General features: G+C 38.3%; 1 protein-coding gene across 1 annotated transcript; it reads left to right on the plus strand.

Annotated features, from left to right (window-relative positions):
• Positions 1-10,393: 10,393 nt before the first annotated feature.
• Positions 10,394-40,939, plus strand: Tmx4 (thioredoxin related transmembrane protein 4). Its single transcript, XM_028754892.1, has 8 exons — positions 10,394-10,566; positions 19,237-19,352; positions 28,216-28,261; positions 28,972-29,100; positions 32,842-32,887; positions 34,669-34,770; positions 35,574-35,637; positions 36,645-40,939. The coding sequence occupies exons 1-8, from the start codon at positions 10,403-10,405 to the stop codon at positions 36,983-36,985; spliced, it is 1,008 nt and encodes a 335-aa protein (XP_028610725.1). The 5' UTR covers positions 10,394-10,402; the 3' UTR covers positions 36,986-40,939.
• The last annotated feature ends 15,683 nt before the right edge of the window (positions 40,940-56,622 follow it).

Consider the following 56,622-nt stretch of genomic DNA (forward strand, 5'->3'; position numbering starts at 1 on the left):
GAGAAGAGAAGAGAAGAGAAGAGAAGAGAAGAGAAGAGAAGAGAAGAGAAGAGAAGAGATGTAGAGTGTGCCCTTCCTCCAGCCTTGAACAGGCTGGAGACCTTGTTTACCACAAGAGACCAGATAATAGGACCTAGGTGGAACTAACCACCTTGGCTGCATATCAATAGACACCTAGGTGGAGTCACCCACCTTGGCTACACGTAGATCCTGCTACAGGAACTTGAAAGAAGAACTGCCCCTGGGCTTGCCTTGAGACATCTCCTGCCCTGACCTGTGACCAAGAACGGATTATCCCACCCAACTCCCCTGGCTGAAACTAGGAAGGGTTCGGGCGGGGTCTTTCCCTTTAAATTGGAAGCTGAACATTAAACTATTGAGCCTTGATCAGAGAACTTTGTCTTGGCTTCATCTTTTCTTGCTCTCCATCCCCCTTTCGTTCCCAGCCCTCTTTTCAGGTGAACCTGTTCGACTCGTGGCCGCAGGCGGCTACAGTAGAAGCCAGCCATGAGTATGTGGAGAGAGACAGGGGAAGGGAGAGAGGACAGAGCAAAAGCTAGAGAGCAAGAGAGGAAAGAGAAAGAGAGCAAGAGAGCAAGGATACAAAAAGAAATTACAATGCTTCAAAAGAGAAAAAAAAAAAAAAAAGAGAGCAAGGATAGGGCAAGCAGCCCCTTTTATAGTGGGTCGGACCTACCTGGCTTTTTCCAGGTAACTGTGGAGTGGAGCTTAGACAGAATGCTAACAGCTAGAAAGATGGTTTTGTTGTTAAGTACACCTACTACACTTGTGGAAGACTAAAGTCCAGTTCCCAACATTTGGTAACACAGTTGGGCAGCTCCCAACTGTCTGTAACTCCACTTCTAGGACATCTGATATCTCTGTTCCCTGAGATCATTACACACACACACACACACACACACACACTTAAAATTAATACATATATTTTCTAAAATGAAAAATATCATTTTAAAATAAAAAATATATATCTCAGCAGTAGAATAGTCTTTTGGGTGTATGCCGAAGAATCATATAGATGGATCAAGTGAGAGAGTGAGAGATCTAATTTTAGCTTTTGGAGGAATCTCCTTACTGATTTCCACAGTGGCTACACTAGTTTGCACTCCCACCAGCAGTGAATAATTGTTTTCCTTTCTTCACATCCACCATTCATACCAGCATTTGTCATCAATTGATCATGTGTGTGTGTGTGTGTGTGTGTGTGTGTGTGTGTGTGTGTGTAAACTTAGTCATTCTAGCTAGGGAAGATAAAATCTCAAAGTTGTAATTTGATAACTAAGGATGTTGAATATTTTAAAAAATATTTCTTAGACATTTGTATTTCATCTTTTGAGAGCTTTCTACACAGTTCCAATTTTATTTTTTGTTCATTAGTTTTTTTCTTTATATTGAGTTTTTTGAGTTTTCTCTGTGAAAATTACAAGGCATGACAAGATATGTCTCTTGGCTCAACAGTGACCCAAATATTATGGGAGTAACCAACCACTTTCTGGTTGGATTTGAGGTCAATTCCTCAAGATGGAACCTATACCTGGTATGATTATTGGTACCAAGAACCTGTGACTGAGCTGGGTCTCAGCACCACTGAGAGAAAGAAGTAGATAGGAGCCCCCATCCCTAACCAAGAAGTGATCCCTGTTGATAACCACATGCAAAGGAAAAATCAGTTTTCTTCATTGGAGTCTCACTGGAGATAGATATATATCACCTAAGAGTAATCCTTGTGCCCAATGGTAGGTGGCCAACACAAAACAAACTCATTGGTGTTTTTGTAGTGTTTTTTTGTTTATTTGTTTGTTTTGTCTCATTGCTTTGTTTGAACTTTTTTGTCAAACTGATGTTTTGTTGAATTTTAAGTTTTCCAACTTTGAGTTGTTATGGGGTTTGTTTCTGTGTATGTGTGTCTTTGTGTGTATGTATTTCTTGTAAGTTTTTATTATTTATTTATATTCTGGATTGTTTGTTTATTCTTACTTGTTTTTGAAAGAGAAAGAAAGCATGGAGTTGGGTGGGTGAGGAGATAGGGGGGTGTCTAGGAGGAGAAGAGTGCAAGGAAACCATGATTAAAATATATTGTATAAATTTTCAATTACCAAGAAGAAGAATCTGCAGCTGGCCAGGTGATAAGCTATAGGAGAGAACCTACTATCATTGCCTTGCTAAATGGACATATTATTAAATGGACTATCAATGACCTATAGTTACCCTCATAGATTAGTGCATCACACATATCCCACCAGAGAAACTTCCTTTTGCAGTAAATGGTGATTAGCACAGAGACTCACAATTGGTCAAGAGGTAGAAAATATGATGTTAAGCCCTAAATGGAACATCTAGGCATTATCACAGAAAAATATGCAAAAAGATTGTAAGAGCTGCGGCAATGGGCAACTACAATAAAACAGTATTTTCTAGACATAATAGGACAGTTGCACATGTGAAGGGACAGTACAGTTACTGTACTGCATATGTAAGACCTGCACTAGTTCAAGGCAAACAAAATTCCAGCATGGTGGCCTGACCTGGATGAGTAGGCCATTCTTTAGTGACACAGTACTGAATAGGAGGGGCCAGGAGATCAGAGACAACGGAACTAGAACAGATAGGATCGGGGTCTTGTACAAGCTGTGTCTTACTCCAAACATATTGTTATCAACCAAGCAGTTGATTAAGAAGTACAATATCTTGTATACTATTTGCAGAGTGGGGGTGAGGGTAGAACAGAGTCAGCATAAAGCTATCATACAATGGGATGAACTCAGCAGGAGGCTAATCAAGTGGTGTTGCACCAGGGGGACACAGAATACAAAGATATAGCACACAATGGCCTTGGGACTGATAACCCCAGTCTCTTCAGGGGAAAGCCAAGTTCCCAGACACTGAAACCTTAGCTTCTTTAAGCCAGAGTCCCAGCCTCAGACCCGGCCTTGCCAAGTCTGCCCTTGGGCAAGGATACAGACCTGAATTCCTTTTGTTCTCTCAATAGGTGCCCCCACCCCAAAGCCTTTAATTGGCATGGTTCTGAAGGACAGGGGTGGGGTGGGATGTAAAATGTCTTACTCAAAGCTGAGGAGCTATTATTATTGGCAAATGATACCTGCTAGGAAAGGGACACCCAGTGTTCTTTAAGAATATAGTTCCTAGTAGAACAACTACATTCCAATGGATAGCCTCCCCAAGCATAAATTGGAATCAGTAGTTTTACAACCACAGCAACAACAACAACTGCAACAACAACAATAAAAACACATAAAGCCGACTGGTTAGGAAAGGGATTTTGGAGGAATAGGAGAGAGATGAATATGATCAAAATGCTTTGACAAAGAATTAATAAAATATTTTTAAAATTAAAAAATAATATCTAATAAAAGAATTATATTCATATAAAATTCCATATATAGGAAATTGAAGACAAACAAAATACTTGGGCAGTACTAAGGATTTCTACAAACTGTGAAGGCAGGCCCAAAACTAATTACCACATAATTAGAGACAAAGATCTCTTCCAGAAGAGATACAGGGCCTGGTGATTGGGAGAAGCAGGTGGGGCACCTCAGTGGTGCTGGCGATGTTCTAGGCCTTCATCTACATGTTCTCTGTGTGTAGAAATGTTTGTGTGCAGTACAAAGTTCCTTTTGACTTTTCAGCTTTGTGTTCACTGATAGTTTTCTGTCATCATGGAATATTCAATAGCATCTTTGCCTTCTGCCCACCACATACTCACAATACTTCTTATTCCTAGTGTCCTCCCAAAATGTTCCAGTCACCACCAAATGTACTTCCACCCAGGAAGGGTAAAGTTACCTCCTTTTTAGTAGAGGACTCTTGTTCCCATAGTTTCTGATGAAAATTTATCAACATAAGAATGGTTCTTATTCCTGTACAATGGGAACAATGTGTACAATGTATACAATATGCAGAATTTTCTTACATAGGTAAAGAATGGTGTGTTCTTCCACTCAGGAGTTTCTGTATACCTCCTGCATTTGCAGGGCTAATCTGTTGACTATCCTGCATTGTTAGTTCTTTCTTGGATAGTTTATTTTTGTCTGTAGATGAATTAGGGCAGTTTTTGCCCAGTGGCTACCTTGCCACAACTGGAGCAACTTCATATGGAGGTTATGATGCTCAATATCTTCTTTGAACCATGAAGGGGGCACTGTCAGGAGGTAACATGCCCCTCAGTCAAAAAATACAAAAAAAAATAATGAAAGGATTCTGTGGATTTCTGATGTTTTTAAAGACTATCTATTTATATAAGATATATCTGAACTGTTAAACCTTGACTACTCTTAGATATTTCTATTTGAATAATATTGAAAATACTTTATTATAATTAAATCAGTATCTAATATAACTACAAGTTTACTATCTGGCCCCTAACTTGTGTTACTTAATCATCCTAAATAGTTTGTGATAGCAGCTATAGAAGGACTAGTTCAGAGGCTTGTGTTCTTAAATGAGTTGCACAGGCACAATGCCAATTTAAGAGTGACAATAATAATTTCAAATTTTGTATCAATATAAAAGGATTTATACCAAAGAAAATCTTTTTAAAAAAGATTTATTTATTTATTTATTTATTTATTTATTTATTTAATGTACATGAATATACTGTAGCTGTCTTCAGACACACCAGAAGAGGGATCAGATCCCATTATAGATGGTTGTAAGCAACCATGTGGCTGCTGGGAAAGGAACTTGGGACCTTGGGAAGAGCAATCAGTGCTCTTAACCACTGAGCCATCTCTCCAGCCCCCAAAGAAAACCTTAAATCTATATCATTACATAAATTTTGTACCATGTAAGTTCTTACGTATAACTTCAATTTTGCATCAATTATAAAGATTTGTGTCAACAGAAGATTATGGGTATACAATGCTTTGTTCAATAATAAATTTAGTAATTCATCCCATCTACTTCATTCCTGTTCAAAATTGTGGCCAATTCCAAATTATCCCTTAAAATGACAACCTATCTATAATTTATAAAGTAATCATAACCAGACACCCAAACTCAAGAGATGGGGATGAGGACTATCCATTCTTCCTGATGAGCTGGGGCAGTGGAGATTTTTTAAAGAGGTGGGAAGGGGTAGGAAAATTAGAAAATTGGACAAAAGAAAGATAGCTTTAGCATCTGTTATTCAGTCTCTGTATGCTTAGAAGGCTCAGGACTTGACTGAAGTTCTGAATGGATTTATCTGAAAGGCTGGATGAACTGAATCCATGAGGAATCAGCAGTTAATTCCTGAAGCTGTTCTGGAAGCAAATTTATGGCAACAGCCTCAGAAGGCAGGTAGCTGGAACAGCAAATAATCTCAGCGTCCACACAGATGAATCTTATCAGAGCTGTATATTCTGTAATATATGAGTCTTACAACCAAAATTTTAGTACCATTAAGATATTCATGCGGATTGTGAAAAGGTGCACGGATCAATTAAGGATGATTTTTTTTTCTCCTTGTTTGAGCAGATGAAAGACAAGTCCTTTTATGAGTTAATTTGATCAGTGACCAATTGTAATAAATCTTCAGATACTTGGCTACCAGTATGGAATGTCCCTATTATTATCAGTATCTGATATTGGATTTCAAAATCATATGTAAAAACAAAGGGAGAGAAGCTTGCCATAGAGACAAAAGAGTAAATTAGAAATATAAATTATTCATCAGTGCAATTGTTTTCTACATTTACTAAAATGTAAGGAAATTGCAGTCTTTAGTATGGCTTGAAATATTGGGATTAAATATCAAGGAATGTGTTCTAAAATAAGGTGTATAAAATAAAACCAAAACTTGGTAGCCACACCAGAATTACTTCAGTTATGGTTTATTATTATTTTATTATTATTATTATTATTGTATGTTGTATATTGTATATGCTGTCATTGGAGCATAGCTGTACACTCAATGGATGGATGAAGTCCTTGTTGTATTTAATTTCTTTATAAAAATAAATCCCAAAGAAATGTGTTATGTGAATAAATATGTGAATAAATATAGGCCATGAGTTCCTAACCTTCACATGTTGAAAGATGAACAAGGATTGTTCATAAGTAACATGATTAACTTCCTTTCCTTGACCATTGGCCTTGTCAGTTTGAGGTAAGTGGTGTGCTTCTTACCCACTCATTTTATGCTATTTCTCCACCCAAAATGTTCTCTGCACCCGTTTCATCTGCTCCATAAGTATATTAACAGAGTCTGAAGTTCATATATTTTCCACATTGAGTTCTCATTGTGAACTGTTCCAGGTCACTGAATGCTGGGACTAAAGCCTGCCCAATAATTCAGTTAACAAGGTGAATTGGCATGTCCTCCTGTGGATTATGAAAAAGCTGTTTGTGGTGTGGTTCATTTCTTCTTCCCTTTTTGGTAATAGAGAAAGTCTGAACTAAAAGAGAAAAAAAAACTTAGAGTTGAAATAGTGTGTGTTGTATAGCTTCCCGATGGCTCTCTTAGTTCTGAGGTCTTTTTGACATGACTTGAAATTATGAGTTTATCGTCTGAGATTTGTATTTATTTATTTATTTATTTATTTATTATTTTGTAGTTTTTATTATCATTGTATGAATCTACTTTATTGTGTTATATTACCTTTAACATAGGTAGAAGTTTGAATACATATGCATATGTTTAAATTTTGTATTTAATGTAATTGTCTTAGTTAGGGTTTTACTACTGTGAACGGAAACTATGACCAAGGCAAGGGCAACATTTAATTGGGGCTGGCTTACAGGTTCAGAGTTCAGTCCATTATCATCAAGGCAGGAACATGGCAGCAAGCAGGCAGGCATAGTGACAGCAGAGCTGAGAGAGTTCTACATCTTCATCTGAAGCAGGCAGCTAGGGTGAGGGTCTTCAGCCCACAGTGACACACCTACTCCAACAAAGCCACACCTCCTAATAGTGCCACTTCCTTGGGCCAAGCATATACAAACCATCACACACATATTTAATCAATGCGCTTATATGTAATTTTGTGTATCTTGGATATTCGTCCAAATTCGTTTGTCCACTTAATATTTTCTACACCAAAATCTCATTATTGTTTTATAACTTTCTGGTAGATTTTAGTGTTCATTAGAATCAAGAACTACACTGTGCTTCTTTCCAAATCCCCTCTAGTTAATTTTAAGCATTACATTTTTTTGATATTGTAATCATTTATTTGTATTTTATATATGTTTTTGTTGTTGTTGTTGTTTGAGACTTGTCTGGTCTTGAACCTGAGAGTTCCCACCTTAGTCTCCTTAGTAATAGAATTGTACCAGGGTGCTATGGTGCCCAGCTAAGTATTACTTTTTAAGATAGTCTTTTTCAATTCCATTAGAAAGGACCTTGGTTAAATTTTGAATAATGTAGCATTTGACATACATGTTACTTTAGGAGCTTTTCCATCTATGCTATAGATACAGAAGTCCTATAGGTATTTTCCCCTATGTCCTAGAAGGTTATATATTAAAAACAGTTTTGTCTTGGTTACTTTTCTATTGCTGTGATACCAAGGTAACTTATAAAAGAGTTTACATGGACTTATGGTTCTGAAGGTTTACAGTCCATGATGGCATAACAAAAACATGGGTGTAGGAACAGCTGAGAGCTTAAACCTTGATCTGCAAGTAAGAAACAGAGAACAGGTACTGGGAATGGTGAGGCTTTTGAAGCCTCAAAGCCTACAGATGTGGGACTGTTAAAGGTAGCTTGGTCCCCGATTGAGCTAAGGCTAGAAGCCCTAGGGAACCCGAAGGAATGGTAGGAGCTTTGTCTGCTCCTGGGCGCCAGGCCCCTGTCACAAGCTGCAGCCCACCATAGATTTGTGGCCATCAGTTACATAAGGGGAATGTCCTAAGCCCTCCACATGTAGATGAGGAAAAGGACGTGACTACAGGTCATGTAGGCTCAAGACAAATCTCTATGCTAATGAGGTACATACAGGCCTGGAAGCCATAACCAATAGCTTTTCTTCCCAGACATCCTCTCTGCAAAAGGTATTTAATCTCAGGCCCATCCTGAGAAGTGGGGTATTCACTTTCTGCCATGACAATAGCAGCACTGGGACCTGAGCGGTTTATGTGTGGGGTGTCTCAGCTTCTTCTGGGCCCTTACACACCCTATTATTATAGGGTTTTGTGAGTTTCCTCATCCTGGGCTTTTGTGATCTTATTGGGTAAGATCTAACCCATATCTTTGTTTGCATTTTATGAGTTAGGAGCAAGTCACTAGCCCAACCCATACCCAAGAGGAGAGAAAGACACATGATTCTAAATATCAGGAATTGAGTGACCTTTAGAGTCACGCCAGAAACTGTCTATGTCAAGGACTGCTGTAAGATTGGAATCCACTGTTTAGGAGACACATAGTAACTACATAACTTTGGACAGTTCTTAGTTGCCTTTGGAGAGGAGAGGAGACAATAGGGTGATAAGAAAGTGTTACATTGGACAGAGGTGTGGTAGAAACAAACAGAAGAGCTATTGGTTTTGAAGTTAGCAGCTCCATTCTGCCAGAGCTGTTAGAGGTACAGTGTGAGCTCTGTGATGGTGGCAGAGAGTGATGGTAAGAAGAATGGAGAGGTAAGTAAACCAAGTATAGTGTGCTTCAGCAATGGGACATAGCTTTTTGTTACTGGAACACAGGGCCTTATGAGAATGTTGGGCAAAACCAAAGCCGCGTTATGAAGGAGACAGTGTGGATCTAAATGATTTTGGCTTTGTGGAAAGTATAGAGTCTTATCAATGCTATAGTATGCTGTTGTCTACAAATAACAACCAGCTCTCCTGAGTCATGCCATATAAATGATGTTTCTACCATCTGCCCCTTTCAGAGCAGGTTTTATCGTCAGCTGTATTTAAACAGAGATAGTCTTTTTTCCTCCTAAATTTTGTGGCTAGGAAGCACGCGAGGGTGGGGGGTTGAGGGGGGAGATTTGATGCCATCGTGGGTGCAGACAGCTGTGCCTCTATCCTGATCTGTGCTTCCTAGAGGCAAAGCCTCTCCCACAATCCATGCTGAGTCCTCTAAGCATCCTCCTCTGGATTGTTTTGGAAACAATCTCTGCTAGAAATGAGAAATGTGTTAGCAATGGTTTTCTTTTGTGCCTCCTGTGCTTCTCTCTTTGATTTCTCATTTCCAACTAATTTATACAAAAGCAAATAACAGGAAAAAGATGCAATTACCTTCAACATTGACTAAACTTGCGCGGCTCTTGCTCTTTGCACCTTCAGTTCCCTGAATGCTCTAAAGCTAGTTAATTCTAAGCATAAACATTGCATTCATCCCCCCCTTTGTGTGTGTGTGTGTGTGCTAAAACTGCTACACTGAAAATGATAGACTTCCTGTTTATGAATCTTTTATAAGCACAGTAAAATGCTTTCTACTGACATTGTAGGCTCAATGCGCATACTATCACAACTGATTCAGACAAAAGACAACACCTCTGCATGCAACATTGATCTTTCCTATTATTGACTAGAGGCTGATCTTAAGTACTCTGAGTTGCATAGCTGTGTTTTAAGCTAGAAACATAAACCACGTTTTGTATGCTATATTAACTGCACCAATGAATTTTACAATTTAGACACCTAAATAAGCTCATGGGCTCTGTAATTGTAAGAGTCTTACATCAAGGTGTGGTAGTTCCAGGGTACAGATTCGCCTAATGTGTATCCGTAAAGACACAGAAATCATGTAAGACTCTGATTCTAGGTCTGACAAAATTGTAGCTGGAAGAAAAATGGGGTCCATTTCACTGCAAGTAGCCATAGACACAAACAGACTCATTTTGTTAATATACGTATTTTAAAAGTCTATATACTTTAAAAAAAAGTTTATTTTTAAACGACTGCGTTATCTAGCTTTATAATTGATCTCGTTTTTTCCTCTTTGGGCAACGCTGCTCCAGTAGTATGTTCATGCAGAGAGCTTTTAAATTGTTCTTCCCTCCAGGTGCCATCGTCCACTCTACAATTCTTGTATATTTGTGCTAACATGAAATGGGGGATGGGTTTGTTTAGCCAATGGCCACGTTTCCCTTTAGAGAAACAGCAGGCAGTCACTTAAGCAGCACTGGGTCATTTGTGTATTTTCAGCCAGACAGTCAGCAGGAAGAGCAGGCCGTTGCCTTGGGAAACTGCAGACGGTTGCTTTGGCAACCGCTTTCCCGCAGTGCGTTGGGGGCGTGGCCAGGGTGGCTGGGCGTGGCCTTGCCAGGCGGGCAGATAAGAGGAGGCTGTGGGAGGCTCGGCAGGAGTGGCTGGGAGCGCGGCGCTGAGGCGGGTTGGCCTCCCCTCAGACCTCTGTGAAGGCGGTTGCTTGGGGTGAGAAGCCCAGCCAGTGCTCCCCGCCCTCAGAGAGCCGAGGTACCTCACAGGCGCCACCATGACAGGCGGCTTCTGCGTCCCGGTACTCCTGGCCGCCTGGCTCGCGGCGGCAGCGGCTGAGGGCCTCGAGCAGGCCGCGCTGCCGGCAGAGGAGAGCCGTGTGCAGCCCATGACCGCCTCCAACTGGACGCTGGTGATGGAGGGCGAGTGGATGCTGAAATTGTGAGTGTCCCCTCCCGCCCCTCACGTCGCTTCCTCCTCGCGGAGCCCGCGGTCCTACCCTGGCTAGACCCTGGCCGCGACGCTCCTGCCTGCCAGCACCTGCGGTGGCGGGCTGCGGCCTTCGAAATGAGCATGCGCACATTGCCCTTTGCTGTCAGGCTGCGGATGAAGAAGCACAGCCTGCATCCTTAGCTGCTTTTTACCATTATTACTTTAGGCCAAAAGTGTTTTAGAAATGGGAGGAGACAGTTCACCAGGGGGAGAAGTCGGGAAGGGGTAAAGAAAACCATAAATCCTTAGAGGTCTAGCCATGTTAGAAAAGGGGCAGCTATTCAGGGATGCATACATTTAGGTAAAGTGTGTTGAAAGTAAGCCATTGCAGAAGAGAAGGAAGACCAGTTTGTGTGAAATACCACTTTCCTTTTGAAGACCTTGAGATGTCATTGTGGAGCAAAAGCATAAACATGAGTGGCTAAATTAAAAAAGATTATTTTTAAATTCCGATGGCATAATATTTAGAGGTAGGATATTTTGAGTCAGTATCATAATTGGATTGCACCAATGGCATTAAGAAAGGACAATAACAAATAGTCCCCTTTGAACAACAGAAGTGGTGGTTGGTGCATAGTGCCATGCTTGAAGGTTATGGGAAGCTGTCAGGACAAAGGGAAGGGATTTATGTTGATTGTAATATAAAATTAATACCAGGGAAGGGGACAGTCATCTGAAAAGGCTTCATAGACTCGTGGGCATCCAGGGAAAATGAGAAATGTCTGGGAACAAATTTATGAGACCACATTACCATAGCTCCAAGTCTCAGGTAATACAGATTTATCACTGCCATTTTGGTAGTTCCTTTAATGTTGAGAATATAGATATTATCAAAGTTGTGTTTTTGAATTTTTCCAAGGCCAGATTTTGATTTCTTCAGTTCAGATTGCAAGTAGATGCCTGAGATCAGGGTAAAAAAATATGTAAATCAAAGAACATAATGGGTATTTACCTGTCAAACTATGGAGATACCTAGACTTCAAAATTCAGTACTCCTGTTAAATCATCAAATCAGTGAAACTCTAATGCTATGGATATGAATAACCTATTTGGATGGAAATGAGGTCATATCCTATTTGAGAGAAACACCCTTTTCTTTTTTTGATAGGGTATCACTATGCATTTCTGGCTGGATTGGAGCTGGCTGTGTAGATCTCAGTGGCCTCCAAGTCACAGCAACCAGTCTGCCACTGCCTCTTGTGTGCTAGAGTTAAAAACAGTAAGATTAATGTTAGTGCTGCCAGCTTGCAATATTTTAGAACTTTGAGAAACACCTTTTGTCAGCTATTTCTATAATTATTACTATCATTTCAAAGGTGTTTATCCAGATGATTTTCTAGTTAGACTGAGTGTTTTATGTGAAGTGTGAAAACAGTCCCAGTAAAAAGGCCTCAGATCTGATGCTGTTAACTCCTTAGTGGTTCCTTTTTGAATTTTCTTTTTTTGCTGTTTAAGGAAAAGAAGTAAGAAAAATAAAACTGAGATGATTGATTGTAAGTCCCAGTAAGCTTGCAATTTAGTGCTGGCTAACAACTCCTGGATGGTTCCTATTTTATTGTTTTAAAATGCCCCAGCCTAGATAGTTGTAATCTATTCTTGGGACTTGCTATGTGTCAAGCTGCATTTTATACACACACAAACACACACACACGCACGCACGCACGCACGCACGCACGCACGCACGCACGCACGCACGCACGCATGCATACATACATACATGCATACATACATACACACACATATAGGTAAAATTGTTTCTTCTCTCTCTTTTTTTTTAAATTGAGACACTGGCTTATAAATTCTTCAGAATTGGTAGGCAGGAAGTGAGGATGGAAAGGAAGGAACTTATGCTATTACATTCAGTTTCTCTATGGATACCAGAAACTGATTCAGAAGAGTTACTGTGCCTCCTGTCCTTTTTTTTTTTTTAAATTTATTTTTCTGTGTTACTGGATGACATTCCTCATTCTTTGTATTCTCATAACCACTATAGGCCTATTACAAATACATTTTGGAGTGTTTTTTTCAAAATAGCTACTCTCCCATGTATATAAGAGAGAAGCCACACTAGCATGAGTACTTGAGTTCATCTCCCCAATGACCATGTAGAAGCAAGGTACAGTTAACCATGTCTGTAATTCTGACACTGGGGAGCTGGTGGTATAATCTCTGATACTTGTTCCTCAGCTAGTCTACTAAACAGGTAAGCTGCAGGCTTAGTGAAAGACCCTGTTTCAAAAAAAAAAAAAAAAGGTGGAGAGCAATTGAGGAAGACTCCCAGTGTTGATCTTTGGCCTACACACACATGCGTGTATTGTGTACAACCACATACAAACATGCACACACACATACTAATATTCATGTGCTTATATGACCTCTCAAGTCAGCGCTTTTTCAGATAGTCTGGTCTTGTATTTTGAGATTAATAGGACTGTAGGTAAAATGTATTTGTTTTCGGTAAAGAAATGAGTTAGCTTTATGATCATATTGGTAAAACTTTGACAACATTTTAAATTTTTATTCCTCATTTGCTCATACACTTACACTCTTTGGGAATCTGCTTTTGTATCTCAAGTTATACAAAGCTTTTATGATACAGTTCATGCCTATATTGTTATTCATTTGCTCTTAATCTTAGCAGTGTTTGGTGCTTTGAGATATGAAAATCAACTACAAAATTTAGTGAAATTTTCTTTGTATTTTAAGGAATCAATGTTTGTGGTCCTTGGACTTGAATTTTCAGTTTTGAAAACTATTCTGTATGAGGAATATCTGTTAAAATTAATTTGTGATAATTCATTATATTTATATTGAAACATTTTTACAAAGCTGCAAAATGCCTTTTATTACTACTTGAATTTCTTTCATGTTAGGGGTTTGTCACGTACTCTCCTTTCCTCTCATTTATTTTTATGTATAATTGTATAGTGTTATTGCTCATTTCTTCTCTCTCACTTTAATTGGTTGTTATCCTTAAACACCTTCTGATGCTACCTTTTCTTTATTTATGTTGGTTTATATATACTAACTTTCATTTAATTACTTCCTAACTTTTTTGTGTTTTTTTAACACTTGTCTCTTGTTATGTTTCTTTTTAAAAAAATGTTATTTTAATTCATATTTTTATTTAAAAAAATTTTAATTTTTTCATATAATATATTTCAGTTATATTCTTTTTCTCCTACCATCTCTTGCTTTTCTACTTTCCTACCCACAAAACTTTATGTATTCTCTTTCTCTCTTAAAAAAAAACTAAACAATAAAGTCAAGAAAAAATGAAAATAAATAAGTAAATAAAGTATTAAAAAAATCAACTTTTCAAATAAATCTAAACAAACCAAAAGTGCTCAAAAACAAAACAAACAAATACTCCCCAACCATAGAGTCTGTTTTGTATAGGGTGTACCCTAGAATATGGTTGATATGCTTAGTGACACTTGATTGGAGAAAACTGATTTTTTCCTTTCCCAGCAGCTATCAGCTGCTGATAGCTTCTTTGTTAGAGGTGAGATTTTGTGTACATGTTTCCTTCTCCATGCTGGGGTTTTGTTGAGTTTGAACCTTGTAGGTCTTGCGCATAGCATACTCTCATAGTCTTTGTGAGTCCATATGTCTGTCAGTCTGCTTGTTTCCAGCAGACACTGTTTGTTCTGGCTGTTGCAGTTTTAGGGCTGAGTGTTTCAGAGTCACTGTGCATGTTGTCTAGTTGTAGGTCTCTGTTAATTAGCACCCACTGCAAGAAGCTTCTGTGATGAGTTATGAGTAGTACTCCAATTTACAGTTATAGCAATGTGTCATTAGGAGTCATTTTATTGCTGTGTTCCTTTAGCACAGTAATAATAGGTTTTCCCATAGAGCCTATGAGACTTATAAAGTCTCAGATTCTTGGCCACTTTCGAAATGTCAGGGAATGGGCTTTAAATCCATTTAAAAAGTGGTAAGTTATATCTGTAATATTTGTTCCACTATTGCACCAGTATATCTTATAGGCACATTGCTGTTGTAGGTCTTGGGGTTTGTGGCTGGGAGTTGATGATAGCTGTTCTCTAGTAGTGTACAAAGTACCTCTAATACCATGAACACTGGTCAGTAGGGGTGAAGCTTCTAATTGGATACTCCGGCTTGATTTCTTCATTTTTGATGTTGTAAGTATGTGATGTCTTCAGCAGCAGGTTACAGAGGGTAACCAATTGGTTTGGCAATAGTCCTTGATGTTTGGAGGGTCTCTGGAATCCCTTTGGCCTGTGACTCAACAAGATATAGCCCATTTCTGGCATTGGAGGTTTCACTTTAGGTATAAGCTGTTTAGTTAGGACATTGCCTCCCTCACTATATGGTTACTTTATCCTTTACTCTCTCTCACCCTCCTGCCTGATAATCTGTTCTAGTTCTGTTGATACTTTTGTTCTTTTGAAACCCAAAATATGCAATATTATTCATTCTCTATAATGTTCTGGTGCTTCCCCCTCCTAATCCAAAGAAATGTCTAAGCTGTCTTGATATCCATGTAGCATAATTTTGATCTGCTTACCTATATTATTTTCTGGATAAAATATATTTTTAATTGAATTGAATTTACTTCTATAAAGGAAGTTAATTTTTATAAAGCATGGCTTCTGACTTTGGTCTTCAGCTGCTCGTGTATCAAAACTGAGATGAGCTACGTGGTTATGTGGCTCTATGCCGTATTTCTGCAAGAAACTCAAAGTTTTAGTATTGTTTTTCCAGTGTTTTTCTGATGCCTGTACGAAAAAATGTTGACTTGCTCATGTCAAACAATTAAATTTCCCATAGTTAATCAGCTTGTTGTGTTTTATTGTGTGCATGTTTAAGAGAATGTGACTAAATGGTTGCTTGTTATGTGTCAAGTTTGGGGGAGTGGATTTGGGAAAGTGAAGGTGAATGAGATACAAGCTCTGAAGGTGGTAGCATGAGTAACATTCAACTACTTAGCAACTGCTTACTGGATACTAGACTTTTAAAGACATTTATTAGTGGTCTTTAATGACAGACATCCTTGCCATTTGGGGGTAGACAGCTCTTTGGTATATGAGAATGCTTGATTGGCTGGCTCTGGTTTAGGTTCAGTACCTCTACTGATCAGCACCACATAAGGGAAGGCTCTGTTCTTCAGGAAGCAGGGACCCATCCATGTTTTCATCATCTCTGGTTTCTGTAGATGACAAATGTTATTGTAGTAAGCTTATTTTTGATACTTCGTAACATTTGAATAAGGGCCCTATCGTCCTTACAGGAACCCCCATTTTTACAATATCTTGTGTATCTAGCATGGCTCTAACCACATCTGGTAAGTATGAATCTGGCTATATGCCTTTGTATTAGGTATTGTGTTTTATTTTTCCCACATACTATAAACTTCATATAGAGGGATAAGATTTCTTCCCTGTTTAACTCTAGAGTCTTCCTATTAAATAGCAAGTGCTCAATGTTTTTTTTACTAAATGAATGAATAAGTAATACAATTTATTTCTTTACTGAGTCTTCAAAAATACCATTCAAAGAACTTCTGTGTATCATCTCCAATTTATTATTGCTGTTATAAATGTTTTTTTTGTTGTTTGTTTGTTTTATGGCTCAATCCTGCTAGTCTCTGTCCTAGGTACAAGCAATGAAACAGTCATTGCCTCTGGGGATTCATTTTGTCTGGGAACATACTGTTTCCTCACTCAAGCAGGTGTTAGAGTTTTCATACAGCTACAGGTTTTATTCTTTACATAGATGATTAAATGTTAGGCCTTTGCCCTTGGTTGTCTCCCAGAACTTTAAGGTAAGACTAGGCTGTTGAAGACACCACATACTTTAGACACAGGGTTGGAAAGAGTAGAGCTGGAATTAACCTGTGAGCCTCCTTCCTCTGAGCAGTAGTCCTGCTAGTGTCTAAAGGTGCTGTGCAAGCTGTCATAGAGAAAAGCAATCAATAGTCTTATCCAGCTGTAAAGCACAAGACTACAACAATGACCAGCCTGCCAAGATAGCCCTAAGGGTACAGTGGTAACACTACTATCTTGAGAGTAACTAACACTTAGTCTAATTAGACTTAAGGTCTACTCGGTAGGAGGGGATTTATGCCTAGTTTTGTCAACCTAGCCAATGACGCTTGATTGGTGAGATTATAGATTTTCGAGGAAAGTCTGTTACTGCCATTTCCTAAGACAGTATCATTTCTAGCTGCATTCTAAATATTTACTCCGATGTCTACAAATAAGTGTAGCTCTCACCCCTTATGAAAAGGAAACTTCTTTTAGCCGCAGATGGAGACCATTACAGAAACTCACAACAGGTCTAAATGTAGCGAACAACTGACCATGGTTTGCCTAACTAACCTCAGTTGATAACATCTGTAATACAACTCCTGTACCTAAAGTTGAGGGATCATAACTGAAGAGGGGGAAAAAGGATTGGAAGAGCCAGAGGAGCAAGGCATCTGCTGTGAGATGGTGTCTTCTATATATTGTGGGGAATATATATTCTGCCAGCTGTTGAGTAATTATTTAAAATGGGCCTCTGGCTCAAGCCACAGTGGGTCTGCCTAGCCCAGCCGCCATGTTTCTCAGCCTGAGGCCATGTGAGCACTGCAGGTAGAACCAGCCTGCCAGAAACACCAGCCCTGCCATCTACTAGATGCCAGCGTGAGAGATGGCGCTGCCAATCTTCCACGCTGTCTCTGCAAGGCAGGGAATTGCCCAGACCATTCCACCATCCATGCGGGCCCAGTAAGAGAATGAGGCTCTAATTCTTATAGATTAATCAAAGGCTTATATGTTTGATAATGATTAATAACAAGATGCCCATACAAAGAGAGTTGTATCCCAATTAGCTAACCTAATTATAAGTTTATAAGTTGTTCCCCACGAGTGCTCTCCATACCTGTGTGGTTCTCCATCTTCCTACATCTCTGCCCTCTCTAGCTCCTCCTCTTCCTTTTTTCTCTTCCTCTCCCAACTCCTCCTCTTCCTCTCCTTACTCCTCCCACCTTAGCTCCTCCTACATCCTTCTACTTTTAAATTTTGTCTTGCTTTTTTTATTAGTTTCCTCAGACTGCTATAAAAAATTAACACCATATTGGAGGCTTGAAATAACTGCAATTAATTCTTTCATAGTTCTGGAGATGACAGACCTGCAGGTGTCAAGGTGTAGCAGGGTTGTTAACTCTGTAGACTCTGTGGAACTGTCCCATCTGTGGTGTTCTTAGTTTCTTGTGGCTTCTGGTGTGTGTCTGCGTGTTTCTTAGGTCCGCTTAACTACAGTCTTTGCATCCATTATTGCATAGCATTCTACCTATTCTCTGTCAGAGCTCTCTCCTCTTCCTCTTGTAAGAACTATTACTAGATGTGGGCCGCGCCTTAAGTCAGGATGATCTCTGCAAGATTTCTAATTTAATGATTTATGTGATGACCTCCAAATAAGTCTCATTTGCAGGCACCAGGACTAATTTGAACACATTATTTTGGGAAAATTATTTAGTTCATACATTTTACAAGTTGAAAATCACTGTATTCCTATTTTAACATTTTGAGATTCAATACTAAGAATAACATCTCAGCTTATAATCTGGGTAGAGTGTGTGTGTGTGTGTATGTTTTATTGTACTTTTATTGTTATTTGTTCATTTTTTGAGACATGGTCCTACTACTTACCATATTCCTTTGACAATAGAGGGCATTTCTTTGAATCTGGAGGAGGCTGACCTCTAGTAAGCTCCAAAGATCTTCCCATCTCTGATCCTCAACAGTACTGGAGCCATAGTCGCACACAACCACTCTTGTTTTTGTTTTTCACATGGTCTAGGGATTTGAACCTCTGATCTGCATGCCTATACAACAGTGTTCTTACCCAGTAAGCTGTATCTCCCTAGTCTGTTTTCTTTAAGGCTTCTTTTACTCAGTGATAAATTCTTAATGTATACCATTTTCCTGCTTAGATTGGAACATTTGTTAACCCTTTCTTGGCTGATTGTTCTCCTTAAGTCTTAGCACAGATGTTCCTTTCTCTGTAGGCCCTTATGAGATATCATTACCTGTTTCTAGCTGAACAGTACATATAAAAAGCAGAGATATGGCTTTAAGGCCAAGATTCTTAATGTTTTAAAAAGTATTGGGTAGCTCTCTTTTACTTGAACAAGTTAAGCACTTTCTCAGGTATTTATATACTTGGATACACACTGGGGACCCAGTAAGTGACAGGTTTCTGGTCTTTGCCTATCATTTCTATAGATTTGAGAGATCTGAAGTTGGCTTGGCTAGTATTGAGACATCCTTGAAGGTTATTTTACTTTGGGTGCTTGGAACATACTTGCCTCAAAGATCAAAGCTAGGAGATAAAACTTAATTCATTTATTTTTAAAAAAAATTACATGGAGGAAATGTTTTATATGTTAAGATTATTTTAAAAATATTCTCAAATTTTTAAATAGAATTAATATTTGTATATAAAATCATAAAAGGGAAATATACTCTTGTTTTTCTATGTCAAATAACTTGGGAAAGCTTGCTTTTATTCTCCCCTTTAGCTAAGAATTTATCTTTGAATGTTCTGTTAACTTTGTTTATAGATTTTACTCCATATATTTTATGTTGATGGTTTCTTCTGGTCTTATAGTTATGCTCCGTGGTGTCCATCCTGCCAGCAGACTGATTCTGAATGGGAGACTTTTGCAAAGAATGGAGAAACACTTCAGATCAGTGTGGGGAAGGTGGATGTCATTCAAGAACCAGGTACTGTATATGTGATCTATAGATAGGAATGTTTAGCCACTGCTTACTTAGAAATTTTCATGTATGTAGAAAATTTGCCAAGTAGGATGTTGAACATACCAGCTGGAAGCAACTGACCACATTTTGGAATATTCGTGTCTATGTGGGTGTTTATGCATTTACACATACGTATAATACACATACACACATATGTTTATTATTATTACTATTTGTTGATACATGTTGCAGAAGATATTTAAATTGGTGGCATTCAATCAGGCTTTTCTTAATCAGCCGCCATGTTTCCCAACTGCTGCTCAGTTTATGTCATCTGCTCAGGTGACCAGAGACACCGGCCCTGCCACCCAGCGTGGGGGATGGCTCTACCAATCTCCATCCCCCACGCTGTCTCCACAAGGCTGGGTGTAGCCCAGACCATCCCACCATCCATGCAGGCTCGGTACAAATGAGACTCTAATGCTTAGATTATCCTAAGGCTTTATATATTTGGTAATGCTCAATAACAAGATGCCCACACAATCAAAGGTGTAACCCAATACCCAACCCAGATACTACCTTTGACTGCTAGAGACAGGCGATGGTCCGCTTCCATGTCCCCCCACCCCTATGTTCTCTCCTCTAGCTCCTCCTCTTCCTTCTCTTTCTCTCCTTACTCCTCCTCTTCCTCTCCTTTCTCCTCCCACCTTAGCTCCTTCCAACTTGCAGGAAAAATATCCTGCTACAGATACATTATCAGTAAGTTTAATTATCATGGTAGTTCACCCATCATGTTTTTAGTGTGTTGAATCTGATTTCCCATGGCTTTTTGTATAGTTTTTTTTTTTTTTTGAATCTTGATCCAGTCAAATTTCATAACTTGAATTTTGTTGTTTTTTGTTTCTCTCAATCTGGAATTATCCTCTCTTTGTAATGGCATTAATATACTTAAGAGATTAGCCCATGAAGTACAGATATTTTCTTATGATAGTAAATTATTCTCCTGTTTTCTATAAACTGGAAGCTTGCTATCGAGATGTGATTCTGTTCAGGTTATGGATAAAGTACTCCATAAGTAGTGCTGTGACTTCATGTTGCATTTTATCAGAAGGCCCTAAGTGTCACCATATATGAAGTTAAGCTTGAGCACTTAGCAACACTAAGTAAATTAAATATTAAGAAACAACCCCTCTTTTCTCTTTGTGATTTTCTTGCTTTAATAGATACATCATTTTGGGTTTTAGAATGGTAGCCTCCTGAGCAATTGCATGTGATTATGTTAGCTAAAATTTATAAATAGAAAATTACTTTTTCCCTCAGTATGAGATATGAAGTCATTTTATATTCTGAAAAGATAAACACAATTAGTTACTATTTTTAGTTTAAAAATAACTATTATACATAAAAACAAGTTGGATTTTGTGATAGAAAACTTTAAAATATGGATGTTTTCAATTTTTAGTAGTATGTTTTGTACTAGAATTTTGGTTTTAGCTACTGCATCCACTTATAAGAGGAACAAACCACCACAGTTTGTTTTCATTTTTTAGTAGATGGTGATCAGTGTAAACTTGTATAAGACCCATTAGATATAATTTATGATGGAGTTCTTCAAAATGCAGCTATCCTATTCACATTTCAGTCTCTTAGTATCTCCTTGTGAATTCAGTGTGATTTAAGCTAAATAGCCTAATGATAGATCCATAACTCTGTTTAAATTAATAGGTTTCCATCTAAAATACAGAATTTTTCCTATTTTTTCCATTGCATGTAGAAAGGATAAAGAAAAATGGGTTATGAAATACTTAAAAATGCTTATTTCTGCCGCATTGTTTTATGTAAATATAAACGGACAGTACCTGGAATACATATCAAAGAAGGAAAAATCACTCTTCTTTGTGGCGTCTACAATAATTTTTAGATTATTTTATGTGTATTAATAGTTTGACTATATGCATACCTGTGTATTATGTACATGCCTGGTACCCTTGGAGGTCAGAAGAGGCATCAGCTCCATTGAAATTGGAATTAGAGATGTTTGTCAGCTATGTTGTGGGTGCTAGGAATTGAACCTAGATCCTCTGCAAGAGCAACACATGCTCTAAACCACTGAGCCATCTCTCCAGACCCATCTATGATTCTTTTAATTTATAAAAACTTAACTGCAACTACTAAATCAAAAATTGCAAGAGAGGCTAGAGAAATGACTTAGTTAAGAGTACTTATTGCTCTTGCAGAGAATTAATTAGTTTCAGCTTCAAATGGTGGCTCATAACTGTCCATGTCTCCAGTTCCATAGTAGCTCCAGTTCTAGGGAATAAGATGCCGCCTTTCTGACTTCCATAGGCATCAGACACTCATATGGTGTTTGTACACACATGTAGGTAAAACACTCATGCACATAAAATAGCTACATGTATATTTTTAAGTGGAGAACACAATTCTATGTTCTTGGTTGTCTAAATGACTAAGAATAACTAATGACTAAAAGAATATAGTCATTAATACTAGGTTTTTGGTTGAGGACAAACTAAACTTATGATGGTTCTGTAAGATCTTACTGCCTAAGGGTAGTAGATGTAGATACCTTAGCTAGTGTAACTGTATTCTGCTATATCCACAAAACAATATATCACCTGAAAATGTTTTGCAAAACGTATCTCTATCTTTAAGTGGTACATAATTGTATGATACTGGCTATGGTCTTTTAAGTTTATAATTTTACTTTGAATTACTAGTTTAATGCTTTTACTAATGTTTTAATAGTACTTAGAAATAATCTTGGATATTTGAATTTAGGTATAAGTGATATAGAAACGGCTAAGGAAGACAGATATGACCTGTTCAGCTTACATTCTAATGAAGGGAATAAATAATAATAAAAACAAAGGGGAAAATAACAGATAAAAATTCAGTAGTATAAGTATCTAGCTACCTCCTTCCTTCCTTTGTTCATTTGTTTCTTTCCTTCTAAGATATAAAGGGCAAGGAAGGTCTGCTTGCTAACAGACTGCTTTAAGACTTGCTTCATAGCTTGTTCAGCCTACTTTCTTAAAGCACCCTGCACTATCAACCCAGAGACCATCACAGTGAGGTTGGTTCATCTTCCACATCAATTATCCAAAAAAAAAAAAAGCACCACAGGTTTGTCCAAAGGCAAGTTTTATAGGGGTATTTTCTCAATTGAGGTCCCCTGTTTATTAAGTTGACATAAAAGTAGCCAGCTCAATGAGTTAAGACAGCCACACTGGGCAGGTCTGCACTTATGCATGTTTGGTAACTTCGTTATGACTGTACTTTCCCAAGATCACGTTCAAGCAGACAGAGGTGCATATAACCTGTTGTGGGGAGTGGCTGGATACTTCAGTGAGGGTCCCAAGATTCACCCAGCCTTTCCTTCCATAGAGGAATATCAACAGACAACAAGAAGTTTGGCATGGAAGAGTTATGTACTACACTCCAGCTTTTCCTTTAGTTCTTATTTTTTTTTTTCTGTTCTTCTCTTCCATAACATTCTCTGAGCCTTGGAAGGGGTGACATAGATGTCTGACTATTCCTTTCCAACTTCAGTGAGGCATTGGACCCCATGCTCTCTGTTAGTCTCTCTATCTCTGGAGCATGAGTTTTGGCAAGTCTTGGGGTGTATTTTTCCTACTAGAAAACATAAGCAGGGAAAAGTTTGAAAGATAGGAAACGAAAACACTGAGTCAAGTAATAACCTGATTATATACATGACACAAATGTTGGACAGTTACCATAGCTGTTAAATATTTATTTAACAAAGAAGTGCCTATGACTTGGCCACACAGGTTTTTGTCTAAATTCCAAGTATCAGATGTGAATTTCTCCCTGTGGATCAGGCCTTAAATCCAATCAGAACATTTGTTCTGTCTGTAACTAGTTTTGTCACTATTTTAGGGTCTGGCACGCAGTGTTTGATACTTCTGTCATGAAGCATGAAGGACCTACAGCTGAGAAAGACTATGTTATATGTTAGTAGCAACTTCAGCACTGTAAAAACTATTTTTCAGGGAAGTAGACTGTCTCAGTCCTAGCGTTACTTCTCCAAGTCCTAAAATGCAAACTATTTGATGCCATCAGCATTAGTGTCTTACCATTCAGTTCTGGAATGAAACCAATAACAATGGCAGTAGCCTTCATTGGTTTAGGAGCTTCTGGGGCCTCTATGCTCACAACTTCTTAGGAGATAACTCACCCTACCACTAGGATTCCCAACTAATGACTTTCATTTCCATACTCTCATATTCGGCAGAGTGTTTATCATGCAGGCATGGCATTCCATTGCACTTACAAGAATACCAACCTGGGATATCCCCTTATGGATGTCCCCTGCTCAGGGTACCTCAACCTTAGTGATCTATTTCTCTAACCTTCACACTGCCTATGCCACGACCATATTAGCTAAGGGCACATCAACCACATGCCACATGAAGACAAAAAATTGTGTTAAAATAGCCTCAGCAGGCGCTCCAACCTCTGAACAGTATAGGTTCAGCTGCCTGTCTGACTACCCCTATCAGGACCAATGGTGTTGATCTTTCCAAACTCAGCTCTGATTTCTGATGACGACATGAATGGGTCAGGAGAATTTTTACCCTAGGTGAGACTAGGAAACTTCTACCCTTTATCGACTTCTAAGATCCAAATGACCAAAGTTAGATTCTACAAAAGTTTACCCTGGGGGAAATCATATAAGGCTTCTTTACAGAACAATGAGTGAAGGAGTGAAGGGTTACAGGCAAATGTGGATGTCTCTAAAGCAGCCACACTAGAAGGTCTGCTCCAGCAAGGATGATGACTTTCTCATGGCTGTGTAGACGGGAACTATTTTCTTAGTCTTTCCCTGCCTATCTACTCTAGCTCTTCCCTAAGGCCCATGCAGTTAGGGCAGAATTCCGTACAACTGGGAGGAGTGAATGGATATTCCACCCCTCATTCTGTGAGGAAACATAAGTCAGCAAGCCCAGCCAGGATAAGAAGTATTATGTAAATACAGGTTTATTTTACAAAAATGATGAAAATAGATTGTCAGTGCTTCAGTGTATCAAATTTCAAGTGACCCAAGAGATAAAAAATTAGAACAGCTGATTTGTATAGATGCTTGATTTTGTTGGTATTGTTTAGCAAGAGAGGTAGGTAGAAATAATAAGTATTAGAAGAATGTATGTTATTTTCCCCTGATATGTTCTTTCCCTCCACTAAGTACAGGTACCCTTTTAGATATAATTGATTTGCAAGTCACATTTATAGGGTAGAGAGTTGTTATACAATCATCGGGAGTCAGGTTTGCTGCATTTTGTTGTTTGTATAATGTCTCCGTGAGGCCATGATTGTGATATGTGAAACTCTTTCCGTCTGTGAGAACACTACCTACTTTCCTCATTGAGTTATCTTCAGGAACTACCAGCATTTTTCAAAGAACTTTCTTAGTAACTATTTGCTGAATGAAGGAGACCTTTATTCTGTTTACCTTTACATATGGATAATATGACATCATATTTGTTTTATGTTTATTAAAGAGTTGCAAAAACAATAAAAACAAGTATGATTCATGTATAATAATTGGAAATTTTATAAATAAACAAAATTATATAAAACAATTAGGATATTAAGCCTTTTAAAGCCTTTATCTTCATTAATGGAATGGAATAGTACAAGTATCTTTATATTGTTTGATTTCATTTTATGAGATAGGGCATCACTTTAGTTTTAGACTGGCATGAAACTTGATATATAGACTAGGCATTCCTGATTTATAGTGCTGGAATTACCAGCCTCACTGGGCCTGGCTTATATTTTAAATTTGTTTGTTTGTTTGTTTTTTCTGAAACAGGGTTTCTCTATGTAATAAACTGTGGCTGTCCTGGACGCTCTTTGGTAGATCAAGTGGGTCTCAAACCCACAGAGATCACCTGCCTCTGCCTCCCAAGTGCTGGAATTAAAGGCTTGTTCTACCATGCCTGGCCTAGTTATTTTTATTTTTAAATATTCTTTTTAGTTTTAAACATTTATTCTTAGGGACTTTCATATATTTATATAATGAAATATCACATCTATGCTTGGATTCCCTCCAGATCCTCAACATATCCTGCTTTCAACTATATGTACCTATCTTTTTTTTAAAATTATTCCTCTCTGTCTTACTTAGTAACTTACTAAGTTTACTTACTGCTACCCGTATGTGCATGAATGTGGGGCCATCTACTGTAGTATGTATGGACTGTGGAAAGAATTTATAATCCTAACAAGCCCATATAAAAGACACACAATCTAGGTATTTTATTTACAAGCCATAACCCTACATTGGGTAGACTTAGTGCTATACTAACTATTCCCCAGCTATAAAGTCCTTTGTTACCTGCTGTTTCTCCTGGCCATGTAGTCCTGGTCTGCGGAGACTTCCTTCTTCCTCCTCTTCCCTGTACCTGCAACCCTCTCACTCAAACCTCTAGTCCCACCTTTGTTCCTCCACTGCCCATTCATAGACTCTAGCCTTTTAGTTAAATTGGGAAGAACATTTATATAACATCATTTTATGTATGTGAGGACCTACCTGTCAGGGGATGGAGGTTAGGGGGAACCACATCTTGAAGAAACAGTAATTAGCATTAGAATTCAAGCAGCATCAAACTAATCCAGTACATTTCCCCCTTCTTGTCTAAGTAAAAAAGCTCTTTCTTTTATAATAGTAAACAACATGCAATAGGAACAATTATAAAACAATTGTGAGGGCTGGAGAGATGGCTCAGTGGTTAAGAGCACTGACTGTTCTTCCAGAGGTCCTGAGTTCAATTCCCAGCAACCACATGGTGGCTCACAACCATCTGTAATGGGATCTGATGCCCTATTCTGGTGTGTCTGAAGACAGCAACAGTGTACTCACATACATACAATAAAAATAAATCTTTAAAAAAAAAATAAAACAATTGTGAAAACTATTAGGTAAGAGTTACATTCACAATGTGCAGTCCATTTATTTTTGGCAACTTAGATAAAGTGTATTATCATTTATCCTATCTTGATGAATTCAGACTGTATCTAAATCATTTTCTATCCTAACTTGTATTACCATCCTAGAAACATCTTAGACCTAAAATATCTTATGTCCTGAGCCTCTATCTTCATCCTTCTGGCCCAGAATATCAGATAGACCTTTTGTAAAGCAGGGATTGTAAACAACTTGTTCATCCCATCTTGGCAGAGCTTGGCTGTTGGCTTCCCTGCATCCATTTGTCCTTTTTGGCCAACAGTCTGTCTGCCTGTGAAGTTTGTGCATTTTCTTTGCCTAGTGGCTAACTTACCACAATTGGAGCAATGCCGTATGGAGGCTTTTGATGCTCATCATCTTTTAAAGTCTAATGAGGTGCTACCAGGAGTTGACATGCCTCAATGTCAGCAAGCCCTTACGTTAATAAAAACATCTTTAAATGCTGTATTCTATGAGTCTCTGAGATTATTGAAGACCGTCTATGTATTCATAGCACATCTGAACAAGCAAACAGTGCCTGTTTCCAGCTACCTATTATCTGTACAACCCAGGATGTATATTTCTGTGATAAGCTAGACTAGGGTCTAATCTGACCATGAGTTTTATTGACTGACTATTCACTTGCATCACTTAATTATCCTAAACCATCTGTAATAGCAGCTATTAAAAGGACTGGGGCTAAACCTTGTATTCTTAAATGAGTTGTATGAACAAAATACCTATACAAGAGTTGAAACATACTTATATTATGTTGTAACAAATGAATTTTAAATTTTATATCAATATATAAATATGCCAATGAAAACCTTAAAATTATATCAATATAAAAATTCAGTACCAACATAACAAAATATAACTTCATTTTTGCATCGAAATACAAAGATCTCTACCAGTGTAAGATTATGACCATAAAATGGTATTGTTAGTTTTTTGCTTTTTTTGTTTGTTTTTTGTTTTTGTTTTTTTTTTGTTTTTGTTTGTTTGTTTGTTTTTTGGTTTAAGAGTAGATTCAATAATCTATCCCTAGGTGTCTAATTTCTTATAATATTTCTATATGCAAATTCAATAATCTACCCCTATTTATCTAATTTCTTTTGGTATTTCTGTATTCCACCGTTTTCTTTTCAACCCTCTTCCTTACCTAAGGATGGAAGAAAGAAATGTACAGAAAAGGAGGGGAAAGAGAAAAGAATTCCCTGAATCTAATCTATTTTGTTTACTTTCTGTTCAAGACCATAATTATTTATAATCATCCCCTAAAATGACCTCATATCTATAACTCATAAAATAACAAAAACCCTCCACCCCAATTTAAGGAACTGTGACAATAGTCTTTTTATAATTGCTTCCTGCTGAATTGGGGTGAAGAATTCTTTTTTAAGGGGCCCAAGAAAATTAGAAAAATAGTTATAAAAAAGCTAACTATAGCATCTGTTGCCTAGTCTCTATATGTTGAGAAAGTATAGGCTTAAATGAAATCCCAGCTAGAACTGTCTGAAAGACCTGGACTGAGTGAGCTAGCTGTCTTGAAAATACTTAGGAAGCAAGTCTTTTGAGGAAAAGCTTTGATACAGTTGAGGTATGATCAAGCAGGAAACTGGAACAGCAGGTCTCAGCATCTCAACATCCTCAAGGATGAATCCTATCAGGGATGCCCTCCTGGTCTTCCATTCTACAATGTAGAAAACTTTACAAGCAATACATAGATCTATGAAGACATTTGTATGGGATGTGCAGGGTGCACAGATCAATTAAGGGTGATTTCCTGCCTTTTATTTGAGCAGATAAAAGACAACTGCCTTTCTTCAGAAGTTAGTTTGATCATATAATCAAACTGTAATATAAACTTTTAACCATTTTTGTTTATGTTTTTCCTAGGTTTGAGTGGCCGCTTCTTTGTCACCACTCTCCCAGCATTTTTTCAGTAAGTTTTATTAATTTTATTATCTTACAAAGATTAAAATTCAGCTGTGCAGGGGGATATGTTAAGTAGGTATTAGTGAACCATGCTAATGAGAGGTGAAGGGAAAATGGCAAAAATGTTCCATGGATATAGCACTTGGGGTCATTCCAGATACTGGCCAAACAGGTTCAATGGAGTCAGTTTCACTCAGCAGTACATTAGGAAGGGAGAGGAAAGGGAATGTGTAGACTCTTCCTGTGACTCCTATCTGGGCTGAGTAGGTGGGAGAGAGAAGGATTAGAGGCGGATGTGAGATGGGTGCTTTGTTCTCGATCATGAGCTAGAGACTTGAATCACATAAGTTTGAAGATGTGGATACAATATTTGTTAATGTGATAACAGTGGTTATTTTGCTAGAAAAAATAAAAATAATTGGTTGCAAGCATGTTAGTAAATGAGTTGACTTATTAAACATTGCTAGAAATTTAGCTTATGGTTACAGATTGTACAGTGATGAAATAAAAAAACGTAATGCTTTAAGTTTTAGAATTTTTCATTTGTATTAGATTAGAATAACACATGCCTTCTGGGTTAATGTCTGGGTAGTTTTTTTTTTTATTTGAGCTAATTTAAAATTCAAGCAGAGTTTACATGTATGATCAATAATTTATTATTATTATGTATTTCCTTATTTGATTTATATAATTTCTGCTTGATTTTATAATTTATAGTGCAAAAGATGGAATATTCCGCCGTTACCGTGGTCCAGGAATCTATGAAGATTTACAGAATTACATATTAGAGAAGAAATGGCAATCAGTTGAGCCACTTACTGGCTGGAAGTCCCCAGCCTCTCTAACGTAAGTTATCAATAGATCGAATGTTAGTGTATAGACATTACAAGTCTAGACTTTTCTTCATAGTCCTCCTTATCTAAGCCTGATTGGTACATGTACTGTTTCTTGTTTTGTGACCCACATGTACTTCAAGTGGTTTTAGTGTAGTGGGAATTGAATGGCTAGAAAACCTCTCCTCCAACTTTTACAGCAAACCATGCCAGTTGTTTCCTCTTTACAAATATGGTATTGAGTATTGGCTACCATTATCTGGAAGGATAAATGTTTCTTGAATCAGGTATTCTTGTGACTTATTTTGAATATAAAACTGGTGTTATTGGATGTCTGGCACAATTTCCTGGGGATAATTGCTAATATCTAGTAAGGTAGGTAAGGCTGAACTGTATTAACTCATTCCTTATTTGGCTTTAATCTTGAATGGTCATATAAGTAAGTAGTTTTAGTTCATTCTACAAACAACTGGACACTGGTTTTTATGTTAGGTGTTGTTCTAAGAGCCAAGTGTTTATGACTTTACTGCATAGGCTTGCTTTCTCCCCTCCTTTTATTCAATAGCTTAAATCTAGTAAGACAGATTGCAGAACAAACTTGAGAGATATGATCATTTGGATAGAGCTGTTAAAAACAGCAGCATATTTTCTATTATTAGGCTGGAAAAACAAGAGTCATAGGCCTACTTGAGGAGGTGTTAAGAGAGGTTGCCCTGAAGGGAGAAATGGGGTGTGATTTCCAGGACAGGAAGAGGGGTGCCTCAGATAAGAGCAAGGCTGGCATAGTTGCAGGATGACTGTAGCCTACACAGAGGCCTCAGTTTGAGAAAGCTTTGTGGAGTTCTTGGGGAGCGGCATGGTGGGAGAGTGGAGCACTCTTAAAGGATAGAGCAGAGCCTAAGTTGAGTAAAAGGCAGGCTGAAGACAGATTGTACAGGCCCTGTGACCACAGTCAGGAAGGGATTTAGTTATTTATTTTGTATACAGGTTTATTTTGTTTACATGTAGACAGAAATTGACTCTTAGGATGAAAGATTGGAGAGGACACAGATAGCTGAAGAGCAAGCTGCATGCCTGCTACTTATCTCCAGGCAGCTAGGTCAAGCCCATGTGTGCTTGGTTGGTGGGTCAGTCTCTGGGAGCCCCAAAGGGACCAGATTAGTTGACTCTGTTGATCTTCCTGTGGACTTCCTATCCCCCTGGATCCCCCAGCTCTTCCACAAGGCTGTCTGAGCTCTGTCTAATGTTTAGCTGCAGTTCTCTGCGTCTGTTTCAGTAAGCTATTGGGTAGAACTTCTCAGAGGGAAGTTATGCTAGGCTCCTGTGCAGCTTGGTCTTCATGCAGGACCCCAACAACTAGAACTGGGGCTGTCGCCTGTGGATCCTGTTCCCCTAGCTGGGCCACCTTGTCTGGCCTCAGTGGGAGAGGATGTGTTTACTCCTGCAGTGACTTGATGTGTCAGGGTAGTTTGGAACCCCAGGGGACCTCCTCCTCCTTCTCAGAGGAGAAGGGGAGGTGGGTAGAGACTATATGAGGAGGTGACTGGGAGGAGAGGGGGTGTAAAGTGAATAAAAAAAATGAATTAGAAAAAAAAAAAGAAAGAAAAAAGAAAAGGTGAAGAGAAAGCAGCTAGAAGGTTTTTACAGTATCCAGCCAAAGGAAAGGCAGCTTGTACCAGGGTGTCATCAGTGGTGGAGATAGAGAAAATTAGTACATTTAAAGTTGATTTTGAAGGTAGAATTGACCAGCATGAAGAGGGGTATTTACAAGAAAAAAAAAATCTCTGGGATTCCTGTTTAATACTTGGTGAATCTCATTATTTTCAACCGTCAATATTCCGCTAGACATTGAAACAAAGATGCCGTAAGTTTGAGAGGAAGTAAGGGGGCATTGTTTGGGTTGGAGGTGGAGGGAGGAAAGGGAAGGGGGAAGTGATACAATTATATTTAATTAAAATATTGAGGAAAAAAACCCTCTGCTGGATAGCTCTGGGATATTTAAAATCAAGACTGTGGTTTTCATTCACCATTCTAGCATGGAGTGGAAAGGATTCATGAGCTCTCACCTCTAAATCAAGCTATGGATGGTACTGGGTTCTTTTTTGAAAGAGTGAGTTTTCCTAAGGGTGGCTTCTGATATGTCAACCACCTCCACAGGATGGCTGCATATGCAGGAGTTTATGACTAACACTAATTGGATTTGATAGGTTAGAAAAAAGAAGGCGGAGGAAGAGGAAGGAAGATGACAATGACAACATGAAACCAGGGAGCAGGGAGGTGGGGATGGATCTAGGAAGGGTTGGGGTGAATATGATCAAAATTTGTTGTGTGAAATTATCAAAGACTTATAAAATTATTTAAAAGGAAGAAGAAAAAACATTGTTAGGTTTGGTAAAGATATAGACTTTGTAAAGCTGTTAAGGTGAGTGTGTGTAGATAGTTCCCTATAGAGAATTGTTGAACATAATTAGAGAAGACTTTGATAGTGTTTAAAGCCTTAGAATGAAAGGGAACATCTAAGAAGTAAAACGAGAAGTAGTATTCTTGGGATAAATCCATGACCCCACTCAAAGTTATCAAAAGCAAGTAGATAGTGAGAGAACACAGGAGCTCAAGATACTTGCCACCAAGTCTAATGACCTGAGTTTGATCCCTGGGCCTACATGGTAGAAAGAGAGCACCGATTCAAGCAAATTCTCCTATGGCCACCACATGTCACCCAACTGTGTATTTACATGTATATACAGTAAGTGTATGTAGTTAAAATTAAGAAAGGAAATTGAAAAATTAGTGCCAGTGAGGCAGAAGGAAAAATAAGAGTGAAACATTTTCTAGAAACTAAATAAAAGATACTAAAGAAAGAAATAGTAGTTATTTGTGTCCCATGTCGACAGGAGGCAAAGATAGATAAATTCTGACAAAGGCCTAGAATGCAGCAGGGTGACATTGTTATGGCCTTGGCAAATGGTGGTTAGAATATATCCAGATTTAAATGATTTTAAGACATACCACTGAAAGAATTGCAAGAGAGGACTGCTTCTTAGATAATTTTGTTCTGAAGCTTGAGGACATTGTGAGGGGAAGAGTTGCACAGTTCAAAAGATGGAGGTGAGTATGACATGTCTTCATGCTAAAGAGACTGATTTTGGAGAAGTAGACTAATCAATAATGCAGGAAGGAGGGATGATGGAATCATGTCATCAACAAAACAAACAGGTTAAGATCCAAGTCACAGGTTGATAAACTGGTCAGGTAGACTTTGCTGTTGATACAAAGGTGATATGTTATACACCAGGTTCAAATTTGGTGATAGGAAGATGAAAGTGGTCACCTAATGCCTTCTAATTTTACAGTGACATACAAGGAGTGCTTTGTTAGCTTACAGTGCTTGTGGAGCAAGGGTGTGCAGGATTAAAAACAAGAAAAAGCAAACGAACATTTATGGTAGTTATATCCTGAAAGATACTATACTAGACGATACTTACTTTTGTCACCAGGATATGTTGTCTTTCTTCATATATAATTTCTCCATAGTTGTTGATTTTTGTATGATGAAAAGCTAAGGGGTCAAAGATTTGGAATGTATTTACAGCTGAGTGGTCTAGATAATGACCAGGAAATCTAACCTTTTTGAGAATTGACGTGAATTAAGGAGAGACAGCAAGTATGGGTTCAGTGAAAGTATGGTCCCTGGCCTGAGCTTTGCATGGTTTTGTCTTTGTATCTGACCAGGATTCTTCTCTTTCTTTCATAGGATGTCTGGAATGGCTGGTCTTTTTAGCATCTCTGGCAAGATTTGGGTGAGTACTTTTAAACAATTATATTTGAAGATATATATTTTTAAAGAGTAGAAATATAGCTTATAAACAATGGAAAAAAGAAAATTGTAAGTACTTTTATGATTCTTAAGCCATAAAACTACTTTGATGGTTGGTTCATCATAGTAATCGTATTTATAGACAGGAATAATTTGAAGATGGACTCATGGAAGCTGTGTCATACTCATATTTTATTACATTGGTGATGCATGCTTATAAAGGCAAAAAGTCTTCTGTGATGTGGTTCTATTTATCTCATTTTCCTCTTGCAAAATCTCTTTGTAGATCAAAGATTGTCTAGGCAGGCATGAACGTCGTTCTGTGTATCTAAAGCAGCAAACTGTAGCCTGGGAAGGGCTTTCTGGTTTTAGAAACAAAGCTTTCTCTGAGCAGCTATTATTATTATTATAGTATCTGGTGTTTATTGAGTGTTGAACTACAGTGACGGAGCTGTATAGTATTTACAAGCACCAAAAGAATTGTGGCCCACTAGTGTAAAACACTCTGCTGTATGTGCTTTTATAATGACATGTAGTCACTTAAAAGTTACAACAATTATTTAGGCCAATTATTTGAATTATTTCTTTGTTTTTAGTATGTACTTTGACCATTTGTTTCCTTCTCTGTAGCGAGAGCTTATTGCCATAAATTTATTGAATATTTTGTCTGAATTGCTTGCTTCCTGGTTATAAACAACATACTACTTTAAATAAGTAATTTATTTTTTGATCTAATAACAGACTTAAGATAAAATTCTATAGCAGTTTTTGTGCATGCATGTATGCATGTGTGTTCCCTGTGATTTAGATGGGGACATTTCTTTTCTCATTTACCACAATGTTGATACATTTTCTTAGCAAGTTATATCGAGATGCTCTACATCCATAAGGTCCCTTTCTTGAAGCCTGCAGAAGGCTGTTAGAGTACATCTTGTAGATATTCATACTATAAATGGATACAAGAAACCTTGGCCTAATGAGTCCTTACTGATTGCTTCCATGCAAGAATAGTATTAAGAGGATTCTAAAATATGTGTGAAAGGGATCACGAGTTTGTTCCTGAATTCCTCAAGAGTATACATCCTCTAGTCTACAAACTGTCTTTCCACATATGTGCCCAAAGTTTATACTCAAGTGATTCCTAATGAACAAGTCAAATTCTGTAGCGCTGAGAAATAGTAATTATCAAAATATCTATTAAGAATTATTCTTTAGAGTTCAGGATCTTTTTTTTAATTTTAATTTTTTTTTCTTGAGTTCAGGGTCTTGATATAGGTCTGGTCAAATTACTTTGCCAGCTCTTGTTTCCATAGCAAATGATTTTCTAATATCCTTTATGAAATCATTACCTCTTCCTCAGTACTTAATACTAACATGAAATTTATTAAAATATAAAACCCTTTGGTTCAGTTGTTATATAAAGCAAAATGATTGATGCCTTAGAGTATGAACCATTTAAATGTTTCCACACCTAATTTGTCTAATGTTAAACAACATATGAATTACAGGTATGAACTGTTCATTTCAAATCAAAGTGTAATTAGAGGTAGACTTGCCAAGTCCATACTTCTTCATGTCGAGTCATTGTTTGATATCATAAACTACAACCCAATCAATTAATAGGCACAATTAAAAGGCTCCAAGTTAGACATCAGCAGTACATAAAAACAGTTACTGAATAATATTCCCAGAACTCACAAAAACTGATGAAAATCAGTCCAGACTACACTTCAAGTAAACATTTCATTTCTCTTTTGATTGCAGCACCTTCACAACTATTTCACAGTGACACTTGGAATTCCTGCATGGTGTTCTTACGTTTTTTTCGTCATTGCCACTTTGGTGTTTGGCCTGTTCATGGGTCTGGTAAGACATTGCCAGTCTTTTATTCTTGTCCTTTAAACAGAAGATTTCATGTGAAATTAAAAGGTGGCCATAAAAGGAAAAGTATATACATAGCATTTTCTGTCATTTAAGCAGTTAATTTGCTCTTTGGTTTCAATGATAATGTGTAGTATAATGAGAAATTTATTATCACCCTCTAGTCTTATTTCTTAAATGTTCTGAAGATTAATGCTGCTAGTAATACACAGTAATTAAAAAAGAAATAAATACTGTACTTGAATTGGTAATCATTTTCCAAAACAACCAAGTTGGCTATGACTTCACATAAAGCTCCTTGCTTTGACCACTGTGGTAAAGACAAGGCATATACCTAACAGGTTAGTTGACAGACCAGATTCTTGTTCCTATCCTCCAGTTGAATATCTAAACCTGAGTAGATTCTTTTTTAATATATTTTTATTAATTTATTCTATCATATATTACACCCTAACCACAGCTTCCCCTCCCGCCTCTTTTTCCACTCTTTCCCCCTACCTCCCTCTACTTCTCATACATCAAGGTCAGAGGTGAAGCCATCCAGTCTCTGCTTAAAATAGAATTTAGTTCTCAGTATTACAGAATTTTCTTATATATGGCCAGTTATTTTCTTGAAGTACTCAAGAATTCTATACCCTGGAGTAGTCTTCCATCAAGTGTATCTTTCTGAAAATTTTGACTAGTTGCTAAGTGTCTGGTTAAGGGACACACACCTGATGTTAAGGAGTCTTGGTAGTTTGGTAGTTTGTCTTCTCTACTCAGTCTGAAGTTAACTTTGTTTCCTCCAGATCCTGGTGGTGATCTCAGAATGCTTCTATGTGCCTCTTCCAAGAGCTTCCTCTGAACGCTGTGGTAAGTCTGAGAAGTTCTCATGGGTAGAATTTTTAGAGTTTCATAAAATACCATACATTCTGTGGCTCAGCTTTTTGGCTGTAGCTTTCCACTTCTCACTGACCTTCCAGTTACCTGCACTGAGCTCTCTAAAGATATGTTCTCCATATAACTTTGAATAAAGTTTACTTTCCCCTTTTAAAATTAGAAAATATTTTATACTGAAGATTGCATTTTCTCATTGGGCTTATCCCTCACATTTTTCAGTGAACAACTTTCACTCTTGAATTGGAATGAAAAATCCTTAGAGAAACTAAGAATTGGTTAGTCATTGGTTGAGTCTCCATGACAGTTGTCACTATGCCAAATCTACTTCTAGGCCTAACCGGCTCAGATGTACTTTATTTGTAGTGTTGAATTTCTCAGGAATTTAAATAAGGTTATATCTTTAGTTCTTGAAGATTTTAAGACTTCATAGACAGCTAGGAAGCTTGTATGACCTTCAGCATTTTGGAGTGCAAAAGGCAGCCAGTGTAAACTGCTGCAGGAGTTCTCCGGTTTCAAGCCCAGCCCAGGTGATACCATGTTTCCAAAGTTCATTCAGTAGCTGTTAGTATTCCCAACTCATATTTTATCAATTAACTTTGTGGTAAGGGGAGACCTTTTCTTCTTGACATTGGTCTCAAACTCCTGGGGAGTATGGCTTGAATTGGCTTAACTTGTCTGAAATTGTTGATATGGCCAGTGAGTCATTTAGTATTTTATACAGCATGCAATACATAGTGTATACCATAAAACAAGACTTTGTACTCCGTTCCCATCTGCCTTACTTACAGTCAGTGGTGCACCTGTAGGGAGTTATGAAAGTTTTACATGCGGCTAAGCTGTAACCAGAAAACCTGTTCATGTGATAGCACTTTAAGAGCAGAAAACTCACCATTTGTTCATCTCATGGTTAAACAGTGAATTAATTACTAAGTTGCCTTTGTTTATCCATTGTTTTGTTTTGTTTTGTTTTCTCTTCTTAGAGCAGGAGCAGAGGCCCGAGGGGGCTCAAGGAGCTGAGCAGCTACAGGATGCAGAAGAAGAAAAGGATGACTCAAATGAAGAAGAAAACAAAGACAGTCTTGTGGATGATGAGGAAGAGAAAGAGGACCTTGGAGATGAGGATGAGGCAGAAGATGATGAGGAAGAGGACAACTTGGCAGGCATCATGGATGAGGAGAGATGTGACACCAATGAGCAAGGAGTTGTGAAGGAGGGTAGTGTGTCCCCGAAGGATGATGAAGCTCATCCAGCTGACACTCAGGAGGTGGTGGAAGACTCCTTGAGGCAGCGCAAGAGTCAGAATGCCAACAAGGGATCATAGGTTACATTATGCCATTTCTAAAAAAATACAGGCCAAAAAAAAAGAAGTCTGTTTCCCTCTGGTCTGCAGTTTAAGCCAAATCCTTAGTTGTTTGTTTGTTTTGTATTGTTTTGTTTTTATGAATGAGCAATGTTCACTTTTAAAAGATGATCTCTGGACCTGTGGTTACATGGTAGTAAGCCTCAGTGTCCTAAAGAGACTCAGGTGTAGCATTTAGCCACCATAGTGTTAGGATCTTTGTGGGGACTTGTGGAGAACAAGTTGATGTGCTTGGGAGCCAGTGAGTAAATCAGAGAACTCCTCTGCAGTTCTCATTAGCACCTTAGAAATGAGGCTGTTGCTTTATAAAGTGAGAGCGAAACCGCAGCCCTCCAGAGCATTCTTGAAGTATAGGAAGTCTTTGCCTTCGTTGTTAAGCATGTGTTTTAGTCATGTCAGAACACATGTACACTGCTACCCAGAACTGTCTTGGGGCTAGAAGTTGTAAAGACCTGTATATAGATACAGCTTCAAGGTGGAGCTAGGGAGTCATCTAAGCTCCCTTGGTCCGTGTTGTCTTTTGTTTCCTACCTTGAATCTCTATGACTTTTCTTCTTTGAGTTTACAGACTCCCACATTTCACAGCTGCTCTGTAGTGAGAAGAGCAGACAGCAGTGGTCTGCATGGGTTACCCTTATTTGAAGTAAAGCTTGTAATCAGTAACCACAGCTGATGAGGCTAAGACTGCCACTCATCTCAAAGACATGCTGTACTCTCTGCAAAGGTAGTGGTGGTTTCATAGGGCAGGGATAAACAACATCTTCTTCAAGAGTTTCTTCAGCCACATTCTTTGTTTTTTTTTCTGAACCCAAAGCACTCTAAGTTTTGTCAGTATAAGGTAGTTTTATAAAGCTGACTTCATATCTGTGGTGTTTAGTTTCTATCTCAAGGAACCTCTCTGGAACCACTTTAATAACAACTGAAAAGGTATGTCTGCTTTGCCTTTAGTGATGTGCTTTTGGTGAAAAAAAATTAATGAAAGTCAATATCAAGAGGTGAACGATTTGATTTGTTTCTGTCTCCCTTAATCCTCTAGACAATTGTATGATCATAAATCTCTCTCTGCTCAATCCAATATCAGTATCAAGGAACGCAGCTTCCTTAAAAAAAAACCCTCCATCTCCTCTCTTACCCTCTCATGTCTGAGAATAAATACATAAAATTAGATTCTAGCTATATGAAAGCTACGAGACTAAAGTCAATCAGTTTCCCCTAGGGTTGAGTCAGAATAATGAGTACAGGTTTGTGAAATTAAAAATGTTTCATCAATTTAAAAAGAGATATGTAGTGTATTTCTCTGGCTGCTTAGATAACCTTTTCTGTGCATTACCTGCCAACAGAAGGGTCATTGGTAATGGAGGTTCAGAATCTGCCCTCCTGTACTGCACAAGGCTGCTACACATCTTGCACAAAGGAAGACTTTATTGTGACAATCCATTCTTTATAAATGTTTTTATTTCATCTTTGTAACTTAGTTAACTACCAGTTCAAGGCTGAGGCCATCACAGAACTGGAGATCTTACTGCCCTTCCATGTTTCTGCCCTTCTGATACATCCTTAACTCAAAAGTGCCATGGTTCTGTGGTACCTATTCATCTTCCTGCTAGAGCTGAGCTGCACATTCTCTTCTGCCAGTGTATTTCCTTCTTTCCCTTGTAATCAGATGCATGGAGTGTTCAAGAAATAGTACATCTAAGTTGAGAGTAGTGGGAAAGGGATGGCTTGCGTCTCTATTCTGTGAAGTACTCTCCTCTGCAGTGACATACTGGGTTTTCATGGGGTATTTGACCAGAGGGCAAGCTTGAAGGCTTATAATCTGCCTTGGCTTTGATAAGTGTTTTAAAACTAGGTTCCAATTGGGCCAAAAATACTATCTAATAGGATAATGAGAAAATATATTTTCTTTCTTAGTAATACTTAGTAAAAGATATTGGAGGCATGGAGAAAAAGTCATGGAGAAGAGGGTCTAGTCCACTAAAATTATATTTACTTGTAGGAATCATTTTTTCCTAGCTTTTCTGTTTTTAACATCCTGGCAAAAATTGGATTTCTAGTAAATAGTCCAAGAACTTAATTTCTTTCCATTTGAAGCCTTTAGGTTTATTTTCAATATTTTGTTAATATAAAATTAAAGGAAAAATCAACTTAAGATTAGATAAACATTTAATACTACTTCTTTTTTTGTGTACATAATAAATTTAATCCAGAAGTTAAGTGCATGGAAACATGATTTTATAAAACCAAAACTACAATGCTTCTCCTCTATTGCCATACATGCTATTTAATTGTAGATTGCTATTTTCTGTATGTTAAAATCGGGTGAATGAGATAGCAATTGTAGAATGAGGGTGTATAGTGCTTTATGGACAGGTAGTTAGAGAAAGGTGCCTTGTTCTTGATTGGAATATCTGAAAATTCCATTACCTCTTTTTAATTTTTTTTCTTAACGCTTCACCCCCTTAACCATGCTGAACCACACTGGCTTGCTTAGGATCTCATGGAAGCAATGCACAGGCAGTTCACATTTTTGTTGTTGTTATTGTTTTGTTTTGAAGGCTAATCATGGAACATGGAAGAGATGACTCATTGACTGCACAGGCCATTGTGCGGCATGGCAGTCGCTGCAGTCTCATCCTGTACGTAGGATCTGTACCTGTTATCTATTGTAACTAGTGCAATGGAGGGCAAACAAGCTTGACACAGATAAGCTTTGGACAGCTGAAAAGCTACACTCTCACTTTTTAGGGCCAACCCCTAGCTGATAAATATTGCCATGTGGTTTGAATATATGTAAGCATCAATTAAGTTCACCTTGTAACATCTTTTGGGGAGGAGATTAAAATGCTAGTTAAGGGAATATCTACCATGTGGCTTTTTGCGAGTTGGGAAACAGTCGAGTTCAAAGGGATGTCTTAAAGAATTGAAAAGGGTGAGAGATATTTCAGGATCAAAATCCTAAGGATGATGTGAGAGAAAGAAGGAGAGATTGGTGCTTTTGCTGGTGTGTACAGGTTTTCTGTGTTCTTCCTCTTAGTATCCTGCTGTTATTCCTGCCAGTATTGTACATGTGTGATTAACTAGCCTGTCAAATCTATCAACTGTTTGGAAAGTATTTGTGTAAATCTTTGTGCCAACAAGAACTCTTCCATCGTTGTGTTTCTTTACCTCATTGAATTGGTTCTTGTGAGATTGTATCTTGTCTGACAAAAGCCAAGGTAAAGTCTGGTGAAACCTGCTGGATCAGTTCTTTGAGCAGCTAGCCAAAGCAGGAGGTTCAACCGAGAAACCTTGGACAGCTTCATGTGGATTCTAGCATGTGGACTTCAGAGGCATATTCTCTAAAGTTTTGTGTAGACTGAAGTTCACCTGTGGCTTTGACTCATTTCTAATGTGGTTTTATTTGTTTCTTTACAGCTTTGTAGAAATGCAATTTTTATACTAAAGACACTGTTCATTTGTGAGTCAACACATTACAAAATTGGTGGGTTTTTTTGTAGTAGTTTTGATTGTTTAGCTCACTGTATTTATTTTCCTTTACCTGTGTATTCTGTGCCCTCAGATAGATGTGTACAACATCGCCTGCATTACAAATTCTCTGATCACAGAATTGTACATAACCCTGAGCCTATGTACTGCTATTTGATTGTCAGGTTCCATTTGTGTCAAAACCTAAAGGTAATGATGACCAAGTGAAACAGAGTGGTGTATTGCTTTTTCATATGAATATTTTCACATAAAAGCATTTGTGAAAGCAGTTGAAAATATTACTTTGTTAAAAAAATAATTTTCTTCTTTGTTTATTTTCTGAGTGTTCATTGTCCATTTTTTGTACCTAAATGTGATGAAATCCATGCCATGTGCCCAAGGTTAATGCTAAAGATGTAAGGGGTTTTGAATACACCACATCTCATTGTACTGTCTGTACGAGCTCATTACACTTACTGTGGCCAGGCTGGTGCATTTACTAAATGCCTCTGCTACTCCTCCAAGATTGTTGGACGTCCACAGTCTCCTAGGACTTACAGAAGACTATCTCAACTTACCTGTTCCCACCACTGTAGCAATAAAAAAGGCAAAAAGGTGGCTCTTCTGAACACACTTACACACTGCTATAGTGGAGACTTGATTTATTCTTTTTGAAAGATAGTAGTGAGCTGTCTGGTAAAAGAAAAGATGCTATTAAGTTCACATTTTCCCAGTCTCTACCAAAACAGAGGTCAGAATTCTGTCTGTGTGGATGAATCTTAGTGAAAATCCTTCACTAGCTACCTCTCAGGTAGATTTGTAAAATCTATAAGTAGAGTAAGTGGGATTCTGCTTAATCCTGGTAATTTAACATTAGTTGCCCTTTGGAAAGTATTTTGCTGTCAGAATGTAGAGTGTTTTGTTGTCACTGGTGGGGCCCTTTCCTGGAATTACAGTTACTTGGATGGAGACCATATAATAGATGCAGAAATTATCAGTGCCGCAGAAGGACAAACTGCTTTGTCAGGTTCATGAAGTTATAAGTCATTAAAGCAATGACTGCCCTTTTAGCTCATGCTCTCTGCAGAAGTCTCAGGCACATAATAGATTACAGGTTGGCCACTTGATTCTTTTGGCTAATAGAAATATTGTACAGTGTGTTTTGTTTCTTGTGTCCTTAAAAAGCTGGGTAAAATAAGATGTCAAGCGAACTGATCTGCAGACTCTTCTACTTGAAAATTAGTTGTCACTTGCCTTTGTATTTGGAGCTTTTGCTTTTTTGAAGCAGGGTCATGCTGGGTGTCTACAACTCAGCACTTGTCCCAGGCTAGCCTCAGATTCACAACTCTTGAGACTTCACAATCCTTCCCAACTTCCTAAGTGTGCTGTGATGCATGGCATGCACCTCTCAGACTAGCAATTGTATTTTCAAATAGCATAAAGTAGAATGATTAAAAAGCAAGTTTCTATTGTCTATTAACCTCTTTTAAAACAATAGATCTGATCTTATGAGTTAGCAGGAAGATAAGTCCCTTGCCAGGTGAGGTAAGCAGTACTAGTGGTTAATTCAAATGATAGTCTGAAGAAACCATCTACAACTATGAGAGCTGGGGCAATGTCACAATTTATAAAATGAGGACAATAATTCAGGGTTTGATACAAATCAGAGAGCTTCGTGTGTATTAAAATGGGATTTTTGATAAAAATAATTTTTAATGTGACTCTAAGGTATATTTGGTAAGCAGTGTGGTAGAAGAGAAAATTGGGAGTTAGTACAAAAACTAGATACCTTGGCTACTATTTTAAGGGTACAGTTCAGTTCAAAAGAATGTACAAAAGGTAGACTAAACACATGAGAAGTAAGGTAAAGGAGTTGTTAGGTCTGTCTTGGTGGTGGTGATCTTGGAGCCCACATCTTTGGAAGCCAATGACTACCTGCTGCATTAGTTCTCCAGTTACTGGATATACAAGGCTTGGCTGTTACAAGGTGGAAGTAAGCTGGAATAACTGAAAATTCTCATCTCTATCCTTGGCAAAACAACTCCTCAGCCCATGAAGACCAAGAAAAAAACTTCTCTCTGTGCAGACAAAAGTTTTCTAAAAGCATAGGCATGTGCTTGGCTTTAAATAAGTTGGTGTTTGAATTCACGATAGCATCTTGTATTCAAACCAAAAAAGTAAACCAAACATTTCTACTATGAAAGCTAATGGGACAGGAGAGTGAGGGTGTGCTGGCAGAAGCAAGTTACAAAAAAAAAATGCTCTTGAAAACATCCCTAACGTGACTTAAGCATTCTTTGAATTCAGTCTGAAATAACAGTCACATAAGGAAGCTGTCCAACAGACAACAGGTATGAAGTTCAGGCTCTGAAGCCAGGAAAGTGAGTGCCATCAGAGGGTGTAAGGTTGAAGAAGATGGGAGACGTAGGCAGACAAAACAACCTTGGACACATAGATTACTAGTCAGGCAGATGCTTCAAGCAACCAGACCCATCCTTGTACATGTGGGCTTCACCCATGGCATTGACACATGTACAGTCCAGCACACAAACTGTGGGTAGTTTCACAGTCCTCACAGTCTAGCTGACAAAAACAAAAAGTGAGGGTATTCACCTCTGCTTTCAAGGGCATTATTTCTGTAAAACACATAAAAGTGGCATTCTTCCAGGAATATAACATTACACCATTGTTAACTATAGGTTCCTGAATGTCTAATGTCAGTTATGTCATAATCCCCTGAATGTCTGGTGTCAGCCATGTTTTAACTGACTCAAACCAGACATCTATATTAGCACCCTGTAGTCCAAATACTAATTGTCCCAAGAGTTTTCTGTTCCCTATAGTAGGGTTAGATTGCCTAAATCTTTGAGATAATGAAATTATTAAAATTTGAAAAACTTTCAAAACAAAAGGAGTAGGTTTAAAGCAATAGAATGCTATATTTAAGGTTCACCTTTATCAAGAAGATGATTACATAATTGCTGCCCACATGATCCACTTTACTCTGGTGGGACAATACAGAGGGTTTTAACTTCGATGGTCCTTTAACCATTTTGATTGTGAGATATTCCCTGGACAGTAATCTTTTGGAAACACCAGAATGTTATCAATATACTGCAGCTTAGGACTTCGTAAGGACTTTTTTTGAAACACTGGAAAATAACCTCTATTACACTGTTAGGGAGTAGATGCTTCTTAAATGTAGCATGTTTGTAATGGTATTAGTTTATACAGCAGCACTTCATGATATAAGAGTGAGCCTGAGGATGACAGGGCATATTGTGAAACAGCAATGCCTTTGAGAACCTACCTCAGTGGAGTCAGGTTGACTAAGCGTGAAAGGGCTTGGGAAATCCAAGCCTGTCTCAGAAACATCTCACTTTAGGAATGAGGACGTGCCTCAGCTGAGCAGACACTGAGATACAAGTCAACATTTGTCCACCATCTGAAATCTGAAATGATGCTAGAAGCAGGTGTAGGTGCTGGAGGAAGTTAACTGGCCATGCTTAGGCTCCTAGGTTGCATGTTGGTTCATTGTAAAATTCTGCTGTGGGATAGTTTGTCATGGCTTGTTTAAATCTTGAAAACCCTGTCTAATATCTACTTGTGGCTTATTATTGCTTTCAAAGGACTGTGGTCTAGAAATCATTCATGTTTATATTACTTCCATTTTCTCGTAGTTTCCAAAGCTATCACTTCCAAAAGCCCGTATATAACCTCATTCATCTTTTATACCGTGCCTAGGAATCCTCTTCAGGTATCTCCAAAGGACAAAGTAATTGTCCCCTTTCTCACACCTTTTATGCCTACTTCATCCTTATTACTTTTGGAAAGATTTTCTTTCTGTTTCTAGATGTTTTTCACTGTACAATTGAGCCTTTTATCTTTAGTAGAAACAGCAACCAGCCCAACCAGAGTTCTTGATCAGGAGAGAAGATGGATGGGAGCCTGTGCAGATCAGTGACTATAGAAACCGTGCATGTCTGACTACATTTCCTATTTTCTGCCAGCCACACTTCTCTAGTTCAGTGTAGCCAACTGCTGGACTCGGCCACCACCATCAAATCTCATTGTTTTCTTCACAAACAGTAGAGGCAGAGAATAGGGAAACTCCCAGAAGGCCAAGCTCTCTTGCCTCTTCCTGCTTCCCACAACTCACATTTCTCTAGTCTCTTCATGAGTCTCCTTCCCAGCAGAACCACTGTCCTCATTAGGTGCTTGCTTCCATCATTTTAAGTTTGCTCAGGAAGCAGGTGATTTCCCCATAGAAACTCACCTGTGCTTGTGTCTTCCAAATCCCTCAAGTGAATATTCAATTTACAACTTCATGAGGGAAGTTCTTGTTTTAAAAGCAATCTCCAATTTATTATTCTATAAGTATGATTTTTCAAATTGGAACATATTGCACTTCCTTATTGTTTCACAGGTCTGGCTTTCACACCAAATATGCACTCTTGACCTAGGGAAAAATTAATATAAGGGGCAGTGGGTATCAACACAAATCTAAAGGCAGATTTCTTGCTTGACTATAGTCCCATCCATATCACTGACTATGTGGTCCAATCTTTCCTGAATTCTTTTTGCTTGAGTCTTGGATCTTTTATCTCTTCCTTCTCTTTCTTCCCCATGTCAATTTTCTGTCTCTACACATCTCAGTATTTTCTGTTGAGTGTCTTTTCATCTTTCATTTTCTTTTCTTCTGTTTTTTTCCCCTGACACAACTGCTCGGAAGATGAATGATACGTTCTGGAAGATAGAAGGGGAAAAATAAAAGCAGAAAGGAAGCAGTGAGCATTTCATAATGGGGAGAAGAACTGTCAGGTGATGTGCCATTCAACGTCCTTCCTGCCACCTTGCAAGGGAGGAGGAATAGATTTCCAAGATCCTCCTGCTGCTGCACAGTAAACTGGGGTTTTGCTTACAACTGCCAAATCTCTCTCTCTCTCTCTCTCTCTCTCTCTCTCTCTCTCTCTCTCTCTCCCTTCGTCCCTCTCTCCCTTCCTTTATTCTTTCTTCCTTTTCTTTCTCTCCTTCCTTTTCTTTCCTTCATTCCTTTCCCCTCCCTCCCTCAATCCCTCCCTCCCTCCTTTCTTCCATCCATCCTTCATTCTTCTCTCTTTAATTTGGATGCTTTAAGTCTTTAATTTAAAACTGGAAATAAGACACATTTTGTTCTTTATGTCCCACAATATTTAAAAGATTTTTGCCGCATGTCTGTGTGTTTCATGTACATGAGTGTGGAGGACAGAGGTTAATTCTGGGTATCTTCCTCAGCTTTTCACTCTAGTTGGTAAATAAGAATCTGTCGGGATCCCTCATTTCAGCTTACTTGGTGTTACAGTTACAGATGTGTCTTTTATGTGAGTGCTGGGGATCACTCCATTCACAAACCATTTTTCCAGCTCTGAAACATTTACATTTGAGTAAAGCATGTTCCAAGGAAATCCCAAGTGGAATGGCTAGCTCCACCAGGTTTCATCATGTCTGCTCAAGAATGATTCACTTAGAAGTTGTGTGTGGATTTCTCCAATGCAGGAAATAAATTTCCTCTTCCTCCATCCATCCCTGCACTTTCACCAGTGCCTCAAAGAATGGACACAATGGTTCTTGTGATTTTTCCCTTTATGCATTTTAATACACGATCCCCACTCCTGGTCTACTGTCTTCTGAGCACAATAATTTCTATGGAAACAATCTCCATCAGAGAAAGCAATAATAATTAGCTTTCCTTTAGAAGAATAGATTAACTCAATGGGGCTTAGAGAGAAGTTAGTGTCACTGTGGAAGTTTGTAAAAAATGAGCTGATTAAAAAAAGACTGTAACTTTTCTAGTTTACCTAATATCCCACAAGGACTTCCATTCATGATATGACTCAGTGAAAACAATAGTATTTATTTCTCATTTTTTAAAAGCCTGAGGCATACATATACGAAGGCATCATTTGGCAGAAGAGGATGTAGACAGACCAGTCCAATAAATATTTCAATTTATATCAACCACCATGAAATAATAATATAAGAAGCCTTCTCAATCCTGATCCTCCACCTCTCTGTGTATCCCTCTGTGCGGGCATGTATCTGTGTGTACTGTATTCCTCTGTGCGGGCATGTATCTCTGTGTACTGATGCACAAATATGTACAGTATCTTCCTCTATTGCTCTCCATCTTATTGCTTGAGACAGAGTTTCTCACTGAATTTAGAGTCCACCAGTTTCTCTATACTGGGTGGCCAGTGAGCCTCTGGCATCCTCTTGTCTCCATTTCCTAACTGCTACCTTTCCTGGCTTTTTTTTTTTTCTTCCTGAAATCAGGTTCTCATGCTTACGTGGTAAGGACTTTATGGACAGAACCATATCCTCAGATCTCATCATGACTCTGTTAAATTTTTTAAAATTTATTTATGCTTTTTATTTATGAGCACATTGGCAGGTATGCAACTGATAGCTGTGTGGAGGCCAGGAGACAATTTGCAGGAAGGAGTCAGTTCTCTCTTTTTACCATGTGGGTTCCAGGGATTGAATTCAGTTCAGCAGTCTTGATGATAAGCGTATTCAATCACACACATATTTTCAATGAGGGAACATGCATTCGGGATCCATGCTCGCCAGTGTAGGAAACCTCTTTGGAAGAGGCTGCCTTTTGTAAGAGTGTCAATGAAGGCAAACGGGGAAAGACGACAGAGATTATGCATCTCATCGGTAGAACTTGCATTTCAGGTCCTGTTTTACTTATGATTCCAAACACTTCGAGAAACCAAATTTCTCAACAGGAATTACTGAGTATTATGAAATGTTGGAATGTTTTTCACTAGTAACGCTGACTGGAAGAATCATAAAATTACTTTTCTTTTCTACTTGGCAATATCCTGCCCATGGGACCATCATTTTTAACTCCACCATTTTACATTTCCTATGCCTTTGAGCCTGTCTCTCCATTGAAAAATTGAATATGGAAAATGATGCCATCTTCTTTCTGGAAAATGTTGGTATCTATCAATACTGAAATCACATTAACAGACACTTTCCTCTTGCAAAGAGCCAGAAGACCAGGCTAATTTGTATGATCTTTATCCTCATGACTTCTGGAAAATCCTATTAAGATAAAAGTGCTGAGAGTTGTGAGCTGGCCAGTCTCCCAGTGTCTTAACTGTTGCTCTCTGAGCAGAGGAGTGTGGAGCCTAGGAAGGATGCAGAAGGTAGTGTGGGCATGCTGAGAACTTGGGAGGAACCAGAGGCATTGTTACTGTTGACAGAAGTGACATAAAGAGAAGAAAGGGACAATTGTCATGCATAATAACTTGAAAATCTCCTGGTGTTGATAATGTTAATATAAATTTTTTACCAGTTATTTTTTTCTGTGGGAAATTTATCATTTTCTCCTAACACTCTAAACTTATCTTTTTTGAATATTGTTTCTTTTTCTTTTTGTGGACAAGGAATACAAGAGGATTCTTGAGCTCCTGTGGGTCTTAATTTTGGGAGTTATTCCTTGGGGAGAAGTCTTGCTTAGAAAAGAGAACAGTTCTGTTGGAATATTGTGTCATATTAACCTAGAAAGCTGGCCACTTCACGTCTGTCATTTGTCTTTTCATGGAAAGGCTTGCCCATCTCTGAAGCTTTAGAGAAATAAAAACCCAAACCAAACCAAACCAAAACATGACAAACAGCTGAACACATTTCTGCTTTTGTAGCTCACAGTGAGCTGACAGATAGACTTTACTTGTGGAAATGAAACCTACTTCGTTCTGATTACACCAAGGGAGGTTATTCACTTGAGAGAATAATTGTATAATGACCACCAGAACCTTAGAAAGGTTCTGTTCCTTTTTATTTTTTTCCTTCAGAAGAGCATGGTGAAATAGTGATGATCTAATTTGCTGGACTAAAAGAGCCATTCTTGGCACTTGACAGATGCTAGATTAAATCACATTAGCACTACCCTGCTACGGCTTGAGGTTTAATGCCTGGCGGGAAAGCTGGTGCCCTGGGTCAAAATATTTATCTTGTATCCAGATACTTGAACAGAACAAACTTCCTCTGTTGGGAATTTAAAAATGCCAAGTGACCTTGAGTCGTGTTAGCTATGTATTTTATCTATTTCCAATCATAGAAACTGTGAGGTGAGATCTTCCCTTCTAATTGTGCTTTAGATTAGTCTTTGTGTGCTAGACTCAGGTTTAAAGAAAGGGCCTCATGCATGCGCTAGTCACACCTGCAGCTCTTGGCATGCAGTTTGGAAGTAGAATATTATGAGACAACTCAAAAGGAATTTTATGTTCTGCTCTCATGACAGAGTTAACTTTGGTTAAATGCTTACGTGTCCTCACTCATTTGTCTTTAGTCATACTGTTTGCTTATATTACAAATTTTCTGTTGCTAAAAATTAGCACATAATCCTCAGTTTTTTTTAATACTGACTGTCACAATCACAGAATAAACACATATACACACAAACACAACTTCCATATACACATTCATGCATATGCACATATAAGTATAGAAACACATACTCACATGCACACACACTGTTACTCATCCCAGTATGTTTTGGGAAAAGAGTGTAAAACCAGAGTCACCATTTTAAGGGGTTCTTGGAATTTTACTTGTTGAGACAGCCTGCTACCATGTAGGATTTTCAATAGGTTTCATTTTCTCTGCTAAGTAATGAGACAGCAGGCAGCAATAAGAGACAAATTTTATTTCAGTTTATGGAACACACACACACACACACAGAGAGAGAGAGAGAGAGAGACAGACAGACAGAGAGAGAGAGAGAGAGAGAGAGAGAGAGAGAGAGAGAGAGAGAGAGGAGAGCATGCAAAGCACACAGAAGAAAATTTCCCCACAGAGCTGAGATATAACTGAAATCCATTTTCCCCTGGAGCCCTAAGGAAGAGGTTAAATGCTTTTAGTGGTCTGGGATAGTCCTATCCCATTATTTCTGATTGGTTAGATTAGACAAACAAAGGGGAGGTCTCCAACTTCAGCTCAACATGTACAGATCTATCCTTGAGCATATCTAACTAGGCTGAACCAGTCTGCAGGAAGGGACGCCCTACTAGCAGGAGAAAAAAAAATCTTACAGGTCAGCAGGGTAAGGGTGAAGCCCAAAAGTTTGCCATCATTGGTATTAATCATTGTCCCCTTTCCTATCTGTCTAGCTCCTAGACCCTCACTCCTATGCCTGATGCTATAGGTGTTCTTTCATTTATGTACTTGACACCCGGTTAGGCAGGAGTTACAGCTCATCTACTTGCAGGGTAACTACAATTTCACATAGACTAGAGCAGCATGACAGGATGCAGATAGGAGGGCATCCTCATTTCTTCTTTCTACCACATCGCATGCCACTTGGATACAGCATCTCCAGCAACCACCACAGAAATTGCCATTTCCAGGGAATATTTTCAATCTATCCTTAGCCTAAGGTCTGTAAGGTTTTTGTTTGTTGAGCTTACACATTGATTTTCTGTTTCACAGTGATACACAAGTTATATATAATGATGTGTGGTATAGGACATATACAATACACTGAGTACATTTATTTATAATGGGAAACACAGCATTGTTGTTATAGTTTATGAACTATTTGCACATTTATCCGATATTGGGTAATGTATACAACACTGGGTGATGCACAAATGAACTTTATTAGAAAATTTTAAAAGTATATAAAATTTCATGAAACATAAGACTATGTTATGTGTGTTCATGTATGACCCAAAAGGAGTCTAAGCAGATTGGACTTTTATTCCCCCGATTCCTTTACTGAGTTCATTTGCTATTAATGTATTTGCCTAGTTAAAACACACTTTTTAATGTAAAAGCATCCCCTTGAAACTACCAAGATGTTAGTCCCAATAATTTTCTTGTTTTTAAATATATTAATTTTTTGTTATTTTCATTTAGTCTTTGAAATTTTCATACATGTGTACAGGATATTTTCAATTTATTCAGTTTATATACAGTCCCTCCCACATTTCCCTTACCCATCTCTTCTGAGGGGGTGGTGCCCACCACCTCCAGTATCCCCCAACCCTGGCACATCAAGACTCTGCAGGGCTAGGCATATCCTCTCCCTCTGAGTCCAGACAAGGCAGTCCAGTTAGGGGGTGTATTCCACAGACAGGCCATAGCTTTAGGGGTAGTCCCCGCTCCAGTTGTTGGGGGACTAACATGAAGACCAAGCCACATGTCTACTACATATGTACAGGGGAGATCCTAGGTCCAGCCTGCATATGCTCTTTGGTTAGTATTCAGTCTCTGAGAGCTCCCAAGGGTCTAGGATAGTTAACTCTGTTGGTCTTCCTCTAGAGTTCCTATACTTTTTTGGCCTGCAATCCTTCCCCTTACTCTTCAGTAAGAATCCCTGAATGCCATCCAATGTTTTGGCTGTAGGTATCTGCATCTGTTTCAGTCTGCTGCTGGGTGGAGCCTCTCAGAGAACAGTTATGCTAGGATCATGTCTGCAAGCATAACAGAGTATCATTAACAGTGTAAGGGATTGGTGCTTGCCTGTGTGGTAGGTCTCAAGTTGGGCAAGTTATTGTTGGCCATTCCCTCAGTTTCTGCTCCATCTCCGGTCCCTGCGTTTCTTAGAGACACGATATATATTTTATGTTGAAAATTTTGTGAATGGGTTGGTGTACTTATCTCTCCAAAGAGTTTCCTGCCTGGCTACAAGAAGTGTCCTCTTCAGGTTCCATATCTCCACAGATGTGAGTCTCAACTAAGGTTACCCTCAATGATTCCCGAGAGCCTCTCTCCTCCCAGGTCTCTGGGACAAACTCCCACCCCTGCCAGCTACAGATTACCATTCATTCTCCTGGCACTCTTGCTCTCCCCTCTCTCTCCCCAGACCTCATCCTGAAAACCTCCTTTCCCCTCCCCATCCCTGCTCCTACACAGTTCCCTCCCTCCATCTGTCTCCTGTGACTATTTTATTTCCTCTTCTAAGGGAGATTCAAGCATCCTCACTTGATCTTTCCTTCTTGTTTATCTTCTTTGGACCTATGGAGTACAGTATGGGTATCCTGTACTTTATGGATAATATTCCCTTATAAGTGAGTACATACCATGCATGCCCTTCTGGGTCTGCATTACTTCAGTCAGAATGATATTCTCAAGTTCCATCAATTTGCCTACAAAATTAATGATGTCTTTGTTTTTTTAATGAATACTGAATAGTATTCTATTGTATAGATGTGCCACATGTTCTTTATCCATTCTTCAGTTGAGGGGCATCTAGGTTGTTTGAAGCTAGGGCACTCATATGAGAGAACTTATGGCATTTGTCTTTTGGGATTGGATGAAATCACTCTATATTTTTTCCAGTTCTGTTCATTTTCCTACCAATCCCATAATTTCATTTTCTTACAGTTCAGTATCATTCTATTGTATGTGTATCCACACTTTCATTGTCCACTTGTCAGTTGATTTTTATCTACTGTGATCTCATTTCTTAGTTATGAGTAGGTGGTAATTAGCATAGATGTGTAAATGTTTCTTTAGTAAAATTTAAAGACCTTTGGGTGCATGTCCAGTAGTGGAACAGCTGGTTATATAGTAGTAAATCTGCTTCTAGTTTTTTGATATATTTCCCTACTGATTTCCAGAGGGTCTGTACTGCTTTATATTTCCAGCAACAATGTACAGAGATTCCCCCTTTCCCTTCATTTAACATGTGGTCTCATTTGTAATTCATTGAAAAAGTGGTACATCTACACAATAGAATACTATTCAGTATTCAGTATTCAATGATTTCCATTATCACTGGTGTGAGGTCGATTCTTAAAACAATTTTGATATGAGTTTCTGTGATGGTTGAGGACATTGAACACTTTCTAAAGTTACTAGCCACTTTAGTTCTTATTTTGACTATTTTCTATTCAGTTTCCATATGGTTGTTTCAAATGGCCATCGGTGTTAGTTCTCCCTCCTATATCTCCCATTTTCTCTTCTGTTAGATTCAGGGTATCTGGTCTTATTTTGAGGTTCCCTACCCACTTGGAATGGAAGTTTATTTGGGGTGATATATATGGATGCATTTCCCCTTTTCTACATACAGCCATCTTGATGAGAACCATTCAGTGCCTTTCTTAGAGACTACTGTAGTAGGGTCACTGGGTTCTGGTGAAAGCTTATTAGCTTGGCCATTCATGTTTGTGCTTTTGTTCTGGGGTTAGAGTTATATTCTGGCATTTATGATATTTTAGGTGTTTTTTGGGTGTCAATGTCTGATCTTGCCTCTGTTGGGTAAATATCCTGTTTTTTGGTTGCTGTTGTCCTCTCTGGATCCTAGGAAAGCATGGTGGCAGTGTAAGGAATGCTTCTGTCAGCCAGTGGATGGCGGAAAGGAACGAAGATTCAGATAAGTGGAAGGATGGAAGGGCCTGCAGGAAAAAGGTGTTTTTATTAAGAGGTGGAGTCCCCAGAGAATGGAGGTAGGGTCGGTGAGAGGTTTTTGCAGGCAAGCTTCTAGGCAGAATATACTGCTGTTTTATAATATCTCCTTCAAACTTACTGGAATGAGTAAAGTTGCTCATATATTTGTATATGTGTACCTGTGAGTATATATGTATGTATATGTGTATTTGTATGTATGGCAATGTTTGTGTGCATGTGCGTGTGTATGTTTGTGAGATTTCATTGAATCCATGGATTTTTCTTGGTAGCACAGCCATTTTTCACAATATTGATCCCGCTAATCCATGAATGTGGGAAGTCCTTCCATCTTCTGGTATCTTCTCAAGATTTTCTTCAGAGCCTTAAAATTTTCATTGTAGAGGTCTTTCATGTTTGGTTTGGTTTTCTCCTGGGCATTTATTTATTTTTGTGGCTACTATGAATTGGATTGTTTTTCCTATGTCTTTTTCCAGTATATATTTGTCATTGGTATATAATATGGGTACTTACTGATTTTTGCCTGCTGATTTTGTATCTTGTCATTTTGCTGAAAATATTTATCAGCTTTAAGGGTGTTTTGGTGTTGTTGTTATGGTTTCCTGTGGACAGAGTCATACAATCTGATGAAAATGCTTTGACTTCTCCTTTTCCAGTCGGTATCCCTTTTATTTTTTACTATGTCTTACTAATCAAAGACTTCCAGAACTACATTGAATAAGAGTGGAGAAAAGGGATGACTGTTTTTCTCATCTTAGTGGGGATGTTTGGATTTTCACCACCTCCATTTAGCATGATGTTGGTTATATGACACACATACACATATGACATATATATAACTGTATAAATATATATAAATATAAATATATATATATGTGTGTGTGTGTGTGTGTGTGTGTGTATGGTCCATTCATCCCCAGCTTCACCATGGCTTTTACCATGAAAGAAGTTTGGCTTTTGTTAAAGACCTTTCCGTATTTGATGAAATTAGGAGATTATTACATGATTTTTGTCCTTAAGTCTATTTAAGTGAACAACATTGATTTACATATGTTCAACCATTCTCAAATGTCTAGATCATGGTGAAGTTAGTCATGATTCACTAGATAGATTGGTCTGTAATTTTCATTTCTCTTGGGTTTTTATCTATTTTAGTTATCAGAGTCTAGCTTTATGAAGCGAGTTTGGAAGTTTTTTAATAAAAATAAAATTAAGTGGCATGAAAGAGTAGTGTTGCTCCTTGATGGGCTGCTTACAGAGAGCATCCCATCAACTCTCCATCTTCCTTCATCACAACCTGGGCAATGTCTTTAAATACAAGTAGCAATTATTACCTTATAAATTTACAGGTGTTATGTGGACAAAAACGTGAGGATTATTTATGTACATAAGATGAAAGGTTCTGTCTAAAATGTCTAAAGGTCTACAATTTACTTCATAACTAGTAGAGTCCATAGATGGATGAAAACATGGGAGAATGCTGTAAGATCTGTGTGGGGTGGTTATTAAAGACATATTTATTATATTGATGTCTATATGTGCGTGAAGTCAGAAAAAAGGGCTTCAGATCCCTGGAGCTGGAGTTTTAAGGCAGCTGTGAGCTGTCCAATATGGGTACTGGAAACCAAACTTAGGTCCTCTGTAAGAGCAACAAGTGCTCTTAATTGCTGAACCATCTCTCCAGCCCCATCTCTGGAGGATTATGAAAAATAAGACTAAAGAGTTCAACACATTAGCAATAGCATAACTTTACTTGAGCATATTAAAAACTTGAATTTCTGTGTGATAAAAGGCCTATATTTAAAGGCCCTTAATTAGAAGTACCTGGATTAATCTGATTTAAAAGCCTGTTACAGAAGAGCATATTTTACAATGTTTTTCTAAAGTGGCAAGAAAATATTGGGTATTCTTGGAAGTCAAAGCAGAAACACCAAACTTAAAAGATCAGGGAAAGCCTGTCAGACAGATAAAAGGCTGAATTTCCTCTCATGCATATGCTGAGCCCCAAGCAGAAAGCATGGTGGTATTTGCAACCATACTGGCAAGGGGGCAGCCCAGAAATCCCATTTGAAATTTGCAGACCAGAAAGACAATATCCACAGTGAAAGGACAATATCCACATCATGGATAATTGACCATCTCACAATGGATGACAGACAATGGGAAAGAAAAAAAAATCAAAACAAAAGAAATGAAAGCTAGTAAAGTCTTGGGGCACAGGCAGACAAATTCATCCACTTAGGCATCTAAGGAAAGCTGCGAGCAGGAGAAATTGTCTTTCCAAGAGAAGAGCACACCAACTGGTTATCCCATAGCAAAGATTCGGCCCTGAAAACACGCATACAAGTACCATTATTCAGAGTGAGCAGGGCATATACATGTATTTAGACTATATGTGTGTCTACATGCACACAGATGTATATAACAGCAATCAGTGAAAAAAAGGAGGCGTGAGTTTGAAAGAGAGCAAGGAGGAGTTGCTGAGAGCTGGTTGGAAGGATGAAAGGAAGGGAGAAATTATGTATGTAATCATTAATCTTAACATAAAATGAATAATCTAAACACATTAAAAATACTCTACTAGAGCAGTCACAATTCAGAAGTCAGAAGTTGAGCTAACAAGCTCTGGGCTGACCTACACACGGCCATCCAGGTTCTCCAGCCCAACTCCCTGGGTAAGTCAGTTGGTGGCTTTTGTAAATAAACTTTTGGTGACATATTCAGTTTTAGAATTTTGACTAGCAAAATTTACCTGTATATTTATAAATATATCATGATTCTGTGAAAATATATTATCAAATAAAAAAGGAAACATGGGGGAGGGGGAACCATACTACTATCTACAACAATAAAATTACTAAGTGCTTATCAGCTCAAAGTAGAACAAGCTCAAGTCAGCTGAACCTCCACATCCTTCCCAGGAAACTGTCTGCCAAGTTCTGCTGTTCAGAGGACAAGAGAGAAAACATTCTACAGGAGCTTGTCAACATTTACATACCCTTTAGCCTCAAATCAGAGTCAGCACTTCATAGGAAAGCAAAGCCCTCTTGTTAAAATTTTACCCTACAACTTTTTAAAAAGGTGTGGAAAGTGTACTACATACATAGAGGCAAACTGCCTGTCTAAGACTTGGGTGTGGCAGAAGGGAGAAAAAATTAAAAGGAAGAAAATAAGAAGAAAAGAGGAGAGAGTAAAGGAATGAATACAAAATGAAAGGAAAGCAAAAATCAAAGACATGGACAGAAGTGAAGAAACAACTAATAGAAGAAAAAACAGAAGAGGGGTAAACAGGGACCCATAAGAGAAAGGGAGGGGATGGAATGGAGAGAGAGAGAGAGAAAGAGAGAGAGAGAGAGAGAGAGAGAGAGAGAGAGAGAGAGAGAGAGAGAGAGAGGAGAGAGAGAATTGTGAAGACTGGGGAAACGTGGAGAATGAACTTCACAAGTTCTCTAAGGTGAATATCTAAACCTGACTGAAGCAGAATTAGGTTCGAAAGCAAGTCGAGAATTTCACATTCCTGTACAAGGTTCACATTTAGTTTCCAGCTCCCGTGTCAAGTGGATGCTCACAACTGTACCTCCAGCTCTAGGAGATCAAACTTGCCTCTTCTTGCCTCTGTGGATACTATCCACAAACTCTCAGTCTCTCTCTCTCTCTCTCTCTCTCTCTCTCTCTCTCTCTCTCTCTCTCTCTCTCTCACACACACACACACACACACATACACACACACA

This window comes from Grammomys surdaster, unplaced genomic scaffold (assembly GCF_004785775.1).
Source record: "Grammomys surdaster isolate TR1022 unplaced genomic scaffold, NIH_TR_1.0 129, whole genome shotgun sequence".
Taxonomy (NCBI): domain Eukaryota; kingdom Metazoa; phylum Chordata; class Mammalia; order Rodentia; family Muridae; genus Grammomys; species Grammomys surdaster.

Coding starts and splice junctions, on each gene's coding strand:
- Tmx4 (XM_028754892.1), top strand. CDS start 10,403: ATGACAGGCGGCTTCTGCGTCCCGGTACTCCTGGCCGCCTGGCTCGCG. Junction 29,101..32,841: donor AAGTCCCCAGCCTCTCTAAC/GTAAGTTATCAA, acceptor TTTCTTTCATAG/GATGTCTGGAATGGCTGGTC. Junction 35,638..36,644: donor AGCTTCCTCTGAACGCTGTG/GTAAGTCTGAGA, acceptor TTCTCTTCTTAG/AGCAGGAGCAGAGGCCCGAG.